This window comes from Eupeodes corollae, chromosome 1, assembly GCF_945859685.1.
Source record: "Eupeodes corollae chromosome 1, idEupCoro1.1, whole genome shotgun sequence".
In the NCBI taxonomy this organism is placed as follows: Eukaryota; Metazoa; Arthropoda; class Insecta; order Diptera; family Syrphidae; genus Eupeodes; species Eupeodes corollae.
Window position 1 is genome coordinate 157362882 of NC_079147.1, and position 72089 is coordinate 157434970.

Below are 72089 nucleotides of genomic sequence, written 5' to 3' on the forward strand. Positions count from 1 at the left end.
ACACTAAAAGGGTTTTTTATACCTTTAATATGCCAAAGACACATCGTGAGCATTAGGAAAAGAGGGAAGGGTTGGATAGGAGGTGTCGGTGTATATTGGTTTTAAATGTCTGAACATTGCAATGACAGGGAAAGATAGAGCGTGGCAAGGCGTTCCAAATTCGCGTAGTACGGCTAAAGAACAATCCTCTGTATTTGACAATACGGCTGAAGTTGGGCTCAAGGGTAAACTGATGGGCATTCCTAGAAGCGCGGCATTACGGTTAAATTGTTTAAGGGGAGGAATGCAACTGCCTATTTCACTAGAGCATAGTCCGTTAAAATAACGGTAAAAAAGGGTGAGGCAAGAAACCTTGCGTCGATGTTCGAGTGATGTAAACGAGTTGATGATGTTAATGTCACCAATCATTTTAAAAGCTCTTTTTTGAATACTGTCCAAGAGGCTTAAATAAGTTACTGGAGCACCAGCCCAGAGATGAGAGTTATATTCAAGTTTCGGACGTATATAGGTTTTGTAGATTGTAGCCAGATCAGACGGAGAAAAACATTTCTTGCAACGTGATCGCTCGCGTATGTGATCGCTCCACAAAAGGTGGTTGCTGATGCACATTCCGAGGATGTCAAGATTTTCCGTTTCGTTGATGCAAGTGCCACTCATAGATAGTAGCAAAGACGGTTTATCTCGCTTTATTGGATGAAAGCACCTTGGATCGCTTTGAGAGAAAAGTTCTTCGTGTGATCTATGGTCCCGTATGCATCGAAGGGGAGTGGAGGAGAAGATCGAACGACGAGCTGTACGGGCTGTACAGCGACGTAGACTTAGCCAGAAGGGTAAAAGTCCAACGACTAAGATGGCTGGGTCACGTAGAGCGCATGGAAACCAATGCTCCGTCCCGGAAAGTCTTCGAATCTACACCCACAGGACAGCGCAGTAGAGGAAGACTGCGGATCAGGTGGTGCAAACCCAAGGGAAATTTGTGTTTTGACAGATCTAGATTAAAAAGACATTGATTTATATTACCCTTGGAAAACCCCATTAAATAAATGGAAGCGCTCTTAACCAACTTCCGTAACGGCGTCCTAGACATTTTTTGGATTATCTACATAGTTTTAAATGTGAAACTATCCATTTTATTTTTAAAGCTTTTAAAATAAAATTTAATCTCTATCAAACTTTTGACGAATTTAAGACCAAGAATAGTTAGGTCTTAAGGCACAGTCCCCATAAAACTCAATTATCTGAACAAACCTGTGCAGACTCATCATCTGCCCTTTTCAATTAAAGAAAAGTCCCGTTTAATATTTGACATAAATCAGTGCTCTCCAAACTTTAAATGTCACTTTAATATTTTATTTTGTACCCACAAATTTGTCTACATCTGTTCTGGAGCCGGTTTTTCTTGATTTTTTTGTTTTAACAAATCATCCCAAATGACTGCCCTATCGAAACTAGTAACTTCCCTTAGTAGAACATCTCCTTCCACATAACAACATTAAACATTATTTCACGTCTTTGCAGAAAAGCAAAATGCGCTCACTCTTCCTAGTGACCACAGGCGCCGGTGTATTCTTTGCCGGATTCAATCTACTCAAAGGAAAAGATAAGTTCTATGATGATTTTCTTATGCCTCTTGCACGAAAATGTCCACCAGAAACATCCCATCGATTAGCAGTGTTAGGTTGCAAATATAAACTTTTTACTGGTCCAAAAAACGAGGATCCCTCTATTTTGGTAAGGGGACAGTTTCTATTTCAAATTCCAGTTTCTTTTTTAGCCCGAATTTTAATTTGTATTTTCATCTTTCTTTGCAAAGTCTACTCCCTTTTTTAATAAACAACTTAAAAATCCAATTGGGATTGCAGCAGGATTTGATAAGCAAGGCGAAGCCATTGAAGGGCTAGACAAAATTGGTTTTGGCCTTGTAGAAATCGGTTCGGTTACTCCAGAAGCACAACCAGGAAATCCAACACCCAGAGTATTTCTCCTAGATTCTGATCAAGCAATAATCAATCGATATGGCTTTAACAGTGAAGGTCATCGGGTTGTCTTCGATCGTATTAGTGACCTAAAGAAGGGTAACAACTTTAAGGGAATTCTTGGAATAAATTTGGGAAAGAACAAAACATCACCGAACGCTCTGGATGACTATGTCAAAGGAGTTAACTTATTCGGGCCAATTGCAGATTATTTAGTCATCAATGTGAGCAGTCCGAATACTCCTGGCTTAAGGGACCTTCAGGGAAAACAAGATCTCGAAAACTTGCTTACCGGAGTCATAGAAGCCCGCAATAAACTTCCTGTCAACAATGGTGTTCCAGTTTTCGTCAAAATCGCTCCAGATCTAACAAAAAAAGATATTGAAGACATATCCTCGGTGGTGCTGAAGGGTAAATGCAAAGTTGATGGATTAATTGTGTCCAATACAACGATTGACAAATCAAAAGTCAGTGATGCCGAACTTGCCAAAGAAGCTGGCGGTTTGAGTGGTGCACCTCTAAAGTCCAAATCCACGCAACTCATTGCCCAGATGTATGCTCAAACTAAGGGTAAAATTCCGATTATTGGAGTTGGAGGTGTATTTAGCGGTAGTGATGCTTTCGAAAAGATCGAAGCTGGAGCTTCCTATGTACAGTTATATACGGCATTTGTGTATCATGGTCCGCCAATAGTTACAAAAATAAAAACCGAACTAGCCGATATATTGGTTGAAAAGGGTTACAAAAGTGTTTCAGAGGTTGTGGGAAAAAATTACAAGAAGTACCTTAATAATAATTAGCAATAGTTTTGTTTCTGTTCTACTTCTAATTGAATGCTGCACAAGCGCGCTATGTTTGAATCTTACGTCCTCAGCTTAAGTTCTTTTTTTTATTATACCTAATTTGTTTAGAAAAAAGTTAAAAAGTTGAAATATAAAATCGAATTTTAAAGAAAATTGTTATGAGAAAGCATAATTTTGTGTTTTATTATGCGTATAGATGATCAAGATCAAAATCAATGAAGAGTGGTAACTGGTTGGAAGCGCTTAGTATAATATTCAAGTTTCCATTGATTCCTGGACACTTTATAGGTAAAGTAAGTAATTCATTTATTAAGATACAATTTTCATTAATGTTGGCATTATAGAAAAACACTGTTTCAATTCACGTAAATACTTGTTATATTCAAATCAATGTAGTAGGTAAGAAAACGTATATGATATGTATGAGCATATTCTAAATTATTTTTCAGGTTAGATTGTAAGTTTGTTGTATAAAGACCTGGGGGCTCATTCCGTAAAACGATAATCGTTGGACGATAGCGTTTCGATACGGTTACGAAGACAATTAAGAAAATCAGACGCTCTAAAGGCCTTTATAATGATACTGGAAACAATAAATTTGGGTGGCAGAGGGTACCAATGGCAACGATTTTGGACTCGCTCTTGCACAAAGCATATTATCCAAAATAGTTTCGGAAACAACAAACATTTCGGAAGCCAAGCTTCCAACATTTTTTAGGTAATAGTGGATATCCATTAGAACCTTGGTTACTTTTACCATATAGAGGCTCATCTATGAAACAAAAAGTCATTTTAATAATATTCATGCAAAAGCTAGATACGTAATTGAACGTTGTATCGGTACTTTCAAGGGTAAGCAATATGGGAAATTAAAATTTAGCTTATTTCAAGACTTCAATACACATTTTTGGAATCCTCAGGTCTCCATCGACCTGTCTCTTGGAAAAAAAGAAAGAGTTTGCTACGAACCGATACAAATTGTTACGTTTCCGAACGTTTGTGCTGCTCTACATAACATATATATATTAAAATTTTGAAAATGCCAAAATTTTTATAAAGGACGAAAACTTCTTTAGTTATGGATTGAGCGAATCGCAAATATCAAGTGAAAACAATGCAATGAAGCAATTAGCAATCAATATATGGGATTATATAAAATATTATTTTTGGGACGATTTATTCTCGGTATATTTCTGCAAAAAAAATAACTTCATTAACATATAAAAACAACTGCATTAATTAACATAACTAAAAACAAAACACAAAAATTCTATAGCTTAAGCAAAAAAAAAAAATAAATTCAAATACAAAATTAATCCCAATACACAACCTAAAAATATCCTTTTTGTATTTGTTTTTCTGCAATGTCGTTGCGTCTTGGAACATTGCATCCTGCTGATTTCGCTCTCTCAAAATGTTCAATAATTTGTCCTAAAAAATTGAATCATTTTCCATTTAAGCATTCAGTAATTCATTTGTTTCCTTATGTTTTCGTCGTTTCGGGGTACTGGCTGCCACAAACGGGGTTGTATAATGTAGAAAGTTAACAACATTTTAAGAAACCAACCTTTTACCATTTTGTATATTCCTCTTAATATGCATTCTATATTATCTTCATAATTTATTTTTGAATTCGAGGAAGATGGATCTGCCGATGGTGATGCTGCTGCGAACGCCGATGCAACTGATAGAGTTGTTGCGGCTGTGGATGGTTTTGGATTTGGAGCATCAAAACAAGGGCACTACAATCCGGATACTGTCTTCCGAATTAATGTCAGCTCAATTATTTTTTCCTCATCCTCCGTAATTTTTACTTCTTCGAATGGCCCACCTCCGGTTTTTTGCATGGACAACACATTTACACAATCACAATTATACGTACCTTCCTCCAACCAGCAAGGTTTTTCATAAGTGGGCCATTTGAATTTAAAATTTCCTTTCCTTGTAATGAATTAGGTTTATATAAATAAATTTGATACATATTTGTAGCTGATTTTGTGTTACTGACCTATGTATTTACCAAATTATATATTTAGAATTATCAGTTTACAAACATTGTTTAGGAATAGTGGACTGTAATTTTATTGATGATGATTCACAGCGAAGCCCGAGCAGAAAATCTTCCCATACAAAATGCACAGAATGTAAAGGCAACGATAATAAGTTCATATGTAATATAAATGTTTATTTAATTCGATAATTGTTACCAGCTCCAAGAAAGGTCTGCTCTGTTTGGTGGTTCGCTTCAAAAAGGAAGATGCTTTGAAATATTTTATGCTTGCAGGTGCAACGAATATACGCACAAAAAGAAGAGCGAAAATTAAGTTACTGTGCTTTCAAATACAAACAAGAGTTTTACATTAGATTTCAAGTTAGCAAAAAAATAAGTTACAGTTTTGATTTGAGTTAAATTTTAAGAAGAATTCATAGTTTATGATTTGTAATGTTTGGTAATTATGAACAAAATTATAATTGATAATTTTGATAAATTTGAATGAATGAATTTTAAGGCAAGTTAGATTTAGGTTGTTTAGTCCAGAACATCCCGGCCCCCCTGGAACGAGTTTCAGGATATGGGTAGTAGGGCAAGTTTGGTAATTGGACGAACAAATGTTCCACCGTTCGTCTTTACAGTAGCAACTCGTACTCGGCCATCAGTCCCTTGGGTTGCTGCTTCGATTTTGCCAAGAAGCCACTTAGTTGGCGGAAGGTTTGGTTCTTTAATTATTACCAAGTCCCCTGGTTTGAGATTCGGAGTTGCCGTCTTCCATTTCGATCGTTCTTGTAGGGTGGTGATATATTCCACATGCCACCGTTTCCAGAAGCCTTGTACCATATTTTGTAGATGGTTCCAGTGCGACAAGCGATTTAAAGGCGTGGACAGCGTTGTTGGCTCTGGGACAGCAGTAAATGGTTCACCTATAAGAAAGTGAGCGGGTGTTAATGGATTTAATTCATTATCTGAAATCACACAAAGAGGGCGAGAATTTAAGACAGCTTCAATTTGAGTGAGCACCGTATACATTTCTTCAAATGTAAGGATGGATGCTCCAATTACTCGTCGCAAATGACACTTTACCGACTTTACTCCAGCCTCCCACAATCCACCAAAGTGAGGGGACGATGGAGGGATAAAGTTCCAGGTTACATTGTCCTTCGCAAGTGATGTTGCAACAGCCTCGTTGTATGCTTCTGATATGACTAACTTGTGCATCTCGTTCAAGCACCGACGTGCACCTTGGAAGTTGGTTCCATTATCCGAATACACATTCGAACAAAGTCCACGCCGGGAAACGAATCGACGAAAAGCTGCGAGAAATGCGTCAGAGGTCAAATCACTCACTAGCTCCAAATGTATAGCCTTCGTAGCCATACACACAAATAGACAGATATATGCCTTTGAAGTTTTTGGATTTCGACCTCTGGACAGCTTAATGCAAAGCGGCCCAGCATAGTCACACCCAGTGTGTGAAAAAGGACGGCTTTGTGATACGCGTTGCGATGGTAAGTCACCCATTAGCTGCGAAGAAGTTGTTTTTCGCAATTTAAAGCATGTAGTGCACTTGAAAACAATCTTTCTGGTGAGATTTCGAGAACCCAAGATCCAGTACTGCTGTCTAACGATTGCGAACGTTGCGGAAACTCCAGGATGTAAGTTTTTCTTATGAATATCTTCTATAATAAAATGAGAAAAGTCATTAGCTGGAAGAATATAAGGATGTTTAATGTTAAAAGATATATTGGCATTTTTAATTCTTCCTCCTACTCTAAGCAGACCTTTATTATCGAGAAATGGGGAATATTTGAGCAGTTTGGATTTCAGGGGCAATTGATTTTTAGATTTAAGGGCGTGAATATCGTCACTGAATGATTTTAGTTGGATCGATTTAATGAGAGTTGTTTTGGCGATGAAAAGTTCCTTTGTTGTGAGGTATGAGGTTCGACGATTTGATGGTTCGCTGAGATAATTGAAGATGAACCGAATTACATATCCGAGAATACGTTGCATGCGATCCCAAGAGGAAATTTTGATGATTATGTGATCAATAACATCAAAATTGTTAGGTCCTATGAGAAGAACTTGACGAGGAGATTGTCTCGTTTCGAGTAGAAGATCGCTATCGTCCGATTGAAGAGTGGTGAATTTCGACTTTGGCCATTGGCATTCTTCCAGTGATAGCCAGGCTGGACCAGTCCACCAGAGATGATGATTTGGGAGTTCAGATGGAAGCACACCGCGCGACGCACAATCTGCTGGATTTGACTCGGAGCGAATATGACGCCAGCAACTTCTTGGAGTAGTTTCGAGAATAGCTGCAGTTCTGTTGGCGACGAATGTAGTCCAGCGACGAGGAGGAGATGATAGCCAGTGTAAAACGATCTCGGAATCGCACCAAGCCACTATGTTTGTGAATTTGTACGAAAACGACGATTTAACAAGACTTAACAAGCGAGTCAGCAGCAAGGCCCCACACAGCTCTAGACGTGGAATGGACACCGGTTTTAACGGAGCAACTTTGGTCTTGGCAGCGACAATTGTTATGTTGTACTTTCCTTCAGCAACTTTACAGCGAATGTACAGGACGGCACCATAAGCGAGCGTGGATGCATCGCAGAAGCCATGCAGTTCAATGTCATCGAAGGAAGAGGTAAACAAGTTTCTGGGTATTTGGACTTGCTCAAAAAACCAGATTTCCTTCCGATATTTATCCCAACGATCAGCTAACTCTGGAGGCAACGGGTCGTCCCATCCCAACTTTAACTTCGATGACCAGAGTTCCTGAAAGAGCATTTTGAAAAGTACAACTGAGGGTGCCAACAGTCCTAACGGATCGAATATTCGTGATACTTCAGACAACAGCGAACGCCTTGTCAATGAAATGGTTGGAAGAGACTTCGAGATGCGAAAGGAATATTCATCGTTTGATGGATTCCAATGCATTCCAAGCACCTTAATATACGAATTTGAACGTTCAGTGTCGTAAAAAGAGTATTCACATTGCTCTTTAGGAAGAGAAGCTAGGAGTGGCCAACAATTGGAGCTCCATTTCCGCAGCTCAAGGTTGGCCATGGAAAGAAGAGTGACTAATTCGGATTTCAATTCGATAAGGTCTTTGGGTGACTTTGCTCCCGTCATAACGTCATCCACGTATACGTCTTCCAGTAGAACACGCGCTGCATTCGGGAATTCTGATTTATAGTCCTCAGCAAGCTGCTTCAGAACCCGAACTGACAAAAACGGAGCGGAAGCTGTACCATATGTTACAGTGCGTAACCGAAAATGTTCGATTTCCTTTGAGGGAGAGTCGCGCCAAACAATGCGTTGGTAATCGCAATCGGAGTCATCTACCCAGATTTGACGGAACATTTTTACGACGTCGGCAGTAAAAACGAAGGGATGTTGTCGAAACCGCAAGCAAACACCTATTAAGTCCCGTTGAATAGGAGGGCCTATCAACAATGCATTGTTCAACGAGTTACCAGTGGAGTCTTTGGCAGAGCCATCAAAAACGACACGCAATTTAGTAGACGAACTGTCTGGTTTTAGCACCGCGTGGTGTGGTAGATAAAAACATCTACCGTTAGAACACTTAATTTCGTCACGAGGAATTCGAATCATGTGGCCTAAGCCGATATATTCCCGCATGAAATCAGAATACAAGTCTCTCAGTTTCGAATTTTGAGCGAACCGACGTTCCATTGCGAATAGGCGAGAAACAGCGAGCGAAAGAGTATTTTTGAAAGATGGATTTGGAGTTTTAAAAGGAAGGTGAACAACATACTTCCTGTCAGGAGATCGAGAGAAAGTCAGTTGAAAATGTTCTTCGGCCTGGTCGAAAACGATAGAACTGTTTGCTGGGAAAACCTCCTCAACTTCCCAGAAACGTTGCATCAAATTACTTAAATCGAGTAAAGAGTGAAATGAGATAAAATGGTTCGATTCCTCTGGTTCAAAAAATTGTCCGGTTATGACCCATCCAAACGAAGTGCGTTGTGCGATTGGGCATCCATTGGGACCTCGAATTTGTCCATCTTTGAGAATGCTCCAAAGTTTGTCACCACCGAGAAGAACATCGATTGGGGCGGCGACATTGAAAGTAGGATCAGCAAGGTCGAGGTTTTGAATATGAGACCAGGAGGAAACATCTATCAATTTGGTTGGTAAGTTTGAAGTTAATTTATCGAGTATAAAGGCATCAACGAATAAGTGAGAAGAATTGACACGAGAACGAAGATTTAGTGAGATGAGGCCCTTTGTATATCCAACTTCAGTCGACGATAGACCGAGGATAGGAATTCTTGAATGCTTACGATGATAACCGAGTCTTTGAGCGAAAGATTCAACAATGAATGTAGACTGTGACCCGGAATCTAAAAGAACACGACAGTCTATCAGATTTCCTTGATTGTCTTGAATTCTAGCCAAGATAGTTGGTAAAAGAGTTTTCTTAGGACGACTAACATCAAGCGAATGATTACTAACGAGCGATTCGGTGGTGTTGTATTGAGCGGAGGTTGATGACGAAGATTGAGTTTGGTTAGAAGAACCCGTTAACGAAACTTGATTTGTATTTGCTGCATCATCAGGATGCACCAACGAATGGTGGCGTGATCTACACACCCGACAGCGAAAAGTAGAAAAACATTTTTGCGATGAATGTCCAGCTTTAAGACAATTAAAACAAAGCGAGTTTGTCTTCGCAAAACTTCGACGAGAGTCAATGTCTAACGCGACGAATTTTGTACACTGAGTAAGGACATGATTGTCTTGACACATTGGGCATTTGGATTTCGAAATTGAGTCTGAAGGCCCAGCAAGATGAGCTCGAATATTGTTTGATTGCTTTGTACGCGATGAACCCGACCGACTGGAAAGTGATTGACAAGCCTCAAAGGCATTGCACCGTAGTTCTAAAAAGTCTAGTAATTCGACTATAGTAACGTCTTCCCGAGAACCGATATTCTCTGCCCAAGCTTGCTTGGTGTCCGAATCAAGTTTGTTTAACAATAAATAAATGAGCCAAGGGTCACGACCTGTCTTATCCAACGCACTAAGACCACGCACAACTTCATCGGCACCGTCAGAAATTTTTCTTAAAGTTTGAACATTAGAGTTATTTGCAGTAGGAAGTGACAAAAAAGTTTCAATAAAAGATTGAACTATCAATTGGCTTCGATCGTACCGTCTTTCTAAGCGATCCCAAGCTTCCGAATAATTTGCGTCATTTATTTTCAAATGTTTTATAAGATTGGCTGCGTCATCACGCAGATAGGATTTCAAGTAATGAAATTTATGGGTCGGACTAAGATTCACCTTAGTGTCGACTCAACCCAGATATATGTCCCTGAACGAAGGCCAATCTTTATAACATCCACTGAATGGTGGCACAACGATTGTCGGAAGTTTAGAAGTATTGGAATTATTTGACGATGGCGAAGACGAATTAATTTTTTCGAGAAAGGCTGATTGTTGCTCAGCTAAGCGATTAAACGCAGAAGAATTATCAAGAACTTCCACTGGTTTGGTGGAAGTTTTTTCCCTATCGCGAATGGCTTTAACGAGCTCGGCATTTGAAACAAAATATTTTAATTCGTATTCCGAAAATTCAGATTCTAATTCACTAACTTCTTCATCTTCAGCTTTTTCAAGAATTTCGTTATGAAGAGATGAATATTCAGACCATGTGGTCTCGAGTTTATTTAACCGAATCTCAAGCATTTCGATTGTTATAGATTCATCAATCGCTTCTGCAAATGCTGCCGCCCGAGTTAAGCGCCCTTTTGCATTACCGCACTTAACTTTTAATGCACTTGCCATCGCAGTTATAATTCAATTTTCGATTAAATGATTTAAAACCAAACAAAAAAAAATTAATATGTTCGTATGAGTTCGTATGTTTATGCAGAAACGTGTGCAAAACAGTTTTAATTAACCTGTACCGTTATTGATTCAATGTTCGATAAATCGTAGGTACTGCACAAAAAATAAATATATGTAATAGCACTACCAAGTATTATAGAGCTACGGATTACATATATATAAAAAACATCACATCATTTCATCCATACATATATGTATGTAATTCGACGTAGTCTTTAATACTTTTTATAGTTTTAATTTCACGAATTTCAGAAACACGATTGTCTTTAAATTAAGAAATTGTTCACTTAATCCGGCTCGAAGGACCAATTTGATGTTTAGGAATAGTGGACTGTAATTTTATTGATGATGATTCACAGCGAAGCCCGAGCAGAAAATCTTCCCATACAAAATGCACAGAATGTAAAGGCAACGATAATAAGTTCATATGTAATATAAATGTTTATTTAATTCGATAATTGTTACCAGCTCCAAGAAAGGTCTGCTCTGTTTGGTGGTTCGCTTCAAAAAGGAAGATGCTTTGAAATATTTTATGCTTGCAGGTGCAACGAATATACGCACAAAAAGAAGAGCGAAAATTAAGTTACTGTGCTTTCAAATACAAACAAGAGTTTTACATTAGATTTCAAGTTAGCAAAAAAATAAGTTACAGTTTTGATTTGAGTTAAATTTTAAGAAGAATTCATAGTGTATGATTTGTAATGTTTGGTAATTATGAACAAAATTATAATTGATAATTTTGATAAATTTGAATGAATGAATTTTAAGGCAAGTTAGATTTAGGTTGTTTAGTCCAGAACAAACATATTAGACAAAAAACTTACATACATTTTAAAACAAGTTTTATCGTCGGGGGCAACAAATAAAAACACTGAAAGTAACAGTAAAGGCCCAACTATAATAGGCAGAAGCTAGCATATGCGCGCATAAGTAATGGCTGAATCACATACACGCTTCAGCTTCGGCTTCGCCTGACGTTTACGAGTTCAGCCATAGGAATTCAATGCATGCTATCACAATGTAGCTTCGACCTCACGTTTTGTTTGACAATCGTAAGAAAAAGAATGTAATGTAACGTAATGTGACTCCAAACGGAAGCTCTAGTTCAATTTTCTGAACATTTGCTTTGTCTGACAGCTCATCAGAATTAAAAAAATGTCAACAAACAATATATTTGCTCTTTGGAGGGATGAAATAATAGAAATGTCATTCAAAGCAAGCCTAACGTAACGCAGACGAAGCCGAAGCTGAAGCGTGTATGTGTTTCAGCCATAAACGTGCGAATACAAAGAATCTCAATACGAGTGAACATAATGGAGTCTAGCTCCGTTTCGTTCAATTTTTCTCAGTTTCGTTAACTTAAGCACACTTAAGCAAGAGCGATCCCAGTCGCTCGCCGCATAATTAAAATCTGACATTTAGATACGTGAGCAAAATTGCATTATGGCTATGCAGTAATTTCGCTAACTTAAGTGAATTATCGTTGGGTTTTTGACATAAGCTTATGTTTGCTTATGCCTATTATAGTTGGGCCTCAACAATAAACATCACAAAGTAGTTGGAATGTTTAGTAGCATATTCATTGTTTTATTATTTTCAAAATTTCTCATAGAGAAAAACCAAGTTTAATAACATCTTCAGGTTATCGAACAAAAATTATTTTTCGTTGAGTTAATTTTGACATTTCAGTCGTACTAAACGATCTTATACCGAAAACGATTGACTAGACGATAGCGATAAAGTTACGTGAAGCAAGTTATTGACGATATCGTTAATGATAATCATTTTGACGATTATCGTTTCGGAAATTACAGAATGACTCCCCTGTTTTCTGAATATGTAACAATTTGGCGACGAGGATTATTGAAGAAAATAAAATAATTCCTTTTTTTTTTCTTTTCGAACCCCATTCATTCAATTTTTTTTAAAAATGTCGACTGACCCGAAGATTTAAGAACTTCTCGAATTGCAAAGCAAACTTTTGCAATCAATCGACAATTAAAAGGAAGATAGCAGAGGTCAAGAATTTGTAATGGACTCATTGGCAAACAATATTCAAGAATTTGTCTATGATCCAGCAAATGGACTGACTTTTGAAACTTGGTACAATCGTTTTCAAGACATATTCATTGTCGATGGAGAAAAATGAACTCAATCGCTTATGAGAAATATACCAACTAAATTTTACCGAATTTACCTACGTTAACAAAAATTTTGAAGATATCAGATTGAATGATCTTTCCATCGATCAATTCAAATGTCTGTTATTTGTTACTGGACTACAAGCTGCAGAAGATTCTGAAATTCGAACAAGATTATTAGTATCGCTTGAAGATGAAGCAAAATCAAAAACCATTACAGTAGACAGATTAATTTCTGAAGCTCATCGATACATCAATATTAAAAAGGATACAGCGATGATTGAACAAACCCCACAATCATCTTCAGTTGTCAATGCAATATCATCATATACAAAAAACTAGAGCGCGGTGCATTGTTCAAAAAAAAGACCTAATACAACAAAAACACCGAGAACACCATGCTGGCAGTGTGGAGCTATTCATTTCTCTCGTGACTGTACTTATTCACAGCATAAATGTTATCTATGTAAAAAGGTAGGAAACAAAGAGGGTTACTGCTCCTGTTTCACCAAAGTTAATTGAAATCAAGATGGTGTTCAACAAAAGAAGTCCAATTTTAAAGGTAATCGAAAACAGTTTTTCAAGAAACGATCTTTTTTTTATTGAGCATTCAAACAAGCTTAAATATATCACAGTTCTTATCAATGATGAACATATTAAGGATAGCATCTGATGTCAGTATCATTTGTCAATCACTGTGGAACAAATTAGGTAATCCAGGATGACATTTAAAAGCAAGATTATTTACCAACCTTATCAAACAAGCAATACCAACAATTCAATTCAAAACATGGATAGAGAAAACAAGGGGGCGACTTTCCATTACCGAAGCACGAATTTCCTTCTGATTTTTTTTTACAGTTAGGTATAGGGGTCTCAATAAAACATGTTTTAAATATTAAGGCAAGGAAACAAATTTAAGTCATAGAAACAAATATTTCCTTTTTCGGACTTAATCCTACTTTTTTTGTATTGCATCTTTTGAACCTAAAACAAGATTTTTTTAATTGATAGCACGGCGTACTAACAGCTAAGTATGGCGACACTGAACAAAATACAGGGAAGAAATGTCAAAATCAACCATTTTTGTGTGTTTTGTATGTAAAAAAGTGAACTTTTAAAATTAATTAAAAATAGAAATAAATGTTTCCTCGCTCTAAAATTGCTATAGTTATTATTTGCACATATCTATCAAATAAAACAAAACCGCGAGTCGAAATTCGTGCTGTGGTAATGGAAAGTTGAGCCCCATCATTGAACGAATAGGTAAGGTAAATTATAATGTATTAACACAGTTTTCAAATCGTTCCAGACTTATTCGCTCACACGCAAACCAGTTAAAAACTCGCTATGTTTCTGATAATACCAATGACATTAAAAGAAAAATTTTAAACAATTTGAACTACATTCTTTATGAATTTGATATCTTACCATTTATAACAAACGATGCAATGGCAACTTTAATTGAGGATCAACAAACGTTACCATTAGTTGTTTAGTCCGCAGAGGTAAGAGAAGATATGCAAATATCACCATTAGTTGTTGAGCCCGCTAATACAAGAGATTTAATACCTATTTTGACCTATTTTCTGAATATATAACAATAATCGCATTCGCAAAGCTATTGGCTACGTAGTCGAAATTCAACTAGCTTTGTAAATGCAAAAGTTCACCACAAAGCTAGTCAATCTGGAACTGTCATATTATTGATAAATGCAAATATATAAAATAAGAAACATTTTTGATTTGATAACTTTAACTTATGTATCTTTTGTGTTTTTAAATTCAATAAAATCAAATTTAAGACACAATTTGAAGGATTTTTATTTGTATTTAAATATTGAACGATTTATTTCATTTTGAATTCGTGTCGTGTGATTGTGAAACGTCAAAATCATTTTCAACTAACTTTGTTGCCGAATTTTGTATACTACGTCGGAGGGGAAATTTCAACTACTTTTGACCCTTGACTACTCAACCACTAGCTTTGTGAATGTGACCAATTACAACAATTGATTTTAAATTATCAAAATATCAATTTTAATTTAAGAATTAATTTAATGATAAAACGAATGATTTCTGAATTTTTAAATTGATTTTACATAAAAAAAATAGCCCTGTTCGATTTGAAAATAGCAACAAAATAAAACTCATTAGAAAGAGTAAAACAAAAACACTTGCATACCAAATAATTTTTTCAATCATCTGTCAAACCCACAAATTTCAATAAAAACAACTAGAAATTATTTGATAACCTAACAAAGCACACGCGTTGTTTTAATTTTCTTCATATTATAATTTTCTCGAACCAGCATTTCTTTAAAAACAAATTAAAGATAATCATATCAATATACAAGCCCAGTAACTTTGTCATTTATTTAAAAGGAGACCTTGCGTTCAATCCGGTAGCTCTGTTCAAAAAATGTTATTTTTTTTTAAAAGAGTAAAACCGAATCCTCTATCCTTTTTTTGGAGACAATAAAAGGAAGAATAGGTTTCTCTACTATAAGAATGGCAAAACAGGAGCTGCTGACCAAAAGTTGACTGTGCTGATTGGTTTAAGAAAGCGCTTATTTTTCCCATAGGTATATAAAAAAAGGTAGGACTATTGACGTATATTCATTCCACATCTAAAATATATAAGATTTTTACTGCTGAACTTCTTAGGTGAGTTCCGAGCAGGCTTTAGATCTGGATATTCGAACATTGATCATGTATTTATGCTAAAAAGTATTGCTGAGTCATTTCCTTTTGTAGGCTTCAGATCGCGATGTTCTTATTTACAAGCTATACGGACTTGGTATGATTTAAATGTTTGGAAAACAATTCAAAACATATACAAAGACATAACGTTAGCAGTATGGAATGAAAAACAAAAATTGAATCAATCCGGAGTCCTTCTGTAAAAAAAATATTGCTATCTGTGGAACCTTGTGGTCAAGTCATGTAAAGAAGAGAGGTTAAAGAACAAATGCTAACGAGAACTGTTTTTATGATGAAAATCCTGTAAGGGAGTACAAATATTCACGAAAAATATGAAAATGGATAATAATTTGACTAGAAAAACTATAAAAAGCAATCATTTCTATAAATGCAACTTGTAAAAATCGCTTCAATAACAGCCAAGTGAGCCACAGCTGCAAGTGTCCCGTTTTTGGAGGCACTGTGAAGTCTATTCCCTTCTATACTGCACAGAAATGGGGAGAGAAAGAATACGAAGCAGAAAAACGTTTAACTTTCTTTACCAAAAGAACTCTTTATATTCCGCCTAACTCGCCAAACTATGTATATGAAAACTGGGATGTAGCCACTGTTTATGAAGATACTTTAACTTCAAATCGATTATTTTCTTCGTGTTATGCGCATGTCGGATCACTGGCTACGCAATTGAAGAAGCAGATATTTTGAGGTAGGCAGAATTTAAGTGCAGAGGAACGAAGTATTCGGAAGCCATTGCTGTATGAGTTGATCAGAAAAGCAGGCCTAAGATTAATATTTTAGAGATGAGAACAACAGAGCCAAAATCTCACTGATGCTCAAGGGGAATTATTGGATATAAATCACGCACCATATAATGCAATGCCAAATCTTTAGAGAGATAAGACGAAATGTATTGGGAAGTGAATGTTTAACAATTCGTGTACTTTACTACTAAATGTGATGGATGTTAAAGAAAACTATACACATAAGTCAAGGAGCCGCATAAATAACGCCAACTTTTAAACAATAAAAAAAACACTTAATTTTAAAAGAAATCTCAATTTTACGCAATGAAAAATGTTAAATTTACTAATTTAAGGATTCGTTAATTGGATTGTCAATCTTTTAGATGGCAAAGCAAAGACGTATTAATTGAGAATTAATGTTATGTTTTTCTGCGATCTAGAATTCAAATGATTAATAATGTATCACCCATCTATATGGATACCTCCTGATCCACTACCGTCAATCCAATAAACAGTAATGAAAGGCAATGTTCACCGTTAAGTAACTGTCTCATAACTGGGCACGCGCAAAATATTTTAACGGTTGCACGACCGAAAATAGAAAATATTCTTGATAACTTTCCTCACACTGATAAGAACATGTTTTCGGACATGTTATTGCCAGAAAAAGGAGTTAAAGCCACCAACAATGGACCCAAAAAGGGGGCCAGAGGAGCGGTCAACACGACTTACTGTTTTCATCTTTTGGCTGAAAAGGCTGATAAAATTACTTCACCAAAAAGTACTCTTGCAAGTTCAAGTGCCAAAAGCGGCAGCAATATTGGAAGCTTTATCAACATCAAAAGTATCAGTATTAATGGCATCAGCAGCATTAATAATGTTAGTACAAACTTATCTCAAAACGGAGAACCATGTTTTCCTACCAATTTATCCAAATGAGTTTCAACAAAACCATAATGGATTTAATGAGTAAGACTAATAATAATTTAAAGAATGTTTTATTTCTTCCAGCCGAAAACCACCACAGCCCGCAACATAATCGATGACATCGGTCAAACGTAAACTGAATAAACGTCAAAACAATCGAAAACTGTGTTTTTCGCATGCGATTATACGATTTCGTATACGAAAAGCATCTTAAAAAAAAAGAGGAGCCTTGGCAAGTCACTAATGAAAATAAGTAACAGTAACGATACAAGGTGACTATAAGTGAGAATAAAAACCAAGCATTTAAAACTTCCATATCAGTACACGGAATAGTTTTAAAAGTACTCTTGTTCATTAAAGCTCAAAGATGGCCCGAATTGGGAAGATTCAGGCAGCATAAGGGACTGCATTTGCAATTTGCAGTCAACTAAATTCTTTGAACGTACATTTTGACTAAGGCAGCTAACTTTTTTATGTGTCACAAATTTCAAACTTGGAACTTTACTTAACTAACCTCTAACTTCAATTCATCGTACAAAAACTATTAAAAATATAAGGTCTGTTCGCATACCCTCCTAAAACAGTCCAATTTTACGAAAAAAAACCAAATTTAACCAAATCCTGTTCACGTACTCAAAAATGTCGTAGTTTTTCGTAAAAGAGAACGCACACGAGAGAGTAAAATATTTCCCCAACCAACGAATTTTAGCCCAAGAAATTTCTTTGGGCTGATTTGTGAAAAGTGTCAAATTTGATAGAAATTCAAATGAATTAAATAAATTGCTGCTTTTGCTTTCAGTTATAAAATTTAATACCAAATTTCCAAAGAACAGCAACAAGACAGTAATATTGTGTGAAAAATTTGTTGTTTTCCCATTCGCTTACATTTTTGTAGTTTTTATTTTTGGCGAGAGAATTTTCCCCCCACTATTTAAAATATCTATTTTTACGAATTTTAGTGCAGAAAGTACGCAAACGGAACTATTATTGTCTAAAAAAACACTCCCCAGGCAAGCTACAAATCCTACACGATTTTTATTTTGTGTTTTATTACTTCATTCTTTTCCAATTTGACAAGGAACCCTTTTTGACAAAACTTTAAATGCAGAAAATAAATAATTCATAGAGCAATAAAGTTCTGCTTTCAGTGAATGTGAAACATGATCAGCTGTCATTTTGACATATTTTGACTTGACTTGATAGTTAAGGAGATTTTTCTTGACTAACTTCTTAGTCCACTTTCCAATAAAGGAAATTTGTTGGCAGCTGACCAATTAGAAACTTAAAATTTGCCTTACTCTCGGTCTCTTACGTCGCCTTAACTTGTCCATTGTCATTATTTCTTTTCTTAAAAAAACATAAATGTACATAACACTTAATGACATATTGTGAATTTTACAACGGACGCATTCAAGCTTTTGTTTCACAAATTCACTATTGTGAATCAAGCTTCAAATGCAGTGAAATGACACACAAAATGTCAAAAATTTGCGATCAGCTGTTACCTATTTATTTAAAGCTGCCACGAAATTGCAAATTTTCAGGACTATACACTTTGCAGTGAAAATATTAACAAATGTTTAAAAATTAGTGCAATATTATTGAATAGAAACATATAAATGGAGCGCTCAAAGCGTGACCTTGAGTCACTGGTCACATCCCAAAAGGAACAACTAATTCGCTATGAAACCAGATTAAAAGGTAAATATTTATCATTTATGCAAAAACAATTAACTTATACTAAATTTAATTTTTCAACAGATGTAGTTACTGCTTACAAAGGCTTACTTAAGGAAAAAGAAGCCCTAGAATCTAGTTTAGCAGCTGTTACATCAGCAAAAGCAAAAGAAGAATCAACTGTGAAAGAAACAACCAAATCTAACGATGAAGAGCAACAAACCAATAAGAACACCAACAGCAAGTCTTCCAGCAGCGACAATAATAATACAAATACAAATGAGAATGCTACTCAAAGTCAAGTTATGACTTTGATGAATTCATTAGCAACTCTATCTGCCGAAAAATCTCGCATGGAAGCTTCCTTCCAAGCCGATAAAAAGCAGCTGCGCACTCAATTGACACAAAAGGACGGTCAAATAAATGAGTTGCAAGAGAAACTCAAGGCGACAATCAATCAAGCTGCTCTCGACATGGAGAACTACAAAGCCAAACTTATAATAGAGCGTCAAGAACATGAGCAAGAAACTAGCAATCAAATGCTAATGATACGAGAACTCCAGAAGTTGTATGCAGACGAGCGTCATTTAAAAGAGAACATTGAAATGCAACTGAACAATCTTAAAACTCAATTTGCAGCCAACGATAATTCCAATAGTCGGATAAAAGAACTTCAATCCCAACTTAAAGAAGCCAAAGCTAAACTTAAACAATTTGAAACACAAAAAGAATCAAACGTCGCCTACGACAATACATCGTTTTTGCAGCAATTGCAAAGTGAGATGTCACAGTTGAAGGAGCAACATGCTGTGGCCATCAAGTCCGAACAAAAACGGGCTCACATTGCCGAGGAACGAAACAAGAAACTTGCAGCTATTCATGAGGATCGTGTTGCAAATTTGGAATCCCGTCTTGCTGAATTGTCAGCGACTGTTGGTACCTACGACCGTTTACGCCACCAAGACCAAGAAAGTATTCAAGCTCTTAAGAGGAAACTTCAAAACCTCATCCCACCCAGTGGAGTTTTGGCTGATAGGTCTTACGATGCAAGACGGCACTCCAAATCCTCTTTGAGTGATATGTCTTCAATGGTTGATGAGATAATACGCCTCAAGAAATTGCTACTAGCCGAAAATGCCAATTCATCTAATCCCATTGATATTTCCAAAATATTTACCGTCGGCTCAAATCACAGGCAGTGCGAAGAGGATGCTAGCAAACAGCAGACACTCCTCGACGCAGCCAGAAATGATTGTTCGAAGCTGCACGAAGTCATTCAAGTTCAAAAATCCCACATCAGTACCTTGCAAGATAAAGTCAAGGTCCTTAATCGAAACATTGAGGAACAAGAAGTGGAGCTCAAACAACAAGAAGAGCGTCTACGGCAAGCTGTCAAAGAGGAGCGAGATAAGTGGAAGAACTCATTGAGTGACATGGAGAATGAGTGCCGTTTCAAATTGAACGAAATGGAGCAACAGCTGCAAAAGCAACGGGTCCGGTCGTTGCAGCTGCTAGACGAAAAAGAAAACGAAATAAAAACATTACAAACATCCTTCGATGTATTTGCTCAACCGAGAATTGTCCCGAACGAAAGTAACAATACAGAAGAATACTCTTCTACGAATGTGGGTGGGGAGGTTACTAAAACTTCGGCTGAACGAAAAACATCTTCCTCGAATGCCAAAACATTGGGAATGGGTGAGAATTGTCACATGCTCCACTATGCCAATGAAATTGCACGTAAAGACATAGAAATCGCTGGTCTAAGGAAGACAAAGTATGCTGCAGAAACAGCGCTTCGCAAAGCTTTGCAGGACAAAGCAACAAGCGAGGATGACTTGAGAGAAGAAATTGCACAACTTAAACAAGAAGTTGATCGGTAAGAATACCAAATAAAAAACATAAATTGAATTAATTAATTTTTAATTTAATTTTTATTTTAATTATTTAAAAAAAAAGCTTAGAACGTTGCAAGACACGAGAAGGTGCCAATTTGGAGTATTTGAAAAATGTATTCATTAGCTTTCTATCCACAAAGAGCATTGAGGGTAAACGACATATGATTAATGCTATCGGTGCAGTTCTTCAGTTTACTCCTTCAGAAATTCAAGACATTAACAGTGCATTCCATAAAAAATAAAAGTGCAGAAGACGATAAAATAAATAAATACAAAATTACATGTTTTCATAAATGTTTCAAAATAAATATTTTATTTATCTATATTGTAGTTGACAAAACGAATAGAGTATTATTTTTTCTTTTATTTAATTAAACCCTGAAACGGGATATTTTTCTAGATGTTCTTTAAGAACTGATGGGAAGATTGATATGAATTTGAATCTGGAACCCATTTGATTTGGATCGGTGAGCTTATCGTAGCCAGATTTAATGTTTTCCTTATTTTCAGGCAGTGCGTTTTCTAAGAGGTGCTGCGAATAAAGAAAAATCAGTTTAAAGGTTATATCAATCCATGCTAAATGTAATTAATTAAATAATAATAATAATAATTTAAGAAACAAAAATTGAACATTGACATTTTATTGGAAGAAGCTGAATATTTTCGTGATTTTTTGAAGTTTACGTTAGCTTGAACCTTTGCTACTGTGTCGACTATAAAGATGGTAAAACTACCGGATTCGTAGAAATCGACGAGAGCCAGAGCGAACATATTTCAGCTGATGAACTTCGTTCATGGTCAGTCTTGCGAAGATTGCAAAAGAAGTATGGAACAATCTGGGACGAGCTTTGGAGGATTCACTACCTACGAGTTTTTTTGCGTACTTTATCACTACACGTTTGGATGATAGTGATTTTATATCATTGGTCAAATTTGGAAGAGCCAGTGGTGGATGCCTGTTTAGTTATAAGAAAAATATTGAACCCATCTATCAATCAAAGTTTGTAGCAACGAATGATATGATTATGCTGCAAGGATGTTTCGCCGGAGAACAACTAAATTTAATACCTTTGTACTTCAGTTGTAGTCATTGGAGGGGATTTCAACGTGAGAACAGGCACAAGAGGAATAGTGGACTGCAACTTGATTCTTTCTGTTGTGTTCATAAAAATAGCAGTGCTCTCCAAATAAAACATAAAGGCCTTCAATATCAACGTTATAAAATGTTTCATTAAACTTCTAATAACAAACTAAAATATTTTATTAATAATAACAGAAAATAAGTATTATCGATTGTTACCGTTAGTTTCGTCACAATAAAAACCGTTTTTTTTTTTAAATATATGGCTGTTCATAAAAATAGCAGTGCATGACAAAGTACTAGGTCTATTACGTAAGAAGTAAGACAAACTGTAATAAATGAAAGTATACAAATAATGTTAGCTTACAATTAGTTCTTTGTTGCATAACCATTATTTTTTATGATGCTTCACATCTACGTGGCAGCGGTAGGTAGGTAGGTAGAAATGGAAATCTCAAGTCAACCTAGCCTGAGATCTAATTAGCGCCGTTTTGATACCAAAAACTCGTTTGACCTTGGATTAAAAGGGATAGATTGATAGAGAAGCTTCATAGCGATTATGTTAGAGCCATTTTGTCGCATTGAGAAAAAAGATTAGGTCTCTAATCTTTGTCTCAGATAGCTCATCAAGTTCTTGAAAGAATGCTTTTCCAAAGCATTTCATTCTGGTGTTTGCCAAAGCAGGACATTTGCAGAGGAAAGGGATTATGTTTTCACTTTCTCTTTGGTCAATACAGCTACGGCATAAAGTGTTGTAATAGATACCCAACTTCTCTGAACTCCTATAGGCCAATGTCCGATACAGACCGCAACAATCCTGGCTATGTCTTGCCTTGGCCTGCATAGAAGATCGTTTGTATGGGTTTTGTTATAGGTGGGCCATATCTTCCTAGATATAATGCAGTTGGGTAAATTGCTCCACCTTCGGTTTGATTCAGTTTGGTAGATAGAAAAGATTTTACCCTTCATAGCACCAAGAGGAATGTTAACCATTTCCGCAAGCCCGTTCATTTCCCACGATACCACTATTGCTCGTAACCCAGATCAGGGTGACACCGAGGTTAATATTCAGGCTCGCAAGCTCATCGCGACATTGCTGGACCAATTTAGATGAGGATATGGCCGAGTTAAGGGCTTTTTCAGCTGCATGACTGTCTGTAAAGATAGCCGCATTTCGGTATTGGTTTGGGTTTTGTTTAAGTATCTTACATGCCTCCCTTATTGCCAGCAGTTCAGCCTGAAAAACGCTAGCAAAGTCAGGAAGCCTAAAGGATTTGGCTACATTTAGGGACTCAGAAAAGATCCCAGAATCAACTCCGCACTCCATCTTTGAGGCGTCAGTAAAGATGGTTGTGTCGAAACCTATCGACACGATGTAATCCTCCCAATCTTCTCTCGATGGGAAAATAACCTTAAAACTCTTACTAAGGTTCAAAGTAGGAGTGCAGTAGTCAGTGTCTACCGAGATAATATCTGAGGGAATCAATTTCGTTGTGTTGCTGTGACCATAAGGTTTTGACAACCAGCTGTTTGATTCCTTCAACCTAATAGCGTGCAGGAAACTATGTATTTAATAAAAAGGTCGATTGGTAGAAGATCCAAAATAACGTTTAAGGCGTCCGTTGGGCAAGTACGCATGGCCCCTGTGGTGCCCACGCAAGCTGTTCCCTGAATCTTCTTTAGCTTATCAATATTATAGGCTTTGCTAAGAGCAGGCCACCATAAAATCGAACCATATGTTAAGATTGGACGTACTACGACTGTGTACGTCCATAAAATCATCTTCGACTGAAATCCCCACTTTTTGCCGAAAGTTTTGCTGCAGGCGTAGAAGGCAACACAGGCCTCCTTAACGCGTACTTCAATATTTAGTTTCCAGTTTAGTTTAGGGTCGAGTATAACTCCCAAATATTTTGCACTGGAAGACAATGATAGGATTTGACCATTGAGTCGAGGTAGCATGAAGGGTGGTACTTTAGTTTTGGTGGTAAAGAGCAACAGTTCAGTTTTACTTTGGTTAACTCCTATTTCACAACTCGTGGCCCACTTGCTAACTTTCTTCAAAGCTGACTCCGTGATTTCACTAATCACAGAGGTGTACTTTCCTGACACCAATAGCACCACCTTGGGGTGTTCCCCTACTCACGTGTTTTGTTGCGATTGTATTGCCTAGAGAGGCTCGAATCTTCCTACCACTGAGCATGGAAATAATCCATTCTCGAATGAAGTCTTTTACACCGAACTGAACAAGCGATTCTTCTATGGATTCTGTAAGGGTATAACTTAGTGCCATTATTTTTTCCTCATCATGGACTAGCCGTATATATAAGAAATGATGTTGCATACCAACTCCAGCCACAATATGGTTTGTGCTCTAACACAAACTTTAACTTCATGTGGTTAAAATTCACGGTAAATAAACACATCATCCACACATGTTTTTTATATCGAAGTCCAAATCTGGACAGAAATTCAACTTTTAACGAATTTGATGCTCTGTCTGACTCCATTCAAAGAATTGTTTCCCATTATCCTCACACTTAAATCGTCATTGGGGGCGATTTCAATGTACACAATTCTTCTTGGCTTCGTTATTCTGGTCAGTCAACACCGGAAGGAAGGTATGTTGAGATCTTTGCTGAGTTAAATCAATTAACCCAGCTTGTCGATGAGCCAACTCGAATCCCTGACGTTGCAGGTCAATCCGCCAACACCCTAGACTTGTTTCTTACCTCTGACCCTAATAAATACACAATTAGTGTATTACCGCCTCTAGGCACATCAGACCATTGTATCATATCTGCAAAATTCTCATGTCGTAAAAACCCAGTTAAAGAAAAAACTCCTATGAGAACCGTTTGGCAATATGAGAAAGCCAACTGGGACGGTCTCAATGAATTCTTCAGGAACTTTAACTGGTCACTATGGTTCCTCGATAGTGACGTGGATTCCAGCGCAGATATGGTTACAAATTTAATTCTTTGTGGAATGAGAAATTTTATCCCGAACAGGGTAAAATCTATCAAACCCAAAGAGAACTCATGGTTTGATTCGAGCTGTAAAGAGGTTATTAAGATCAGAGATGTAAGTTTCCGTTGTTACAAAGCCAACCCGACTGAGGAAAAGCGGAATAAGTTCAAACAAGCTAGAAAGACATGTAATGGTCACATTCGTCGAACCAAATTTTTGCATGATCAGAAATTAAGGCAAAAAATACTACAATGTCCCAAAGGTAGTAAAAATTTCTGGTCATTTGTAAAAAACGTACGAAACACCACGTCATCCTCGGTTCCAACGCTCGTCCACAATGACACTCCCTATGTAAGCTCGATTGATAAAGCCAATTTGCTTGCAGCACAGTTTGCTGTTAATTCGACGCTACCGGAAAGTGTCATGAGTCCTCCTGTTCTTGAGAGCGTGAATGATTCAATGGGACGAATCTTCTTTCGCACTCGTGCAGTTGCAAGAGTACTGAAAGACCTTGACATACACAAATCCGCTGGCCCAGATAGTATCTCCCCAATTGTTCTGAAGAGGTGTTCTTCATCGCTGGCAAAACCACTGCGTAAACTTTTCCATCTTTCCTACTCTACAGGTCTTTTTCCGAGCGGATGGAAAATAGCATTTGTCCAGCCTGTCCCTAAAAAAGGCGAATCCTCCTCTCCCTCTAACTATCGTCCAATAGCATTCACGTCCCTTCTTTCCAAGGTCATGGAAACGCTGATTAATTATCAGCTCAAGAAATATCTCGAAGAACGGAAGCTTCTTAATGACCGACAGTATGGTTTTCGTAGCAATAGGTCCACTGGTGATCTCATGGTCCATCTCACCGAACAGTGGAACAAATCTTTACATCGTTTTGGAGAAAGTAAGATTATTGCACTTGATATTTCAAAAGCATTTGATAGAGTTTGGCACCAAGCTCTCTTATCGAAAATGCGTGCTTTTGGTATTGATGAATCTCTTCTTCGTTGGATTAGAAATTACCTTTCTAACCGTTCAATACAAGTTGTATTGGATGGTTACAAGTCTGAAATTCTTAAAATAAATGCTGGTGTTCCCCAGGGCTCCGTTTTGTCTCCGACACTCTTTCTTATATTCATAAATGATCTTATGTCTGCCACTTCTAATCCATTAACCTGTTTCGCCGACGACAGTAACCTCAGCTTTTCATACTCGTTTATAGATTCACATCCTTGTCCTTCGGATGTGGAACTTCAACGGCAGCGTATGATAAGCTCATTAAATTCTGATCTTGACAGCATTGCACAATGGGGAATGAAAAACCGTGTAGAATTTAATGCTTCGAAAACTCAATGCTGTCTCCTGTCGTTAAAGCGTAACATACCCCCGATGCCACTATCTATGAGTGGCACTTGCATCCAAGAAACTAATCAACTGTCAGTACTTGGTATGTGTATCACAGATCACCTTTTATGGAACGATCATATATTTGATATTGCCAAAAATGCTGCCAGGTGCTTAGGATTTCTCCGACGGTGGAAGAAATTTTTCACCCCTTCTGATCTGACTGTAATTTACAAAGCCTTCATCCGTCCAAAGCTTGAATATAATTCGCATATCTGGGCAGGTGCCCCCAAAACAAGTTTAAATCTCTTGGATAGAATACAAAAAAGGGCTTTAAAAATGATAGGCGATAGAACTATAATTGAAACATTTACATCGCTAGAACACCGCCGCAATGTTTCATGCCTTTCGTTGTTTTATCGATATTTTTACAAAAAATGTTCTGTTGAACTAGCCAGTTGCATTCCACCCCTTAAACAATTCAGCCGTAATACTCGCACTTCCAGGAATGCTCATCAGTTTACCCTTGAGCTCAATTTCGGGCGTACTGTCAAGTATAGAGATTCTTTCTTAAATCGCACATCGAGAATGTGGAATGCTTTAGCCAACTCTGTTTTTCCCTTCCATTTTGATGTTCAGAACTTTAAGACCAATGTGCACCGGTATCTCCTTTGTAATCCTTCCCTATTTTCCTAATGCTCGCACTGTGTTTAAATATAAACATATAAAGGGTACTAATAACCCCTTGAGTGCCTGCATATTATAAAAAAAAAAAAAAAGGACGTTGTTAAAAGCACCTTCTATGTCTAGGAAGGTGGCAAGAGTAAATTCTTTATAATGGATTGTTTGTTCTACAGTACGCACTACCTCATGGAGGGCAGTCTCCCTAGATTTGCCCTTAAGATAAGCATACTGAGAGCTTTCGAGAGGTCGTCCAACTAGGATTTCTCTAATATGTGCTATCCATGCCTGGGGATTTATATGGAGAAAAAGTATTGATGGCCCACAAAATATTTTCTCTGGTTATAACGGAATTGACTTGCTCCGCATGAGCTACGTTTAGCTCTGTGGTTTCAAGCGATTCGGGGTTATCACTCTCGCAACCCGGAAAGTGCGTCTTCATCAGAAGCTCAAGAGATTCGGCTGTCCAGGTTCCATCAGGCTTTTTTAGAAATGAATACGTGGCACCGAGTCCACTTAAACCTGACACCTCTCGACTGGTAATGCGTTCCACGAATCACTCACTGCTTCTAACAATTCTCTCGAATTTTTGGGTTTTAATTTATGAACTGCGTTCTTAACATCCCTCCACAAATTTTCGAAGGGGTTAAGGTCGGAGGATTGAGCGGGCCACTTCATAACGGATAACTTCTTCTGCGCTAACCATGACTTTGCATTTTTTGACGCATGTTTTGGGTCATAGACTTGTTGGTATACCCAAACCAACGGCATTTCCTCTTAAGCATAGGGTAACATAACCTGCTCGATAATTTTTACATACTCGGTTGCATCAATTATACCCCCGATGTTATAATTAGGACCGACCCTGTAGTATGAGAAACAAACCCATATCATAATTTTTCCTCCACCAAGCTTCTCTGTTTTTATAGTGTACCTTGAATCGTTTGCTGCATTTTGGGGTCTTCTCACATGTTCTCGACGACCCTTGGACCCAAAAAGGACGACTTTTCTTTCATTGCTTCACAAAACATTCCTCCATTTCTCTTTTGCCCAATCTATATACGCTTTAACAAACTCCATTCTCTTTGCCACCTTTGGTACCTTGCGTTGACTTTGGGCTGGTAACTTCACTTATAAAAGGCGTCTTCGTATGGTGACAGCGTTAACAGACAGTTGAAATCCATTTCTTATTTTCCTAGAGCTAACTGAATAATTTTTCTAGCGCATTTGGTTAATTTAGCCATTTTAAGGCGTTACTGACCATTTTTGCTGAGCAGCCTAGGATGTCTTAATTTTTTTTTTAGGTTTTTCCCTCCAAACGCTGTTTTTCGAATAAGTTTCCGAATTTCTTCGGAGCAAAGTCTTGACGGTCCCATTGTTTATTTTTGAGCTAATATTTATTAATTTTTTGTATGCTGGTATGTTACAAATACTTAATACATTAAATAGTGAAATATTTACTTATCGAAAAATAAAAACAAATGCATTTTTAACACTTTTTACTTATAAAATCAAGAGCACTGCTATTTTTATGAACACTACTGTACGTTGTCGATTAAGGAAAAAAGATATTCAAAAGATTCTACCTGTGACAGAAACTGCACCAAATTTATTGAATTTCTTTATGATATTTGTGCATTTATTCTTAATGGCAGAGGATTTAGTGACAAAATTGTGAATATACTTTTGTAATAAGTTGAGGTTCTTCAGTGATTGACTACTGTTGCATTTCGTACGCAATCACTAATTTGGTTGAAGATTTTAGTGAAGATTGTTTAACCTTCTCAGATCACATACTATTAATTTGTTCCCTAAAATCTTCAGTAACAGCAGAAAATACCAACCTAAGAGGTATCTCTAGAATAAAATGGTATGACCAAAGAGGGGTTGCTTATAAAAATAAACTCGAGTCACTTGTACCCTCCATCATAATACCAACAGGTTCAATTAACGAACGATGCAAAGCAATCAAAATCTGTATTTATGAAGCAAACGGAGCTCGCATGCAACAAAATATTAAGTTTGAGCCAAAAAAACCTTGGTTTGATTTAGCTTGTTTTATGGCCAGGAAAAATGCTCTTACACCTTAAATCCTTCAGAAAATTGAACATGGAAATATGTCGTAGAAACTACTATGATGAACAAAAAATTTAGGAGGTGTTTCCACTAAGGCACCTCTCTTATCCAGGCGGCAGCGGACGAATTCTCGAGAGGGAATCAACGGTGGCGTCTACAGTTCCAGTAAGGTTGAACTACTAAGTGAACACCTTATAGGGCTTCTTCGACATATTCGGAGCCCAGGCCTATAAGGAGCGGTTTATCCGGCTCCCCTTTCTTGGAGTTATCCTAAGGATCTGGACTTCCAGGTTGCAGCCGAACAATTAGCGGAAGCCCTAAACTGCTGCAAGGCAGATATTACCGCCATCCAAGAAGTGCGATGGGATGGACCGGGCAAACGCAAACTAAAAGACTGCGATATATACTACGGCGACTGCTACGGAGAACAAAGACAGCGTCTATTTGAGTGTGGATTTGTTGTTGGAACTAGGCTCAGGCAAAAAGTCTTGAGTTTCAACAGTGTGAGCGAGCGCATCACGACAATCCGCATCAAGGCTAAATTCGCCAACATAAGCCTAATATGCGAGCATGCCCCAACAAAGGAGAAAGATGAAGACACCAAAGACATATTCTTCGAGCTCTTGGACAAGACATATGAGCAGTGCCCTGGCTATGACATTAAAATTGTCTTAGGAGATTTTAATGCCAAGCTAGGAAGAGAAGACATCTTTGGTGGCCTAATCGGGAGATACAGCCTGCACGACACTACCTCCGACAACGGATTCAAGCTGGTCGATTTCGCTGCGGGCCGAGACGTTCTGGTAGCTAGTACGCAGTTCACGCATCTCAATATCCACAAGGGGACATGGAAATCTCCTGATCAATCAACCGTCAACCAGATTGACCACATTGCGATCGACGCACGACACTTCTCCAGTATCCAGGATATCCGAACATTCCGAGAGGCCAACATTGACTCGGACCACTACCTCGTTGTAGCCAAGGTACGGCTACGGATATCCCGATCCAAGCCAAAACAAGGAAGTACTGTGAGAAGATTCGACGTTAGACGGCTACAATCGCAAGAGACTGCCATGTCCTTTTCCGATCGAGTCTCTAATAACCTCTTAAGGAGTCCTATGCTTCCTGCATTAAGCATTGAAAACCAGTGGCAACATTGCCTTGCAGCCATCAGAGATGCCACCTCTGAAGTGCTAGGTTTCACACGGCCACCACAGCGATACCCCTGGTTTGACGACGAATGCGGACAAGCGCACGCAGCGAAACAAGAGGCAAACAAAACGGTGCTGCACAAAAGGACTAGAGCTACTCGCGAGCTCTACGAGCAGAAGAGGAGAGAGGAACACCGGCTTCTTAGACGGAAAAAAAGAGCATGAGAAGCGCGCGATCGAGGAGATAGAGGGATGTCACAACAGGAATGAGGTTCGTAAATTTTACGAAAAGGTAAAAAAAGGGTACCAGCCACGAACCGAAGCCTGTAAAGACGATCAGGGGAACATCGTAGTAGAACCACAGTCGATGCTGAGAATATGGAAAGAACACTTCTCCAAATTATATAACGACGATGACGAACCGAATTCCGCTGTAAGGGAGATAGAACCACTCAACCTGGGCGACGCAGATCAACAAATCCGCCTACCCGACCTTGATGAAGTGAAGATAGCTATATCTTAACTTAAGTCAAACAAAGCTGCTGGAGCTGACGGCATTGCTGCCGAACTATTCAAAGCAGCAGGCGATGACTTGGTCGGAAGAAAGCATGCCCGATGAGTGGAGTCTCAGCATAGTGTGCCCGATACATAACAAAGGAGACCCTCTAAACTGCGCCAACTACAGAGGCATCAGTCTCCTTAACATTGCGTATAAGATCCTCTCTGCCGTATTATGTGAACGTCTGAAGCCATTCGTCAACAACCTGATTGGTCCTTATCAGTGTGGCTTCAGACCAGGAAAGTCCACTATCGACCAAATATTCACACTACGGCAGATCTTGGAAAAAACCCAGGAGCTTCAAATCGATACCCACTATCTCTTTATCGATTTTAAAGCCGCGTTTGACAGCATCCTTCAAACTTATCCGTTTGTGCAGAATGACGATGGAGAATGCATGCTGCTCTATCAAGGTCGGAAAAGATCTTACCGATGCATTTGATGTCAAAAAAGGTTTTAGACAAGACGATGCACTGTCATGCGACTTCTTCAACATCGTTCTGGAAAGAATTGTGCAAAACTCAACCGTCAACACTAGAGGCACAATCTTCCAAAGGTCCATTCAATTACTTGAATACGCAGATGATGTTGACATAATTGGAAGATCAAAGCGTGATGTCAGTGGAGCGTTTTTGAGCATTGCGACGGAAGCGAAGAAGATGGGTTTAGTGGTTAATGAGGGCAAGACCAAGTATATGCTGTCATCCAAAAAAGGACACTGAGCAACGACGTCTTGGACAAAACGTCACCATGTACAGCTATAACTTTGAGTAGTTAAGGAATTTGTCAACCTAGGCACCGCTATAAACACAGACAACGACACCAGCGCTGAAATCAAACGAAGGATAACTCTTGCAAATCGCTGCTTGAGAAGTAAAGTCCTCTCTCGAGCATCTAAAATCACCATCTATAAGACACTCTTCATCCCGGGTCTCATTTATGGTGCTGATGCCTGGACCCTTTCAAAGAAAGATGAGAGCGTCTTAGGATGCTTCGAGAGAAAAATTTTTCGGGTGATTTTTGGTCCCGTACGCATAGATGGAGAATAAAGGAGAAGATATAACGACGAACTGTACGGGCTGTACAGCGACACTGACCTAGTTAGCAGAATTAAAGTCCAACGGCTTAGATGGCTGGGTCATGTAGAGCGGATGGACATCAACGCTCCAGCCTGGAAGGTCTTCGAATCCAATCCAGAGGGACGACGCAGTAGAGGAAGACCGCGACTCAGGTGGCGCACCCAGGTGGGAGAGGACCTCAACCAATTTGGTGTGCGAAACTGGAGACATGTTGGTTGAGGCCCAGGTCCGCCCCGGACTGTAGCGCCACCTTAAGTAAGTAAGTATGTAAAACTAAAAAATAAGTTTATTTTTTTAGCCTTACTAGGAGTCTTGAATCTGTTCATTCAGCCCTGGAGTGTTGGAAGATTGCTAAGCAAATACGCAGACAGTCGATTCAAACCACAACGTCAATAAAAGTAAATGAATTTAAAATGCATTTTGAAAGCTTACTCTCGCAATCAAATGATTCAGTTAGTATTTCATACGCTCTTCCTCAGCGACATGTTTGCACCCCAGGCCTGTAAGGAGTGGTCATGTCGGCTTTTACTCTTGGAGTTAAATAAAGGACCTGGTCCTTCAGGTTGAAGGTCGTGCATCTGGGTGAGTTCCTGACCACATAAAGGAAACAAAACTCGAATATGAATGGATTTACTGTTGATAACCTACGCAAACGATTTAGGCACAAGGAACTTCGCATAAGCACGTGGAATATTAGGTCCCTTAATAGACCACGTGGAGTCGGAGAATTAGCAAAGTCCCTAGACTGCTATTAAGCAGAAATCCGCCATCCAGGAAATGCGATGGTATTTGCCGGGCAGAAACAGGATGAAAAACTGCGATATTTACTATGGTGACTGCTATCGAGAAAACCAAAAATGCTTATTTGGATGCGGCTTATCATTGGAGCAAGTTTTGAGTTATAGGTGCATTAACGAGCGCCTCATGATTATCACGGCTATATTCGGCAACATTAGCCTAATATGCACACACGCCCTTCAGAAGAGAAGAACGACAACACAAAGGATATGTTCTTCGAGCTCTTGGACAAAGCATAGAAGAAGTGTCCTAGCTACGATATTATAATTTTCCTGGACGATTTTAATGTCAAGCTAGGAAAGGTGGAATAATCGGGAAAAACAGCCTGCATGACAACCCTTCCGATAACAGATCCTTCTCTGACCGAATCACAAGTAACCTCTTTCGAAGTTTTCTGCCACCAACACAGCTGCCTCTGACATGCTTTGTTTAAAGCAACCACCAACAAGAAACCCCAGGTTTAGGTAGGAATGTCGGTAGGCAAATGTTGTCGGAAGAAAGCAAGGCCGATGAATGGAATCTTAGTATTGTTTCTCCGATACTGAAAAGCGAGACCCTTTAAACTCCACCAAATGCCATGGAATCAGGACTCTTTACATCGTCTCCAAAATCTTCTCTGTCGTAATATTATGTGAATGTGTAAAACACATCGTCAACAACCTGATAGCTTCTTATCAGTGTAGTTTTGGACCATGAAAGTCTACAAACGATCAAATATTCATATTACGCAGATCCTGAAAAAAAAACCAAAGAATATCAAATCGACATCCACCATCTCTTCATCGATTTCAAGGCCGCATATGACAGCATCTACAGGGCCGAACTGTGAAGAGCTATGTCTAGTGTTGGCATCCCTATCAAACTGATGCCGAACGAATCTCTGTACTTGACAGTTCGGCCGAAGTTGGGGTAGAAGGAATACTGATGAGCATTCCTAGAAGCGTGAGTATTAAGGTTGAGCTATTTAAGGGGAAAAATACAACTGTCTATTTAATTAGAAGTTGAACCGTTAAAATACCGTAAAAAAGGTGAGACAAGAAACTTTAAGACGATGTTGATTATATTATCACCAATCGATTAAAATGCTCAAGTAAGTTGCAAAAACACCAGCCCAGAGATATGACTTATACTCAAGCTTTGGACGTATATAAGTCTTGTAGATAACAGCCAAATCTGAAGGGTAGAAAAATTTCTTGCATCGCCTTAAGAAACCAAAGCATCTTGCTACATCGCGTAAGTGATCGTTTTTTTTTTTAATAATTCACAAGCACTGAAGGTTTTATTAGTATGTACCCCCGACAGAGAAACAATCCAAGGTTTGCGATCGGAAGCTTTCCAGGATCATTATTCCTGCTAAGCAAGAGTGGTTGGATGGTATCCGAATTATTTATAAATGTGTTGCAACACATTAAGAATAATACTAATTGTTCCAAGACAAATCCAATACTCTTAACATTAGATAACCATTCCTCACACTGCAGTTTGGAAAGCATAATTTTCTGCAGAGAAAATGGAATAGTTCTCTTAACATTTCCCCCACACAGTTCTCATCGCCTTCAGCCCCTTGATGTGTCTGTCTTTGGTCCTTTTAAAAAATTTTGTAGAACAACTTTCAATGATTTTTTGTCGTCTAATAAAGGAGTGACCATAACAATTTATGACATAGCTAAGTTGACAAACTGTCCATTTCAAAAGGCCTTTTCAAGTGAAAAGATTACAAGCGGCTTTAGGACAACTGGGATTTATCCTTTTGATTCTCAGGTTATTAAAGGGGAAGATTACGCAATTGAAAATCCACTAGAAGAAACCACACTATCCCAGGAAAATATAATTCTCCCCTTTAATGATCCTGAAGTTGTAAGGGATCCAGTCATCGAAAATGAACCTCCATCGCCAATTAGCCAGACCATTCCTTTGGAAATAATGCATCCAATTCCTCGTTTATACGCCGATAAAAAGTCAAATAAAAGTGGTTCTTCTAGAATCTACACCAACTCGTCACAAAAAAAGAGACTTGAAGAAAGTGCGCATAGACGTGAAATCAGTAAAAACGACAAGGTTTATAAAAGAAAACTAAAAACCGTTAAACGGGCCATACAGTTTTCAAAGAAACCGAAAAAAAACAAAAGAGTCAAAAGAGCTAACGTTTCCTCATCCGATGAGAGCAATGTTGAAGTTCATTATGCGGAGTCTAATGAATCAACAGGAGACTTTATTGCAAATGATTGCTCTTCTAATCAGGATATCGATGCGGAGCCTAAGGACCTTGAAAGTCAATCAAAATCGTTGATAGAGAGTCACCACCAGGATTCATTTGAAGTTGGAGACTATGTGTTAGTTAAGCTCCCAGTCAATCTAAATCGAAAAGCATTTTATGTTGGTTATATTACAGAATATAAGTTTTCTCCGGAAAGTATTTAATTCACCAACAGATTTTGTTGACCCTCCAAACGAGGACACATCGGTCATTTTAAAAAGTGAAATAGAGCTTAAGCTTCCAATTCCGACCACTCCAGCGTCAACTTCAAGATGTCGAAGAAAATATTGCTTCAATTTTGATTTTAAGCACTACAAAATCAAATAATAAGTCTCATTGACAACAATTTGGTTGATGTTTTTATTTTATTTTTTTTTTAAATTTATTTATGTTCGTAAATTATGTAACAAGTAGTTTTTGTTTGTATGTTCAAATGGTAGACATGTGCATTCAAGAGGACACAAGCGTCCACAGGTTTTTCTCAAAACCCACCTCTGTCTATCAACTCCTACTCTCACCTCCCCGCGGTGAACATCGGGTGCCTAGTACCTCAACTGGAGATTGGGTTCCAACCCCAGTGGAAAGTTGTTGGGGGCAGCAAACGAGAGAGGGGGGAGAGGTGTTTCCACTAAGGTACCTCTCCTTATCCAGGCGGCAGCGGACGAATTCTCGAGATAGAATCAACGGTGGCGTCTACAGTTCCAGTAAGGTCGAACTACTTAGTGAACACCTTATAGGGCTTCTTCGACATATTCGGAGCCCAGGCCTATAAGGAGCGGTTCATCCGGCTCCCCTTCCTTGGAGTTATACTAAGGATCTGGCCCTCCAGGTTGGGGGTTGTGCCGTCGGGGTGACTTCCTGGCCACGTAAAAACATCATAGTTTCGAAGCAACAACAAGCCTCGGATACGGACGGATTCACTGTTGACAACCCACGCAAACGAAATAAGGACAACGAACTTCGGATATGTACGTGGAATGTTAGGTCCCTTAACAGACCACGTGCAGCCGAACAATTAGCGGAAGCCCTAAACTGCTGCAAGGCAGATATTACAGCCATCCAAGAAGTGCGATGGGATGGACCGGGTAAACGCAAACTAAAAGACTGCGATATCTACTACGGCGACTGCTACCGAGAACAAAGACAGCGTCTATTTGGTTGTGGATTTGTTGTTGGAACTAGGCTCAGGCAAAAAGTCTTGAGTTTCAACAGTGTGAGCGAGGGCATCACGACAATCCGCATCAAGGCTAAATTCGCCAACATAAGCCTAATATGCGCGCATGCCCCAACAGAGGAGAAAGATGAAGACACCAAAGACATATTCTTCGAGCTCTTGGACAAGACATATGAGCAGTGCCCTGGCTATGACATTAAAATTGTCTTAGGAGATTTTAATGCCAAGCTAGGAAGAGAAGACATCTTTGGTGGCCTAATCGGGAGATACAGCCTGCACGACACCACCTCCGACAACGGATTCAGGCTGGTTGATTTCGCTGCGGGGCGAGACGTTCTGGTAGCTAGTACGCAGTTCACGCATCTCAATATCCACAAGGGGACATGGAAATCTCCTGATCAATCAACCGTCAACCAGATTGACCACATTGCGATCGACGCACGACACATCTCCAGTATCCAGGATATCCGAACATTCCGAAAGGCCAACATTGACTCGACGTTAGACGGCTACAATCACAAGAGACTGCCATGTCCTTTTCCGATCGAGTCTCTTATAACCTCTTAAGGAGTCCTATGCTTCCTGCATTAAGCATTGAAAAGCAGTGGCAACATTGCCTTGCAGCCATCAGAGATCCCGCCTCTGAAGTGCTAGGTTTCACACGGCCACCACAGCGAAACCCCTGGTTTGACGACGAATGCCGACAAGCGCACGCAGCGAAACAAGAGGCATACAAAACGGTGCTGCACAAAAGGACTAGAGCTGCTCGCGAGCTTTACGAGCAGAAGAGGAGAGAGGAACACCGGCGGTCAATGGGCTAGTGGTCAATGAGGGCAAGACCAAGTATATGCTGTCATCAAAAAAGGACACTGAACAACGACGTCTTGGGCAAAACGTCACCATGGACAGCTATAAATTTGAGGTAGTTAAGGACTTTGTCTACCCAGGCACCGCTATTAATACAGACAACGACACCAGCGCTGAAATCAAAAGAAGAAAAACTTTTGCAAATCGCTGCTTCTTTGGACTTAGAAGGCAATTGAGAAGTAAAGTCCTCTCTCGAACATCTAAAATCACCATCTATAAGATACTCATCATCCCGGTTCTCATTTATGGCACTGAGGCCTGGACTCTGTCAAAGAAAGATGAAAGCGTCTTAGGATGCTTCAAGAGAAAAATTCTTCGGGTGATCGGGTGGTACCGTACGCATAGATAGAGAATGGAGGAGAAGATATAACGACGAACTGTCTGCACGGGCTGTACAGCGACACTGACCTAGTTAGCAGAATTAAAGTCCAACGGCTTAGATGGCTGGGTCATGTAAAGCGGATGAACATTAACGCTCCAGCCCGGAAGGTCTTCGAATCCAATCCCGAGGGACGACGCAGTATAGGAAGACCGCGACTCAGGTGGCGCACCCAGGTAGGAGAGGACCTCAACCAACTTGGTGTGCGAAACTGGAGACATGTTGGTTGAGGCCCAGGTCCGCCCCGAACTGTAGCGCCACCTTAAGTAAGTAAGTATGTAAAACTAAAAAATAAGTTTATTTTTTTAGCCTTACTAGGAGTCTTGAATCTGTTCATTCAGCCCTGGAGTGTTGGAAGATTGCTAAGCAAATACGCAGACAGTCGATTCAAACCACAACGTCAATAAAAGTAAATGAATTTAAAATGCATTTTAAAAGCTTACTCTCGCAATCAAATGATTCAGCTAGTATTTCATACGCTCTTCCTCAGCGACATGTTCCAGAGTTAGATTACCCCTTTGAGCTGCACGAGATATATTTTGCTATATTTTAATCAAAAGATTTGAAAATGTAGAAATGTGCATTCAAGAGGACACAAGCGTCCACAGGTTTTCCTCGAAACCCACCTCTGTCTATCAACTCCCACTCTTACGTAACCGCGGTGCCTAGTTCCTCAACTGGAGATTGGGTTCCAACCCAACTGGAGAAATTACCAAGATGGAATCAACGGTGGCGTCTACTGTTCCAGTTAGGTTGAACTATTTAATGTACACCTATTACTGGCCACTACGACATATTTGCACCCCAGGTCTGTAAGGAGCGGTTATGTCGGCTTTTACTCTTGGAGTTAAATAAAGGACCTGGTCCTTAAGGTTGAAGGTCGTGCATCTGGGTGAGTTCCTAACCACATAAAGGAAACAAAACTCGAATATGAATGGATTTACTGTTGATAACCTACGCAAACGATTTAGGCACAAGGAACTTCGCATAAGCACGTGGAATATTAGGTCCCTTAATAGACCACGTGAAGTCGGAGAAATAGCGAAGTGCCTAGACTGCTATCAAGCAGGCATCCGCCATCCAGGAAATGCGATGGGATTTGCCGGGCAGAAACAGGATGAAAAACTGCGATATTTACTATGGTGACTGCTATCGAGAAAACCAAAAATGCTTATTTGGATGCGGCTTATCATTGGAGCAAGTTTTGAGTTATAGGTGCATTAACGAGTGCCTCATGATTATCACGGCTATATTCGGCAACATTAGCCTAATATGCACACACGCCCTTCAGAAGAGAAGAACGACAACACAAAGGATATGTTCTTCGAGCTCTTGGACAAAGCATAGAAGAAGTGTCCTAGCTACGATATTATAATTATCCTGGACGATTTTAATGTCAAGCTAGGAAAGGTGGAATAATCGGGAAAAACAGCCTACACGACAACCCTTCCGATAACAGATCCTTCTCTGACCGAATCACAAGTAACCTCTTTCGAAGTTTTCTGCCGCTAACACAGCCCCCTCTGACATGCTTTGTTTAAAGCAACCACCAACAAGAAACCCCAGGTTTAGCTAGGAATGTCGGTAGGCAAATGTTGTCGGAAGAAAGCAAGGCACCTTAGTATTGTTTGTCCGTTTTAAAGGGAGACCCTTTAAACTTTACCAAATGCCATGGAATCAGGACTCTTTACATCGTCTCCAAAATCTTCTCTGTCGAAATATTATGTAAACGTGTAAAACCCATCGTCAACAACCTGATAGTTTCTTATCAGTGTAGTTTTGGACCATGGAAGTCTACAAACGATCAAATATTCATATTACGCAGATTCTAAAAAAAACCCAAGAACACCAAATCGACACCCACCATCTCTTCATTGATTTTAAGGCCTCATATGACAGCATCTACAGGGCCGAACTGTGAAGAGCTATGTCTAGTGTTGGCATCCCTATCAAACTCGTTCGTTTGTGGATGATGACCATGGAGAACTCGCACTGCTCCATTAAGGTTGGAAACAATTTAACCGAACATCGTCCTTGAAAGAATAGTGCAGAGCTCCCACTTCACAACTTGAGACATTGCCTCTCAAAAGTCTGTCCAATTATTCGCATATGCTTATGACATTTACATAAACCAAAGCACTCCATCGTGATGTCAATGAGGCTTTTGTGAGTATTGAAGCAGAAGCGAACGAATCTCTGTAATTGACAGTACGGCCGAAGTTGAGCTCGAAGGAATACTGATGAGCATTCCTAGAAGCGTGAGTTTTACGGTTGAGCTGTTTAAGGAGAAAAATACAACTGTCTATTTAATAAGAACTTGAAGCGTTAAAATACCGTAAAAAAGGTGAGACAAGAAACTTTAAAACGATGTTGATTATATTATCACCAATTAATTAAAATGCTTAAGTAAGTTGCAAAAACACCAGCCCAGAGATAGGACTTATACTCAAGCTTTGGACGTATCTGAAGGGTAGACAAATTTCTTGCATCGCCTTAAGAAACCGAAGCATCTTGCGAAACTTTTCGCGATATCGCGAAATTGTGTTTATATTTAAACACAGTGCGAGCGTTAGGAAAATAGGGAAGGATTTAAAAGGAGATACCGGTGCACATTGGTTTTTAAGTTCTGAACACCAAAATGGGAGGGAAAAACAGAGTTGGCCAAAGCATTCCACATTCTCGATGTGCGATTTAAGAAAGAAACTCTATACTTGAGTCTTCTAACATTTTTAAAGCCCTTTTTTGAATTCTATCCAAGAGATTTAAACTTGTTTTAGGGGCACCTGCCCAGGTATGCGAATTATATTCAAGCTTTGGACGGATGAAAGCTTTGTAGATTATAGCCAGATCAGAAGGTATGAACAATTTCTTGCATCGTCGGAGAAATCCTAAGCACCTGGCAGCATTTTTGGCGATATCGAATATGTGATCATTCCATAAGAGGTGATTTGTAATACACATACCGAGCACTGATAGTTGATTGGTTTCCTGGATGCAAGTGCCACTCATAGATAGGGCCATCGGGGATGCGTTACGCTTTAACGACAGGAGACAGCATTGAGTTTTCCAAGCATTAAATTCTACCCGGTTTTTGATTCCCCATTAATGCTGTCAAGATCAGAATTTAATGAGCTTATCATACGCTATCTTTGAAGTTCCACATCCGAAGGACAAGGATGTGAATCTAGAAACGAATATAAAAAGCTGAGGGTACTATCGTCGGCGAAACAGTTTAATGGATGAGAAGTGACAGACAAGAGATAATTTATGAATAAAAGGAAGAGAGTCGGAGCCCTGAGGGACACCAGCATTTATTTTATGAATTTCAGACTTGAAACCATCTAATACAACTTGTATTGAACGGTTAGAAAGGTAATTTCTAATCCAACGAAGAAGAGATTCATCAATACCAAAAGCACGCATTTTCGATAAGAGATCTTGGTGCCAAACTCTATCAAATGCTTTTGAAATATCAAGTGCAATAATCTTATTTTCTCCAAAACGATGTAAAGATTTGTTTGATTTACGAAAGCCATACTGTCGGCCATTAAGAAGCTTCCGTTCTTCAAGATATTTCTTAAGCTGAAAATTAATCCGCGTTTCCATGACCTTGGAAAGAAGGGACGTAAGTGCAATTGGACGATAGTTAGAGGGAGAGGAGGATTCGCCTTTTTTAGAGACAGGCTGGACAAATGCAGTTTTCCATACACTCGGGAAGAGGCCTGTAAAATAGGACAAATGGAAAAGCTCAGGTTTTGCCAGCGTTGAAGAATACCTCTTCAGAACAATAGGGTGAATACTATCCGGTCCAGCGGATTTGTGTTGGTCAAGATCTTTCAGTACTCTTGCGACTGCACGAGTGCAAAAGAAGATTCGTCCTATAGAATCATTTGCGCTCTCAAGAACGGAAGGACTCATGAGACTTTCCGGTAGCGTCGAATTAACAGCAAAATGTGCTGCAAGCAAATTGGCTTTATCAATCGAGCTTAGATAGGGAGTGTCTTTGTGGACGAGCGTTGAAACCGAGGATGACGTGGTGTTTCGTACGTTTTTTACAAATGACCTGAAATTTTTACTACTTTTGGGACATTGTAGTATTTTGTGCCTTAATTTTTGATCATGCAACAATTTTTTTCGTCGAATATGACCATGACAGGTTTTTCTAGCTTGTTTGAACTTATTCCAGTTTCCCTCAGTCGGGTTGGCTTTATACCAACGGAAACTTACATCTCTGAACCTAATAACCTCTTTACAGTTCAAATCAAACCATGAGTTCTATTTGGGTTTGATAGATTTCACCCAATTCGGGATAAAATTTCTCATTCCACAAAGTATTAAATTTGTTGACATATCTGCGTTAATTGATTTAACTCAGCAAAAGTTCTCAACATACCTTCCTTCCGGTGTTGACTGGCCAGAATAACGAAGCCAAGAAGAATTGTGTATATTGAAATCGCCCCCAATGACGATTTAAGTGTGAGGATAATGGGAAACAATTCTTTGAATTTTTGTCCAGATTTGGACTTCGATATAAAAAATATGCGTACATTTTAACCACATGAAATCGATGTTTATGTTAGAGCACAAACCATATTGTGGCTGAAATCAGAATTTCGAGACGAACAGTCTTATTGGTGCAAGTTCCATGAATGGAGGCAAGGGGGGTATAGCTAGCTTTGAGGAAGAATTAAATTCCAGGAGGTATTTTATTTTCAATTGTACAATGCTGTTTAGGTTTAAATTTAATGCTCTTATCATATTTTTTCGTTGCAGTTCCACATCCGAACAAACGGGATGTGGGCCTGAAAGTAATATAAAAAGCTAAGAGTTGCAGACAGGAAGTCATTAATAAATTGTGGTTTTCAAACTAATCCAATGATGGAGGGTTTCATGAAAACCGAAACACGCATTAATAAATAGGAGGGCTTGATGGCAACCCCTATTAAATGCTTTTGAAATATGAAGTAAAATAATCGTACTCTCTCCAAAATGATGTAAGATCTGTCCTAATGCTCGGTGGGATAAGCCATGAAGTCACCAAGGGACTTATTGCTACGAAAGCCATTAAGAAGCTTTTGATCTTAAAAAACATAAAGAAACATAACTATGCATGATTTCGATATCTGTCGAAAAGTTCTAAATTGGCTGTGGTCAAAAAAGGTAAAGCCTCAAAACTAAAACTTTTTTGAATTTTGAGCGGTTTAACATACAAAATCGGATAATTTATTTTAATATACCTTAAGTCGTGTATCGCCTTCCATTCTTTTTAGAAATGTGCCTTGTTCCACTGGACCTATCGTTATGGCTTCGCCTTTCTTTTCCGCTATGTACTTTATTCTCTTAAAGTCCACATCTGCAGTAAGATCAGCTGTTCCGGGCTCAATCAATGGATCGTGTAATTGATGTTTTTTAAAGGCCTTTTTTTATTAAGTTAGGTTAAAGATACAAAAATAATTTAGAAAATAAAAGTTACATAGTTTTTTAAGGTTTATTTCTTACCCTAAATGTATCAGTTTTCTCTCCAAAATGTCCATAATCCATGATGAGACTTATACCTCCATCAGTTTTTGTTCTTTCAGCCAACGACTCAATTATTGTATCGGTTTCTGTTGAATATTCCAAACATTCTCGGTTGTCGTCTTTTGTCGTTTCGAAAATTTTCGAAATTGGTGTTTCATTTTTTGATAAAACATACCGAAAACTGTTGTCTTTGGTTGTGTCAACATCTATAAGAACCTCTTTCCATTTGCCATCCTCTTTTTGCAGTTTATGAACTGGCAGCGCATCGAAGAACTCATGAGCCACAACAATTGAAAAGCCTCTCGGTACATCTTCCAGTCGTTTATACCAATACACTTTTGTACCCGAAAGAGTTTCACCTTTCCAATAGCACGGCCCCTCATCCACTTGATTATGCTTGAAACATAATTTTGATGCTTGCATCTTACTAAGATGTGGACTAACCTCAACCAAATGCAATGAGAATTGTCCGCCTAGATTGAAGTGGGTAAGGATTTTAAGTAGATCTACAGAAAGTGTCCCTCGTCCTGGTCCGAGTTCAATCACTTGAAATGGTGAAGGGGCAGAAACTTTGCGCCATTCATTCAAACACCAAACTGCCACAAGCTGTAAAATTGATAGACAATCCTTAAAAACCAACAAAAGTTAATGTGAGCTTCTTACCTCGCCAAAGATTTGAGATATTTCCGGCGACGTTATAAAATCACCTTCACGACCGAAAACATCACGATTCATGTAATAACCAGCATAGGGATTGGTTAAAACTTCTTTCATATAATCTGCTACGGTTATAGGACCACCGGCAAGAATTCTAGCTCGAATCTGGGCAGTTAAATTGAGATGATTCTTTTCACGGTCCTTTTCTGGGCTTTCCTGGGGTGATGTTAGTTTTCGTTTAGCGGAGAAGTCCGGTCTTTTAACTTGTTTATAAGAAAAAGCACGTATTGACAATTGACTCCGGAAGGCGGTTAGTATAGTTTTATTCATTATAAGGTTTTTTTTATTTATAAATAATGGAAGGAAGTGTTCTTTTTGGTTTTAAATTAACGAAATACGAATTGTTATTGTAGTGAAAAAGTTGTGATGAAATTCGAAATCGACAGAAAACCAGAAATCTTTTGGTTGACATTTCGTCTTAATAAAGAGTGCGTTCAGTCAGATTCAGCAGTTCAGTGGGCTGATTCACAATGACCATTGGCTTCAGGTTCAGACAACATAAAGGACAACTGCATTCTTGGAACGAAAAATAATAACAATAGGACTTGACTCATCATAAAATCAAAGGAATGGATTGCGTTATTCGCGAGCTTTAGCATTCTTTTTAATTGGTTAGAAAGGCATTAGTAGTTAGTGTCATAGTTTAACTTAGAGTGTCCGTATGGGACCATTAGGTTAGTTGTAAGTTATGGATAACTAGGCTAGTTTTATGAATTTTTGTCTAGCTTTAAGATAGGTTTAAGAATGAATTAATAAAAAATTAATTTAAAAAAAAATCCATAAGAGGTGATCTGTAATACACATACTGAGCACTGATAGTTGATTGGTTTCCTGGATGCAAGTGCCACTCATAGATAGTGGCATCGGGGGTGCGTTACGCTTTAACGACAGGAGACAGCATTGAGTTTTCCAAGCATTAAATTCTACCCGGTTTTTGATTCCCCATTAATGCTGTCAAGATCAGAATTTAATGAGTTAGATGAGAAGAAAGGTAAAGAAGAGATCAAATATTAAAGGTGTGTTTATGTCAATTTGCCTGCAAGCATATGTTGAATTACTATACCCTTCAAATAAGCTTTTTTTGCCACTATGACTGGAAGGGCTAGTTCCAGGCACAGTTACAAAAAAAGTTATGAAATATTTAGCGACATCTGTTTGTATTAAGTTGAGATAAGTTTTTTCTGACATAGAAAGTATTGACATCTAGTATAATTTGTTAAAGACAAACGATGCCATGTTTTTTTTGCTGTGAGCAGTGCTGTTGTTTTAAAAATTTCAAGAGTAGTATTTTTCTATTATTTTGGGAAGTATTTTCTCAAATTAAGGAGTAAAACAAAAAACAACAAACACATGCTTGGCCCATGAACAAAATTAATAACTGAAAATAATAGTGTCCAAATTCGAAGGTAATTGGCATATTGCGAAGGTTAATGTTCTGAAAACAGACAAACAGATGGATGTAATGTCGTACCAAATTTTAGCTTTCACTGCTCAAAGGCCGACATTTTAAAATAATATAGTTGAAATAAATAATTTAAATTCATCACTTTTTGTTTATTAAATAAGAAACTGACAGTTGAAATTATATTTTACATCAACATACATGTTTGAATATTCATGAATAAATTAAATTCATTATAGTAAATTCGATGTTTATTTATGACATTAAGGGCCAATTATAGCTACCATTGAAATCGATCCAGATGGTGTTTCCCTTTGTTTAGAAATGAAAATTATATAATCATCCATCACACAAAGAATTGTTTTTTGTGAAAAAAAAATGTAACTGCGTATTTATTTTTCTCTACAACGGACTGAAATTCATTTTCCTGAACAGCTGATACCTTATGTTCAAAAGTGAAATGAATCGTTCCACTGATTTGTATTCCAATTTCACACCATTCCAATGATAGATTTCTGTCAGTAAAATTTTGTCGGTGGATTTCAATCGGGAAATTGTTTCACTGACAGAAATGTTTAAGGATATCTATAAACGACCTGTAAAAAAATTCTAATGTTTGTTTTTAATGATGAAAACCAATGGTAGCTATAACTGGCGCCTTATACAATGTTTTGCTAGTCTCGATAAAAGTTTTCGATGGCTCCCATTTTCGGTGAAATAGATTTTAAGAAGTTCCTTAGCAGTTAGTTGGGCATTCACCGTTTCTACCTTGTGTGAATTTCTTTTTTTTATTGTAAACCAAATACAAATTTCTTTTCCGTTATATTTGGGGAGTAGTTTTCGTCCATGGGTAGAGTAGCAGTTGACTCTGAAAATAGTAAAATACTACTATAGTAGCAAGAACGCCAGCAGCGGCTGTGAGTATTAAATGTAAATGTTACACAATTTTTCCGCATAGCCCTCTTTGCGCTAGTGTTTTGTCCGTCAAAAATGGAACCATCGTGAAGTTGGCTACTAGCAGTCAATGTATACTATGTCAATGATTGTGCAAATAGAATGGCTGCGTTTAATCTCAGACAGATAGGGTATCCGGATATCTTTTTGTTAGTGTTTTACGCGTTAAATAACAGCTGATCAAAAATGGCTGAGATTTCAAAAAAGAATCCAAAGGTATACAAGAATTTCTGGGGTATGTAGGTATCTGACAGAACAGCTGATTCAATACATGGTTGAATATCAACAAACTTGAAAATTGATTCCAGCATTTTGTATTTATTGGTAAGCAAAAAGAATCAAAATGTTAGTTGAAATTGTATTTTAGGATGTTCTGTATAAAATAGAAGAAGCTATTTGCCTCCGAACTTTAGAATTTAATTATGACCAATTTTTTTAATTTCAAAATTGACTTATTTTATTCTCGTTTTGTAGATGACCAATTTGCATAACAGTCCTCCTTTCTGTAAGGAAGGTTTCCGTTAAACGAAAATCGTTTAAAATCGGAGATTTCCCAAGTAAATTATTAATCGTATAGAATTCCAATTGAGCTAAGAGACAATTTAACAAAGATTACAGATTAAGTTCATCTCTTATTTATTTAATTGTTACATACCTATCAATTCATCACCGTTCGACGAATCAGTGGAATTATCCATTAAATGTTTTATCTTACAACAATTTTGACTTCAAAGGTTAAATGTTTCTCTGCTTTTTGTGAACAGCTGAAAGTTGTTTTTATTTTTTGACAGCTATCTCAATATAGCTATCCAGATCGTTCAACAAGGTATCTAAAAATCCACCTATCCAAGATACCCTATCCAACATGAGATTGAACGAGTTACGTCCTAACATAATTATGTTCGTACTTCACATATCTTATTTTTGTACCAACTCATCAGCTCATCAAAGTACAATCCAACAAGTGGAAATGTTTGCGCTAACCGCTAATTCAATAAAAAACCTAAGATCAGCTTAACGAGGATGATGGCAAATTGGGATTGCAAAATATTATTTTAAGTTAGTGAAGTACAGTCTTAGTTGGAAGTTGATAAAATAAAGATCTTTGCAAAGCAAAACTTGGTTTTCTTTAAACTCGATGGCTTAAGATCCTAACTGGCGCTGTCGGTGTAAAAACTCAAGTTGTAATTTTTTACAAAGTGAAAATTAAGTAGCTTTTTAAATAAATATAGACGCAACTAAATTTTTTTTAAGTGAATTGATAGTAGCTTTAAAATCATCAGAGTTCCCAAGTGTTAATCTCATTTAACGAGTTAAAAGAAATACACAAACAAACTTATAAGACTGGAAGTTGAAATTCAATTGCATATATTTATCTATATCAAATTATGACACCAAACAACATTAAATAAAAAAAATAGAAATAAATCATAAAATAAAACAATATATGTATATGTAATAATAAAAAAATATTAAAGCATATAAAAGCAACAAATACAAAAAAAATTATAGACAAAAACAATATAATAATAAAAAAATATTAAAGCATAAAAAAGCAACAAATACAAAAAAAATTATAGACAAAAACAATATAATAATAAAAAATATTAAAGCTTATAAAAGCAACAAATACAAAAAAAAGTAAAACAAACAACATTAATAAAAGAAGAAGAGCAGTGCAAAGAAAAGAAGTGGGAGAACGCAAAAACAAAATAACTTTTAGTGATTAAGTGCTGGTAACGCAAGTTAATGTAATATGCAGATTGTTTATGAACAAAGTTTTGAGTAGTATAGGGTATGTTTATGATTGTTACTTAAAATCTCTTTAGATTTAAATTACTTAGAATGTTTAAAAATTAAAATTAGAATTAGATGTAAGGTATAATAAATTTAAATTAATAAATTGAGAAACTTAAAATATACTTAAAAATTAAATTAAAATCAATAAATTGCGAAACTTGAAATATACTTAAAAATTAAATTAAATAATTTTTTTGTACGGTAAGTTCGTTTTTCATAAAACAATAATAAGTTTATTTATTCTTTATGCCTCCATATGTTAAAAAATTGAAACCGCAACATCGTAGATCAAGTTCGCTCTCTACTACCAGTTTCAGTAAAACAAAGCTATATAAAATAAATTTTGAAGCTTTAGAAAAGCATAGATTACTTCTCGATAAAATTATTAGTTCTTCAGTTCTATCTGTGGTAGAATTAAGTTCCAATTTATTCACTATGAACACTAACGTTTCTCTTAATATATTTAACTCGCTTCGTATCCCCGATGCGGTTAAAGATATGCCGAGTTTTGATGGTAACCCTCACTTACTTTTTGATTTTTTGAATAATGTAGAAGAAATCCTTTCACATATACAGTCAATAGCAGGAACAGGTTATAGTCAAATCATTTTAAGAGCTATTCGGAACAAAATAACCGGGCCAGCAAATGAGGTTTTGAACATGTATGGTACTTCCACTAATTGGGTAGAAATAAAAAGTAATCTTATAACTCACTATGCTGATAAAAGAAACGAAACTAGTCTGATTCGAGATTTGCACCAACTTAGGCAAGACTTAGATTCTGTTGAGACTTTTTACGCGAAAATAATTCATATACTTTCAACTATAATGAATCACGTTAGGGTGCACGAAAAAAATCAAACTGTGATTGAAGCAAAAAAAACGTTGTACGAAGAAATGTGCTTAAATGCACTCCTATCTGGTTTGAGGGAACCACTTGGTTCAACAATTAGAGCAATGCGGCCATCAAAATTAACAGAAGCTTTAAACTTCTGTTTGGAAGAACAAAACCGATTTTATTTCAGAAACTCGTATTATGCTCAAAAACCATCTCAAATAAGACCTCTAACTTTACGACCTCAAGCAAATCATTATACACAGTACTCCAATCAAAATTTTCCAACTAATCCTTATTCAGCTCATAGCCAAAGTTTTTCTCAAAATCTTTATTTGCCTCCTAGAATACAACCGCCTTCAAGTTCAAATTATGTAGCACCTACACAACATTTTTTTCCGAATTCAAATAATATAGTACCCAGACAACATCTTCCTACAAATTCAAATCATATATCACCTAAACAACATCTTCCTACAAACTCCAATTATATAGCATCTAGACAACAGCTTCCTCAAAATTCAAACTATATACCACCTAGACAATCTGTTCCTCAAAATTCAAATAACTCTCGTATTTCAAATAGACCAAATTACAACAACTCTACAAGTAATAGTAAATTCAACTCTAATTCCGGATCTAGATATTTGCCACCGGCAGAACCGATGGATGCCAGGACTATAAGTACTAACGCGAACTCAAAGCAAAACTCTTCTGTTAACAGGCAACCTCAATCCTATAATATAGAATCTGGAATTTATGATAATTCTTACAATGAAGAAGAACAAAACTCAACCGAGTACAATCAAATGTTGCCTTCTCAAGAGTATTATCAAAATTTAGATAGTGCCATAAATAATGGACAACCAGAAGTAGATGATATGGATTTTCGTTTGCAAGCCTCGGAAGACCAATAGGATATTTAGATATAAATAATTACAATTCCACTCTCTTACCTTATATTAATATTTACAGTCTAGGAAATACAAAATTAAAATTCTTGATTGACACTGGAAGCAATTGCTCATTCATAAATCCAAATAGTTTAAAATATTTAAAGCCAATTAAAATACAGCCAATTGAAATAAAAACTCTTTCTACTACCCAAACCATAGATCAAAAAACCATTTTGCGAGGCCTGCCAGAGCTACAATCGAAACAAGATTTACCTTTTTTAATTTTCCGATTTCATAACTACTTTGATGGTCTCATAGGAACCGATATTATTAAACAACTTGGAATTGTAATTGACATCAAAAACTCTAAACTAAAATGCGATAACTTTTATATTCCCATACATTTTAAACCAAATCTCATGTCTAGATTCTATGAGGTACCAAGTTTGAGCAAACAAATATGCTATTTACCGGTTGATGTTGAAAATGGTATCATTCACATTAAACCAACATGCTTAACTTCAGATTTGTTTGTTCCTGAAGGACTTTATTATGCTCAAAACTGGTATTCATACATTGAAGTTGTAAACAAATCAAGTATCCCACAGACTTTCGTTATTGAGCAGCCAATTAAAGCTGATTCTACTGAAAACTATAGAGAACTTCATAGTTTTTCAATAACAAGCGTAAACACCTCAGAAGTTAACTTTAAAGATCTCTTAAGAACGGAACATCTCAATAAAGAAGAAAAATCTTTACTATTCAATATATGCCATGAATATCGCGATGTTTTTTTCCAAGAAGGAGAAAAGTTAACTTTTTCCAATACCATTAAACACGAGATTACTACTAAAGATGACGTTCCAATATACTGCAAGTCCTATCGATATCCTTATGTACATAAGGAAGAGGTCAACAGGCAAATAAACGAGCTTCTTAATCAAGGTATCATTCGCACCAGCTATTCCCCTGGGTCGGCTCCAATTTGGATTGTTCCAAAAAAAAAAGACTCAACCGGGAAAGAAAAGTGGCGATTGGTAATTGATTACAGAAAGCTAAATGAAAAAACAATAGACGATCGATATCCCATACCCAACATCACAGACATCCTGGACAAGTTAGGAAGGTCCATATACTTCAGCACAATTGACTTAGCATCTGGTTTTCACCAGGTTGAAATTAATTCCAAGGATATCCCTAAAACGGCATTTTCCGTAGAAAATGGACACTACGAGTTTGTCCGAATGCCTTTCGGCTTAAAAAACGCGCCATCCACATTCCAACGGGTAATGGATAATGTCTTACGTGACCTTCAGGGAAAAGTTTGTCTGGTATATATGGATGACATCATTGTGTTTTCAACCTCTTTGCAAGAGCACCTAGAAAACTTAAAATCTGTTTTTAAAAAATTACGTGAGTCCAATTTGAAAATACAAATTAATAAATCCGAGTTTTTGCGTAAAGAAGTTTCATTTTTAGGACATATTGTAACTTCTGATGGTATCAAGCCAAACCCTGATAAAACCAGTGCAGTCAAAGATTTTCCTATTCCGAGAACACCAAAGCAGATAAAATCTTTTCTTGGTCTTCTCGGATACTATAGAAAGTTTATTAAAGATTTCTCAAACTTGACAAAACCTTTGACTGAGTGTTTGAGAAAAGGTAAAACTATTAAATTAACCCCATCTTTTATAAACTGCTTTGATCATTGCAAGAATATATTATGTAACGACCCCATCCTAAAGTACCCAGATTTAAGCAAGCCTTTCAACGTTACTTCGGATGCAAGTAACGTTGCTTTAGGTGCAGTACTCTCCCAAGGTCCTGTGGGCTCTGATAAACCGATTTGCTATGCAAGTCGGACTTTATCAAAATCGGAACAGAATTACAGTACCATCGAAAAGGAGCTGTTAGGAATCGTTTGGGCAACAAAATATTTTCGCCCTTATATTTACGGTAGGAAATTTAAAATAATCACCGATCACAAGCCCCTAACTTGGCTCTTTTCCTTAAAAGAACCCAATTCCAAACTCGTTCGTTGGAGACTTAAGTTGGAGGAGTTTGATTATGAAATTATTCATAAAAACGGAAGATTAAATACTAATGCGGATGCACTTTCTCGAATCGAGATAAACACAAATGAAATAAATTTAGACGTTTTAGAAACTGAAAGTTTAAAAAGTATATCGATGCAAAACAATATTGACATATCCGAAAAAGTATCTACCGTACATTCAGGGAAGAGAATATGAATGATCACATTTCTATATCAGAGCGACCAATTAATGAATTTTCTAGTCAAATTATTATTACGCAAAATACTAAAAAAACTGAAATTTCAACAAAACTAAAAATACTTTTTAAAAGAAAGAAAAGATATATTATCGAACTTAAAAATACCTGCAATGAAGCAGATATAATATCAATATTTAAAAACTACCTTAATTCTAAAAGACTAACTGCTGTTTTGACAGATGATAATACTTTTCGAGTCATACAGTCTGTATACTCCAATTACTTCAACCATTCAAAAATAAAATTAGTAAGATCCACTGTTCTCTTAAAAGATGTAATTGAGCGAGATGACCAAGAAAAATTAGTTAGAGAATATCATGAAAACTGGCATCACAGAGGTATAACAGAATCATTAGATCACCTTAAAAGAAATTTTTATTTCCCAAATATGAAACATATCATATCAACGGTTATAAGCAATTGCGATACATGCCAAAGACTTAAATACGATCGTAATAAAGAACAAATAAAACTTGAATTGACCGAGACCCCATCAAAACCCCTTGAAATTATACACATAGATGTCTATTCTATACATAAAGAACATTTTTTAACTGTTTTAGATAAATTTAGCAAATTTGCGGCTGTCTATATGTTGACTACCAGAACAAGTATTAATTTAATAAAATCTCTGCGACACTATTTTTCCCATCACGGACTACCAAAAAAGATCGTATGTGACAATGGTAGCGAATTTGTTTCAACACTTTTTAAAGAATTTTTAGAGCTTTACAACATAGTCCAACACACAATTTGTGCAAAAACTTCAAATGGAAACTCGCCTGTGGAACGATTCCACTCAACACTAACTGAACTTATTCGTATTATAAGATCACAGAAAAAAGATATGCACATTGGAGAAATCGTAGACGAGGCAGTACTTACATATAATAATTCCATACACTCTACTACGAAATTTACTCCATTCGAAGCTCTGACAGGACATTATAATAAAAACCAACCATTCCCTAGTAATCCAGAACATATAACCAAACAGGACTACCTTAAAACACATAAAGAGAATTACGAAAAATTAGCAAAAATTATTCATGATCGATCACTAGAAAAAAAACAAAATTACATCACCAAATTAAATACTAGACGTAAGGATCCACCTAATTATACACAAGGAGAAACAATTTATGAATTAGATGATAGAAGAGATAAATTAGCAGCTAGATTTAATAAACACATTGTTCAAAAAAATAATAGGGTTACAGTAGAAACTCCAAGAAGAAAAGTACATAAACAAAAAATAAGAAAAAAAAAATTATAATAAATAAATAATATTAAAATCGAAAAATTTAGAATAAAATTTATCGTAACTGTATAAAATAAAGGAACTAATTTTTTTTATAATTTAAATAAATTACACATATATGTATCTACCAACATACCTACATTTTTTGAAAAACGAACGCCCTCAAATATTCAATTAAGATTTAATATCAACTATTTGTTAATAATTATACAATTACTTGAATCATCTTAATCTATTGTTCTATGTAAACTAAACAAAAAAAAAAAAAAAAAAACATGAAAATATTATAAGTTCTTCATAAGAAATTAAAAAAAAAATATCCTTAACATAATGTATATAAAAAAAATGTATATTATACACATATATACATATACGAATATCATGTATATTTATATAATGTAGCTAAATGCTTATGAACTTCATTTTTAAGTTCATTCTATTTCGGGGGGACGAGTTACGTCCTAACATAATTATGTTCGTACTTCACATATCTTATTTTTGTACCAACTCATCAGCTCATCAAAGTACAATCCAACAAGTGGAAATGTTTGCACTAACCGCTAATTCAATAAAAAACCTAAGATCAGCTTAACGAGGATGATGGCAAATTGGGATGGCAAAATATTATTTTAAGTTAGTGAAGTACAGTCTTAGTTGGAAGTTGATAAAATAAAGATCTTTGCAAAGCAAAACTTGGTTTTCTTTAAACTCGATGGCTTAAGATCCTAACTAACGCAGCCAATATCTAAGTATTTGGTGACATTGTGAGTTTTTATATCTTTAAATATGCCAAAGACAAAGTGCGAGTAGTATAAAAGGAGAGAGCGGTTGAAAAGGGGTAGAGGTTTTTTTGGAGAATAGATAATTTCTATGCTTAGTGATAGAAGGATTTTAGCTTCGTTAGGTAACACAATCTCTTCCAAAGATGTGTGTAGAGGAACAGCCAGGGCTATGTTCTCACCCAACTCTTATTAATTTAAGTTATTAATATAATCCACGTTATGTCAAAAAGTTGTGAGGTGAAGGTGGTAGCTTAGAGCTTATGCTGATGATTTGGTTTTACTGGTGTCGGGAAAGTTCGTCACCATGCTTTAGCGAAATCACAGAAATGGCTATGAAGAAAGTTAGCAGCTAGGCTACGAGCAGTGAAAAAGGTGTTAATTAGAGAAAAATTGAACTGATGTGTTGCAATTTATTTAGCCTTATTTTTACAAAACGAAAAAAAGAAATTAAACTAAAACACAACACCCGCGCGAAATATTAAATTATGAGAAATAAATTATGCCGAACTGTCGAACAACAGCGGCGAATAAGCGAAGAGGCAAAATTGCAACAAGCAGCAAATTAAGTGCTGCCACCACGACGAGCTCAGTGAGGGGTGGGTTCAGCAACTGATGATTAATCGATTGATTAAGTTGCATGAAAATGTGATATCACTTTGATATCAAAATTATTACTTTAATTATAAATTGCCACAGGGGCGTTCTTACGTTTCGTAAGAAAAAGGGAGCCAGCAATTTTTTTTGTTCCTGAAATAAAAGAAAAGGAAATTGCAAACCTTTTTTTTTTTTTTAAAAACCAAGAAAAGAAAAGCACCAACGAAACAGTACAACCAAGAAAAAAACAAAATGGATATCTTTTAGGACAACTTTATTTATATGATATGCCTGAGAAACCTTGCAAAAGCAGGATAAAAACTCAGGATCTTTTCAAAATCAACGACAAGTTTAATGGACTATGGACCGTTAAGGTCTTAATTATCATAAATAAAATTGGGATAAAAGAATTAAAACAAGTTAAATAGAAATCAACAAAATTTTACTTATCTTTTTTTTCCTGCAGAGCCCCAAATAGATTTTTTTCCTTTCCTTCCTTTTTTTTCCTTTTTTTTTAACCAAACGACACTAAAACTTCTATAAATTATTCTCGATTTTTGTTTTCCGATCCAAGTACGAAAATTATCTTTAATTTTTTTTTTCTTTATCCTCACGCTTTCAATGTTCGATCTGTCCTATCTCTTCCTTTCCATCTCCCGCCATTTTAGCTTTCAGCCAATGTGGAGTGGCGGATTTCAATCACTTCATCAACAGCCAATCGGAGATCGGCTTGTTGATCTCAACTTGTGATGAAATTCTCGCGATCCCGCTTACTCGCTCTTCTCTCACAGCTTAATGCAAGTCATCCTGGAATTCGCCGTCCGCTGGATTCACTTCCAGGTAACGTCGATTCCAGGAGCTGCATTCAGCCACCCCCACTTTCTATTTCGATATCGAACAAAGACCGAGAAATTAAAAATCGAGAAAAACCTTTAAAGCAATCAACTAAACTTTAACTTTGACTTTAAGACCGTTCGAAAGGAAGGGGAAAATAACTATACTTTAGGATCTGTTACTCTACCACCGAGTTAAGTTGCCCGAAACTTAACCGTCCATAAGTCCATAACACTTGTCTCCCGTATTACATTATTTTCAAAATGACTACAATTAACGTGAAACAAAAGAAATTAATTATATAAATACAAGAATTCAACCAAAAAGATTACAAAATTTACAATTTTTAGAGTTTATGTTGGGCCGTGGGCCATTCTCCAGTTGGAGGAACTTCTCATGCAACTTTACGTATCGACCAGATCGTCCACCTGATTTGGTTTCACTTCCATGGAAACCATTCTTCTTTTGAAACCTGAAACGAGACTTGGTATTTTTTTCTCACGAAAATGACAGAGAGAACCATGGTGAGAAGGACTATGGCCGTCCCGCTCTCTCTCATCCTCGTGTAGAAGGAATATGACAAGTGTCAAATCGAATATTGTAAACAAAACACAAGTGGGAAAGTGGATGCAAAATGCATCATTTTTATTTTTAATTAAAATTAAATGTGGAAAGACATTGTTGCGTTCATTTATAACGCAACAGATGAACTGTACGACCAAAAGTAGTATAAATGCCTTAACTTCACCCCGACTGAACTGTCAAATAATTTATTTATCTTCCAGTGTGAAATATCTTGGAGTCATTCTAGATCTAAAACTTAACTGGAAAGTTAACATTCAAGACCAGGTTAAGAAGGCCTACATTGCCTTTTACGCCTGTAGAAAAAATTTTCGTAAAAAGTGGTGCCTTCAATAGAAGATGACTTTTTTTTTTATTCATTTTTATTAATTCATTCTAAACCTATCTTAAAGCTAAACAAAAATTCATAAACCTAGCCTAGTTATCCATAACTTACAACTAACTTAATGGTTCCATACGGACACTCTAAGTTAAACTATAACACTTAAAACTAATGCCTTTCAGCCCTAAGATCTATTTTACTTCATTTAAATTTTATTAATTTTTGTATTTATTAGAAAACCTGAAAAAAAAACTAATATCAATATTCTTTTATATTTTTACAAACTACTTAAAATAAGGTCCTTAAATAAAACTTAAAACTAACTTAAACTACCTATTCTACCTATAAACTACTTAAAAGTAGAAGAACCACAGCAGCAAATCTAACTATCTAAACTTTTTGTTTTTCATATTTTGTTGTCTTTTTTTTTATTTTTTATTTAGTTTTTTAATGTTTTTTTTTTTAATGATTTTTTTTTTTGTTTTGTTTTTTTTTTTTTTTGTTTGTATTTTTTTAACGTGCTACCATGCTTTTTCTATTTAAAACTAAACCCTAATGCTATTAAACAATTATGTAAGCCGGCAAAGGCTTAAAACTCCATCCCGACTACCCACTATCAAGTGATTGTACAGGAGTCGCCTATCCACGGTTCGTAGTCTGACGTGGTAGATTAACGGAACAGCCAATCTATCCTGTATCAGACCGCATCTATCTAAAAAGAGGAATGCCTCTGGGGCAATGAAGCCGCTCAAGCGTGCACTCTCAAAATACTAGTCCTTCTGATAGAACGCCCAGAAAATTAGATTGTTGTTCGAAGACATACCTCTTGCAATATGACCTCGAACAAGTTTTATCACGACACAGGACAACCATAAACGATCATTGGTCGTATGAGGGCCATGTAGCAAATTACCTTCACTCTGGGGACAAGCCGACTGCTAAAAAAAGCCGTTTTGTCAGAGCCAAGGCTCCTCTGGCCCTGGTTAACGCAGCATTCTCGCTTAATACGCATCTAAAAGGCATAAAAGCCGACAAGTAGAGGACAATTTTTGAACTCCAATATTTCTTGATCTAGACCACTATTTCTTGATCTAGACCACCTAAATGGCTGAAATTACAGGATTGTGATCTAGGAATCATTCCCTTTCCATTGGTGTGCCTATCTTTAAATAAGACCAACTCTACAACAAGTTATGGGCAAAAATCCATGTCCAAACTTTAAATGCGAATACCTCGCTTAAAACGCATCTAAAAGGTATCAAAGTCGGCACCTAATGGACAATTTTTGAACTCCAATATTTCTTGATCTAGACCACCTAGATGGCTGAAATTTCAGGATTGTTTCCCTTTCCATTGGTGTGCCTGTCTTTGAATAAGACCAACTCTACAACAAGTTATGGGCAAAAATCCATGTCCAAACTTTAAATGCGAATATCTCGCTTAAAACGCATCTAAAAGGCATAAAAGTCGGCACCTAATGGACAATTTTTGAACTCCAATATTTCTTGATCTAGACCACCTAGATGGCTGAAATTTCAGGATTGTGATCTAGGAATCATTCCCTTTCCATTGGTGTGCCTATCTTTGAATAAGACCAACTCTACAACAAGTTATGGGCAAAAATCCATGTCCAAACTTTAAATGCGAATATCTCGCTTAAAACGCATCTAAAAGGCATAAAAGTCGGCACCTAATGGACAATTTTTGAACTCCAATATTTCTTGATCTAGACCACCTAGATGGCTGAAATTTCAGGATTGTGATCTAGGAATCATTCCCTTTCCATTGGTGTGCCTATCTTTGAATAAGACCAACTCTACAACAAGTTATGGGCAAAAATCCATGTCCAAACTTTAAATGCGAATATCTCGCTTAAAACGCATCTAAAAGGCATAAAAGTCGGCACCTAATGGACAATTTTTGAACTCCAATATATCTTGATCTAGACCACCTAGATGGCTGAAATTTCAGGATTGTGATCTAGGAATCATTCCCTTTCCATTGGTGTGCCTATCTTTGAATAAGACCAACTCTACAACAAGTTATGGGCAAAAATCCATGTTCGAACTTTAAATGCGAATATCTCGCTTAAAACGCATCTAAAAGGCATAAAAGTCGGCACCTAATGGACAATTTTTGAACTCCAATATTTCTTGATCTAGACCACCTAGATGGCTGAAATTTCAGGATTGTGATCTAGGAATCATTCCCTTTCCATTGGTGTGCCTATCTTTGAATAAGACCAACTCTACAACAAGTTATGGGCAAAAATCCATGTCCAAACTTTAAATGCGAATATCTCGCTTAAAACGCATCTAAAAGGCATAAAAGTCGGCACCTAATGACAATTTTTGAACTCCAATATTTCTTGATCTAGACCACCTAGATGGCTGAAATTTCAGGATTGTGATCTAGGAATCATTCCGTTTCCATTGGTGTGCCTATCTTTGAATAAGACCAACTCTACAACAAGTTATGGGCAAAAATCCATGTCCAAACTTTAAATGCGAATATCTCGCTTAAAACGCATCTAAAAGGCATAAAAGTCGGCACCTAATGGACAATTTTTGAACTCCAATATTTCTTGATCTAGACCACCTAGATGGCTGAAATTTCAGGATTGTGATCTAGGAATCATTCCCTTTCCATTGGTGTGCCTATCTTTGAATAAGACCAACTCTACAACAAGTTATGGGCAAAAATCCATGTGCAAACTTTAAATGCGAATATCTCGCTTAAAACGCATCTAAAAGGCATAAAAGTCGGCACCTAATGGACAATTTTTGAACTCCAATATTTCTTGATCTAGACCACCTAGATGGCTGAAATTTCAGGATTGTGATCTAGGAATCATTCCCTTTCTATTGGTGTGCCTATCTTTGAATAAGACCAACTCTACAACAAGTTATGGGCAAAAATCCATGTCCAAACTTTAAATGCGAATATCTCGCTTAAAACGCATCTAAAAGGCATAAAAGTCGGCACCTAATGGACAATTTTTGAACTCCAATATTTCTTGATCTAGACCACCTAGATGGCTGAAATTTCAGGATTGTGATCTAGGAATCATTCCCTTTCCATTGGTGTGCCTATCTTTGAATAAGACCAACTCTACAACAAGTTATGGGCAAAAATCCATGTCCAAACTTTAAATGCGAATATCTCGCTTAAAACGCATCTAAAAGTCATAAAAGTCGGCACCTAATAGACAATTTTTGAACTCCAATATTTCTTGATCTAGACCACCTAGATGGCTGAAATTTCAGTATTGTGATCTAGGAATCATTCCCTTTCCATTGGTGTGCCTATCTTTGAATAAGACCAACTCTACAACAAGTTATGGGCAAAAATCCATGTCCAAACTTTAAATGCGAATATCTCGCTTAAAACGCATCTAAAAGGCATAAAAGTCGGCACCTAATGGACAATTTTTGAACTCGAATATTTCTTGATCTAGACCACCTAGATGGCTGAAATTTCAGGATTGTGATCTAGGAATCATTCCCTTTCCATTGGTGTGCCTATCTTTGAATAAGACCAACTCTACAACAAGTTATGGGCAAAAATCCATGTCCAAACTTTAAATGCGAATACCTCGCTTAAAACGCATCTAAAAGGTATCAAAGTCGGCACCTAATGGACAATTTTTGAACTCCAATATTTCTTGATCTAGACCACCTAGATGGCTGAAATTTCAGGATTGTGATCTAGGAATCATTCCCTTTCCATTGGTGTGCCTATCTTTGAATAAGACCAACTCTACAACAAGTTATGGGCAAAAATCCATGTCCAAACTTTAAATGCGAATGTCTCGCTTAAAACGCATCTAAAAGGCATAAAAGTCGGCATCTAGTGGACAATTTTTGAACTCCAATATTTCTTGATCTAGACCACCTAGATGGCTGAAATTTCAGTATTGTGATCTAGGAATCATTCCCTTTCCATTGGTGTGCCTATCTTTGAATAATACCAACTCTACAACAAGTTATGGGCAAAAATCCATGTCCAAACTTTAAATGCGAATATCTCGCTTAAAACGCATCTAAAAGGTATCAAAGTCGGCACCTAATGGACAATTTTTGAACTCCAATATTTCTTGATCTAGACCACCTAGATGGCTGAAATTTCAGGATTGTGATCTAGGAATCATTCGCTTTCCATTGGTGTGCCTATCTTTGAATAAGACCAACTCTACAACAAGTTATGGGCAAAAATCCATGTTCGAACTTTAAATGCGAATATCTCGCTTAAAACGCATCTAAAAGGTATCAAAGTCGGCACCTAATGGACACTTTTTGAACTCCAATATTTCTTGATCTAGACCACCTAGATGGCTGAAATTTCAGTATTGTGATCTAGGAATCATTCCCTTTCCATTGGTGTGTCTATCTTTGAATAAGACCAACTCTACAACAAGTTATGGGCAAAAATCCATGTCCAAACTTTAAATGCGAATATCTCGCTTAAAACGCATCTAAAAGGCATAAAAGTCGGCACCTAATGGACAATTTTTGAACTCCAATATTTTTTGATCTAGACCACAAAGATGGCTGAAATTTCAGAATTGTGATCTAGGAATCATTCCGTTTCCATTGGTGTGCCTATCTTTGAATAAGACCAACTCTACAACAAGTTATGGGCAAAAATCCATGTCCAAACTTTAAATGCGAATATCTCGCTTAAAACGCATCTAAAAGGCATAAAAGTCGGCACCTAGAGGACAATTTTTGAACTCCAATATTTCTTGATCTAGACCACCTAGATGGCTGAAATTTCAGGATTGTGATCTAGGAATCATTCCCTTTCCATTGGTATGCCTATCTTTGAATAAGACCAACTCTACAACAAGTTATGGGCAAAAATCCATGTGCAAACTTTAAATGCGAATATCTCGCTTAAAACGCATCTAAAAGGCATAAAAGTCGGCACCTAATGGACAATTTTTGAACTCCAATATTTCTTGATCTAGACCACCTAGATGGCTGAAATTTCAGGATTGTGATCTAGGAATCATTCCCTTTCTATTGGTGTGCCTATCTTTGAATAAGACCAACTCTACAACAAGTTATGGGCAAAAATCCATGTCCAAACTTTAAATGCGAATATCTCGCTTAAAACGCATCTAAAAGGCATAAAAGTCGGCACCTAATGGACAATTTTTGAACTCCAATATTTCTTGATCTAGACCACCTAGATGGCTGAAATTTCAGGATTGTGATCTAGGAATCATTCCCTTTCCATTGGTGTGCCTATCTTTGAATAAGACCAACTCTACAACAAGTTATGGGCAAAAATCCATGTCCAAACTTTAAATGCGAATATCTCGCTTAAAACGCATCTAAAAGTCATAAAAGTCGGCACCTAATAGACAATTTTTGAACTCCAATATTTCTTGATCTAGACCACCTAGATGGCTGAAATTTCAGTATTGTGATCTAGGAATCATTCCCTTTCCATTGGTGTGCCTATCTTTGAATAAGACCAACTCTACAACAAGTTATGGGCAAAAATCCATGTCCAAACTTTAAATGCGAATATCTCGCTTAAAACGCATCTAAAAGGTATCAAAGTCGGCACCTAATGGACAATTTTTGAACTCCAATATTTCTTGATCTAGACCACCTAGATGGCTGAAATTTCAGGATTGTGATCTAGGAATCATTCCCTTTCCATTGGTGTGCCTATCTTTGAATAAGACCAACTCTACAACAAGTTATGGGCAAAAATCCATGTCCAAACTTTAAATGCGAATGTCTCGCTTAAAACGCATCTAAAAGGCATAAAAGTCGGCATCTAGTGGACAATTTTTGAACTCCAATATTTCTTGATCTAGACCACCTAGATGGCTGAAATTTCAGTATTGTGATCTAGGAATCATTCCCTTTCCATTGGTGTGCCTATCTTTGAATAATACCAACTCTACAACAAGTTATGGGCAAAAATCCATGTCCAAACTTTAAATGCGAATATCTCGCTTAAAACGCATCTAAAAGGTATCAAAGTCGGCACCTAATGGACAATTTTTGAACTCCAATATTTCTTGATCTAGACCACCTAGATGGCTGAAATTTCAGGATTGTGATCTAGGAATCATTCCCTTTCCATTGTTGTGCCTATCTTTGAATAAGACCAACTCTACAACAAGTTATGGGCAAAAATCCATGTTCGAACTTTAAATGCGAATATCTCGCTTAAAACGCATCTAAAAGGTATCAAAGTCGGCACCTAATGGACAATTTTTGAACTCCAATATTTCTTGATCTAGACCACCTAGATGGCTGAAATTTCAGGATTGTGATCTAGGAATCATTCCCTTTCCATTGGTGTGCCTATCTTTGAATAAGACCAACTCTACAACAAGTTATGGGCAAAAATCCATGTCCAAACTTTAAATGCGAATATCTCGCTTAAAACGCATCTAAAAGTCATAAAAGTCGGCACCTAATAGACAATTTTTGAACTCCAATATTTCTTGATCTAGACCACCTAGATGGCTGAAATTTCAGTATTGTGATCTAGGAATCATTCCCTTTCCATTGGTGTGCCTATCTTTGAATAAGACCAACTCTACAACAAGTTATGGGCAAAAATCCATGTCCAAACTTTAAATGCGAATATCTCGCTTAAAACGCATCTAAAAGGCATAAAAGTCGGCACCTAATGGACAATTTTTGAACTCCAATATTTCTTGATCTAGACCACCTAGATGGCTGAAATTTCAGGATTGTGATCTAGGAATCATTCCCTTTCCATTGGTGTGCCTATCTTTGAATAAGACCAACTCTACAACAAGTTATGGCAAAAATCCATGTCCAAACTTTAAATGCGAATACCTCGCTTAAAACGCATCTAAAAGGTATCAAAGTCGGCACCTAATGGACAATTTTTGAACTCCAATATTTCTTGATCTAGACCACCTAGATGGCTGAAATTTCAGGATTGTGATCTAGGAATCATTCCCTTTCCATTGGTGTGCCTATCTTTGAATAAGACCAACTCTACAACAAGTTATGGGCAAAAATCCATGTCCAAACTTTAAATGCGAATGTCTCGCTTAAAACGCATCTAAAAGGCATAAAAGTCGGCATCTAGTGGACAATTTTTGAACTCCAATATTTCTTGATCTAGACCACCTAGATGGCTGAAATTTCAGTATTGTGATCTAGGAATCATTCCCTTTCCATTGGTGTGCCTATCTTTGAATAATACCAACTCTACAACAAGTTATGGGCAAAAATCCATGTCCAAACTTTAAATGCGAATATCTCGCTTAAAACGCATCTAAAAGGTATCAAAGTCGGCACCTAATGGACAATTTTTGAACTCCAATATTTCTTGATCTAGACCACCTAGATGGCTGAAATTTCAGGATTGTGATCTAGGAATCATTCCCTTTCCATTGGTGTGCCTATCTTTGAATAAGACCAACTCTACAACAAGTTATGGGCAAAAATCCATGTTCGAACTTTAAATGCGAATATCTCGCTTAAAACGCATCTAAAAGGTATCAAAGTCGGCACCTAATGGACACTTTTTGAACTCCAATATTTCTTGATCTAGACCACCTAGATGGCTGAAATTTCAGTATTGTGATCTAGGAATCATTCCCTTTCCATTGGTGTGTCTATCTTTGAATAAGACCAACTCTACAACAAGTTATGGGCAAAAATCCATGTCCAAACTTTAAATGCGAATATCTCGCTTAAAACGCATCTAAAAGGCATAAAAGTCCGCACCTAATGGACAATTTTTGAACTCCAATATTTCTTGATCTAGACCACAAAGATGGCTGAAATTTCAGAATTGTGATCTAGGAATCATTCCGTTTCCATTGGTGTGCCTATCTTTGAATAAGACCAACTCTACAACAAGTTATGGGCAAAAATCCATGTCCAAACTTTAAATGCGAATATCTCGCTTAAAACGCATCTAAAAGGTATCAAAGTCGGCACCTAATGGACAATTTTTGTACTATAATATTTCTTGATCTAGACCACCTAGATGGCTGAAATTTCAGGATTGTGATCTAGGAATCATTCCCTTTCCATTGGTGTGCCTATCTTTGAATAAGACCAACTCTACAACAAGTTATGGACAAAAATCCATGTATAAACTTTAAATGCGAATATCTCGCTTAAAACGCATCTAAAAGGCATAAAAGTCGGCACCTAATGGACAATTTTTGAACTCCAATATTTCTTGATCTAGACCACCTAGATGGCTGAAATTTCAGGATTGTGATCTAGGAATCATTCCCTTTCCATTGGTGTGCCTATCTTTGAATAAGACCAACTCTACAACAAGTTATGGGCAAAAATCCATGTGCAAACTTTAAATGCGAATATCTCGCTTAAAAGCCATAAAAGTCGGCACCTAATGGACAATTTTTGAACTCCAATATTTCTTGATCTAGACCACCTAGATGGCTGAAATTTCAGGATTGTGATCTAGGAATCATTCCCTTTCTATTGGTGTGCCTATCTTTGAATAAGAACAACTCTACAACAAGTTATGGGCAAAAATCCATGTCCAAACTTTAAATGCGAATATCTCGCTTAAAAACGCATCTAAAAGGCATAAAAGTCGGCACCTAATGGACAATTTTTGAACTCCAATATTTCTTGATCTAGACCACCTAGATGGCTGAAATTTCAGTATTGTGATCTAGGAATCATTCCCTTTCCATTGGTGTGTCTATCTTTGAATAAGACCAACTCTACAACAAGTTATGGGCAAAAATCCATGTCCAAACTTTAAATGCGAATATCTCGCTTAAAACGCATCTAAAAGGCATAAAAGTCGGCACCTAATGGACAATTTTTGAACTCCAATATTTCTTGATCTAGACCACTTAGATTGCTGAAATTTCAGGATTGTGATCTAGGAATCATTCCGTTTCCATTGGTGTGCCTATCTTTGAATAAGACCAACTCTACAACAAGTTATGGGCAAAAATCCATGTCCAAACTTTAAATGCGAATATCTCGCTTAAAACGCATCTAAAAGGTATCAAAGTCGGCACCTAATGGACAATTTTTGAACTCCAATATTTCTTGATCTAGACCACCTAGATGGCTGAAATTTCAGGATTGTGATCTAGGAATCATTCCCTTTCCATTGGTGTGCCTATCTTTGAATAAGACCAACTCTACAACAAGTTTTGGCAAAAATCCATGTCCAAACTTTAAATGCGAATATCTCGCTTAAAACGCATCTAAAAGGCATAAAAGTCGACACCTAGTGGACAATTTTTGAACTCCAATATTTCTTGATCTAGACCACCTAGATGGCTGAAATTTCAGGATTGTGATCTAGGAATCATTCCCTTTCCATTGGTGTGCCTATCTTTGAATAAAACCAACTCTACAACAAGTTATGGGCAAAAATTCATGTCCAAATTTTAAATGCGAATATCTCGCTTAAAACGCATCTAAAAGGCATAAAAGTCAGCACCTGATGGACAATTTTTGAACTCCAATATTTCTTGAACTAGACCACCTAGATGGCTGAAATTTCAGGATTGTGATCTAGGAATCATTCCCTTTCCATTGGTGTGCCTATCTTTGAATAAGACCAATTCTACAACAAGTTATGGGCAAAGATCCATGTGCAAACTTTAAATGCGAATATCTCGCTTAAAACACATCTAAAAGGCATAAAAGTCGGCACCTAATGGACAATTTTTGAACTCCAATATTTCTTGATCTAGACCACCTAGATGGCTGAAATTTCAGGATTGTGATCTAGGAATCATTCCCTTTCCATTGGTGTGCCTATCTTTGAATAAGACCAACTCTACAACAAGTTATGGGCAAAAATCCATGTCCAAACTTTAAATGCGAATATCTCGCTTAAAACGCATCTAAAAGTCATAAAAGTCGGCACCTAATGGACAATTTTTGAACTCCAATATTTCTTGATCTAGACCACCTAGATGGCTGAAATTTCAGTATTGTGATCTAGGAATCATTCCCTTTCCATTGGTGTGCCTATCTTTGAATAAGACCAACTCTACAACAAGTTATGGGCAAAAATCCATGTCCAAACTTTAAATGCGAATACCTCGCTTAAAACGCATCTAAAAGGTATCAAAGTCGGCACCTAATGGACAATTTTTGAACTCCAATATTTCTTGATCTAGACCACCTAGATGGCTGAAATTTCAGGATTGTGATCTAGGAATCATTCCCTTTCCATTGGTGTGCCTATCTTTGAATAAAACCAACTCTACAACAAGTTATGGGCAAAAATCCATGTTCGAACTTTAAATGCGAATATCTCGCTTAAAACGCATCTAAAAGGTATCAAAGTCGGCACCTAATGGACAATTTTTGAACTCCAATATTTCTTGATCTAGACCACCTAGATGGCTGAAATTTCAGTATTGTGATCTAGGAATCATTCCCTTTCCATTGGTGTGTCTATCTTTGAATAAGACCAACTCTACAACAAGTTATGGGCAAAAATCCATGTCCAAACTTTAAATGCGAATATCTCGCTTAAAACGCATCTAAAAGGCATAAAAGTCCGCACCTAATGGACAATTTTTGAACTCCAATATTTCTTGATCTAGACCACCTAGATGGCTGAAATTTCAGGATTGTGATCTAGGAATCATTCCCTTTCCATTGGTGTGCCTATCTTTGAATAAGACCAACTTTACAACAAGTTATGGGCAAAAATCCATGTTCAAACTTTAAATGCGAATATCTCGCTTAATACGCGTCTAAAAGGCATAAAAGTCGGCACCTAGAGGACAATTTTTGAACTCCAATATTTCTTGATCTAGACCACCTAGATGGCTCAGGATTGTGATCTAGGAATCTTTCCCTTTCCATTGGTGTGCCTATCTTTGAATAAGACCAACTTTAAAACAAGTTATGGGCAAAAATCCATGTTCAAACATTAAATGCGAATATCTCGCTTAATACGCATCTAAAAGGCATAAAAGTCGGCACCTAGAGGACAATTTTTGAACTCCAATATTTCTTGATCTCGACCACCTAGATAGCTGGAATTTCAGGATTGTGATCTAGGAATCATTCCCTTTCCATTAGTGTGCCTATCTTTGAATAAGCCAAACTCTACAACAAGTTATGGGCAAAAATCCATGTCCAAACTTTAAATGCGAATATCTCGCTTAAAACGCATCTAAAAGGCATAAAAGTCGGCACCTAATGGACAATTTTTGAACTCCAATATTTCTTGATCTAAACCACCTAGATGGCTGAAATTTCAGGATTGTGATCTAGGAATCATTCCCTTTCCATTGGTGTGCCTATCTTTGAATAAGACCAACTCTACAACAAGTTATGGGCAAAAATCCATGTCCAAACTTTAAATGCGAATATCTCGCTTAAAACGCATCTAAAAGGCATAAAAGTCGGCACCTAATGGACAATTTTTGAACTCCAATATTTCTTGATCTAGACCACCTAGATGGCTGAAATTTCAGTATTGTGATCTAGGAATCATTCCCTTTCCATTGGTGTGCCTATCTTTGAATAAGACCAACTCTACAACAAGTTATGGGCAAAAATCCATGTCCAAACTTTAAATGCGAATATCTCGCTTAAAACGCATCTAAAAGGCATAAAAGTCGGCACCTAATGGACAATTTTTGAACTCCAATATTTCTTGATCTAGACCACCTAGATGGCTGAAATTTCAGGATTGTGATCTAGGAATCATTCCGTTTCCATTGGTGTGCCTATCTTTGAATAAGACCAACTCTACAACAAGTTATGGGCAAAAATCCATGTCCAAACTTTAAATGCGAATATCTCGCTTAAAACGCATCTAAAAGGCATAAAAGTCGGCACCTAATGGACAATTTTTGAACTCCAATATTTCTTGATCTAGACCACCTAGATGGCTGAAATTTCAGGATTTTGATCTAGGAATCATTCCCTTTCCATTGGTGTGCCTATCTTTGAATAAGACCAACTCTACAACAAGTTATGGGCAAAAATCCATGTGCAAACTTTAAATGCGAATATCTCGCTTAAAACGCATCTAAAAGGCATAAAAGTCGGCACCTAATGGACAATTTTTGAACTCCAATATTTCTTGATCTAGACCACCTAGATGGCTGAAATTTCAGGATTGTGATCTAGGAATCATTCCCTTTCTATTGGTGTGCCTATCTTTGAATAAGACCAACTCTACAACAAGTTATGGGCAAAAATCCATGTCCAAACTTTAAATGCGAATATCTCGCTTAAAACGCATCTAAAAGGCATAAAAGTCGGCACCTAATGGACAATTTTTGAACTCCAATATTTCTTGATCTAGACCACCTAGATGGCTGAAATTTCAGGATTGTGATCTAGGAATCATTCCCTTTCCATTGGTGTGCCTATCTTTGAATAAGACCAACTCTACAACAAGTTATGGGCAAAAATCCATGTCCAAACTTTAAATGCGAATATCTCGCTTAAAACGCATCTAAAAGTCATAAAAGTCGGCACCTAATAGACAATTTTTGAACTCCAATATTTCTTGATCTAGACCACCTAGATGGCTGAAATTTCAGTATTGTGATCTAGGAATCATTCCCTTTCCATTGGTGTGCCTATCTTTGAATAAGACCAACTCTACAACAAGTTATGGGCAAAAATCCATGTCCAAACTTTAAATGCGAATATCTCGCTTAAAACGCATCTAAAAGGCATAAAAGTCGGCACCTAATGGCAGAGCTGTAAAAAATGCAATCATTTTTGTATTGCAGTTAAATGATTGAAAAGACTTACATTTTGAATAATTTGACTTCATTTCTGTACTTAACTTCGAAAAAAAAATCACAGTTAATTTTGAAGTCTTTTGTAAAGAAATCATTTTGAGCAGTTAAAAGACTTAAAGTCAAAAGAATGCATTACTTTTTACTGCTTGCATTCTTGTAAGTCTTTTAAAAGTCTTTTACATTCTTTGCATTCATTAAGTCTTTTGATTGCATTCAATGTAATGCAGTCATTTGAATGCTTTGAAGTCTTTTTACTGCTTGAAATCTTTTTATTGCTTGAAGTCTTTTGAGTGCTTTAAGTCTATCTATATAGTTTATCATCAGGTTCATTACGACTAGCATTTACTTTGCTCTTTTGATTATTAAATTCATATTGTACTCGCAGTTGGCCTCACAAATACAAAGTCTATCAAAATTAAAAAAAAAATATACAACAAAGGAAGGCTAATGTTGCATGTTGTTTTTAATAATAATTTATTTTATATTTGAGTTAGTTTTTTTTTTTGAAAAACTGCCCTAACTAAGTACACCTACACAAACATCTTTTTAGAAGCCACCTTATATGTTTTAGCCTATGATTACACCTTCTGAACAATACATTCATTAAAAGTAGTCTTTAGACTTCAAGCAGTAGAAAGACTTCAAGCAGTAGAAAGACTTCAAGCAGTAGAAAGACTTCAAGCAGTAAAAAGACTTCAAAGCATTCAAATGACTGCATTACATTGAATGCAATCAAAAGACTTAATGAATGCAAAGAATGTAATAGACTTTTAAAAGACTTAAAAGAATGCAAGCAGTAAAAAGTAATGCATTCTTTTGACTTTAAGTCTTTTAACTGCTCAAAATGATTTCTTTACAAAAGACTTCAAAATTAACTGTGAATTTGTTTTCGAAGTTAAAGTATTGCAATAAGCAATGTTAATGCATTCCCAAAATTCAGTTAAATGAATGGGACTTTTCGCGATGAAATACCAAATGATTGCATTCTTTTACAGCTCTGCCTAATGGACAATTTTTGAACTCGAATATTTCTTGATCTAGACCACCTAGATGGCTGAAATTTCAGGATTGTGATCTAGGAATCATTCCCTTTCCATTGGTGTGCCTATCTTTGAATAAGACCAACTCTACAACAAGTTATGGGCAAAAATCCATGTCCAAACTTTAAATGCGAATACCTCGCTTAAAACGCATCTAAAAGGTATCAAAGTCGGCACCTAATGGACAATTTTTGAACTCCAATATTTCTTGATCTAGACCACCTAGATGGCTGAAATTTCAGGATTGTGATCTAGGAATCATTCCCTTTCCATTGGTGTGCCTATCTTTGAATAAGACCAACTCTACAACAAGTTATGGGCAAAAATCCATGTCCAAACTTTAAATGCGAATGTCTCGCTTAAAACGCATCTAAAAGGCATAAAAGTCGGCATCTAGTGGACAATTTTTGAACTCCAATATTTCTTGATCTAGACCACCTAGATGGCTGAAATTTCAGTATTGTGATCTAGGAATCATTCCCTTTCCATTGGTGTGCCTATCTTTGAATAATACCAACTCTACAACAAGTTATGGGCAAAAATCCATGTCCAAACTTTAAATGCGAATATCTCGCTTAAAACGCATCTAAAAGGTATCAAAGTCGGCACCTAATGGACAATTTTTGAACTCCAATATTTCTTGATCTAGACCACCTAGATGGCTGAAATTTCAGGATTGTGATCTAGGAATCATTCGCTTTCCATTGGTGTGCCTATCTTTGAATAAGACCAACTCTACAACAAGTTATGGGCAAAAATCCATGTTCGAACTTTAAATGCGAATATCTCGCTTAAAACGCATCTAAAAGGTATCAAAGTCGGCACCTAATGGACACTTTTTGAACTCCAATATTTCTTGATCTAGACCACCTAGATGGCTGAAATTTCAGTATTGTGATCTAGGAATCATTCCCTTTCCATTGGTGTGTCTATCTTTGAATAAGACCAACTCTACAACAAGTTATGGGCAAAAATCCATGTCCAAACTTTAAATGCGAATATCTCGCTTAAAACGCATCTAAAAGGCATAAAAGTCCGCACCTAATGGACAATTTTTGAACTCCAATATTTCTTGATCTAGACCACAAAGATGGCTGAAATTTCAGAATTGTGATCTAGGAATCATTCCCTTTCCATTGGTGTGCCTATCTTTGAATAAGACCAACTCTACAACAAGTTATGGGCAAAAATCCATGTGCAAACTTTAAATGCGAATATCTCGCTTAAAACGCATCTAAAAGGCATAAAAGTCGGCACCTAATGGACAATTTTTGAACTCCAATATTTCTTGATCTAGACCACCTAGATGGCTGAAATTTCAGGATTGTGATCTAGGAATCATTCCCTTTCTATTGGTGTGCCTATCTTTGAATAAGACCAACTCTACAACAAGTTATGGGCAAAAATCCATGTCCAAACTTTAAATGCGAATATCTCGCTTAAAACGCATCTAAAAGGCATAAAAGTCGGCACCTAATGGACAATTTTTGAACTCCAATATTTCTTGACCTAGACCACCTAGATGGCTGAAATTTCAGGATTGTGATCTAGGAATCATTCCCTTTCCATTGGTGTGCCTATCTTTGAATAAGACCAACTCTACAACAAGTTATGGGCAAAAATCCATGTCCAAACTTTAAATGCGAATATCTCGCTTAAAACGCATCTAAAAGTCATAAAAGTCGGCACCTAATAGACAATTTTTGAACTCCAATATTTCTTGATCTAGACCACCTAGATGGCTGAAATTTCAGTATTGTGATCTAGGAATCATTCCCTTTCCATTGGTGTGCCTATCTTTGAATAAGACCAACTCTACAACAAGTTATGGGCAAAAATCCATGTCCAAACTTTAAATGCGAATATCTCGCTTAAAACGCATCTAAAAGGTATCAAAGTCGGCACCTAATGGACAATTTTTGAACTCCAATATTTCTTGATCTAGACCACCTAGATGGCTGAAATTTCAGGATTGTGATCTAGGAATCATTCCCTTTCCATTGGTGTGCCTATCTTTGAATAAGACCAACTCTACAACAAGTTATGGGCAAAAATCCATGTCCAAACTTTAAATGCGAATGTCTCGCTTAAAACGCATCTAAAAGGCATAAAAGTCGGCATCTAGTGGACAATTTTTGAACTCCAATATTTCTTGATCTAGACCACCTAGATGGCTGAAATTTCAGTATTGTGATCTAGGAATCATTCCCTTTCCATTGGTGTGCCTATCTTTGAATAATACCAACTCTACAACAAGTTATGGGCAAAAATCCATGTCCAAACTTTAAATGCGAATATCTCGCTTAAAACGCATCTAAAAGGTATCAAAGTCGGCACCTAATGGACAATT

The 72089-nt window shown here is 37.0% G+C and overlaps 4 protein-coding genes across 4 annotated transcripts; 2 read left to right on the forward strand and 2 right to left on the reverse strand.

Moving 5' to 3' along the window:
- Positions 1–1324: 1324 nt before the first annotated feature.
- Positions 1325–2951, forward strand: LOC129938583 (dihydroorotate dehydrogenase (quinone), mitochondrial). Its single transcript, XM_056046227.1, has 3 exons — positions 1325–1451; positions 1519–1731; positions 1814–2951. Exons 1-3 carry the CDS (start codon positions 1431–1433, stop codon positions 2774–2776), a joined length of 1197 nt encoding a protein of 398 aa, XP_055902202.1. The 5' UTR covers positions 1325–1430; the 3' UTR covers positions 2777–2951.
- Positions 2952–5345: 2394 nt separating this feature from the next.
- Positions 5346–10598, reverse strand: LOC129946156 (uncharacterized). The gene is made up of 2 exons (XM_056056238.1): positions 10112–10598; positions 5346–10033 (listed from the first exon to the last, which is right to left on the reverse strand). Exons 1-2 carry the CDS (start codon positions 10596–10598, stop codon positions 5346–5348), a joined length of 5175 nt encoding a protein of 1724 aa, XP_055912213.1.
- Positions 10599–18664: 8066 nt separating this feature from the next.
- Positions 18665–21080, forward strand: LOC129938607 (GRIP and coiled-coil domain-containing protein 1). Its single transcript, XM_056046269.1, has 3 exons — positions 18665–18876; positions 18937–20731; positions 20812–21080. Exons 1-3 carry the CDS (start codon positions 18795–18797, stop codon positions 20990–20992), a joined length of 2058 nt encoding a protein of 685 aa, XP_055902244.1. The 5' UTR covers positions 18665–18794; the 3' UTR covers positions 20993–21080.
- Positions 21033–43797, reverse strand: LOC129938608 (protein arginine methyltransferase NDUFAF7 homolog, mitochondrial). Its single transcript, XM_056046270.1, has 4 exons — positions 43347–43797; positions 42663–43289; positions 42401–42580; positions 21033–21282 (listed from the first exon to the last, which is right to left on the reverse strand). The coding sequence occupies exons 1-4, from the start codon at positions 43668–43670 to the stop codon at positions 21118–21120; spliced, it is 1296 nt and encodes a 431-aa protein (XP_055902245.1). The 5' UTR covers positions 43671–43797; the 3' UTR covers positions 21033–21117.
- Positions 43798–72089: the final 28292 nt, after the last annotated feature.

Coding starts and splice junctions, on each gene's coding strand:
- LOC129946156 (XM_056056238.1), bottom strand. CDS start 10,598: ATGGCAAGTGCATTAAAAGTTAAGTGCGGTAATGCAAAAGGGCGCTTA. Junction 10,034..10,111: donor GTTCAGGGACATATATCTGG/GTTGAGTCGACA, acceptor GTGATGACGCAG/CCAATCTTATAAAACATTTG.
- LOC129938608 (XM_056046270.1), bottom strand. CDS start 43,670: ATGAATAAAACTATACTAACCGCCTTCCGGAGTCAATTGTCAATACGT. Junction 43,290..43,346: donor TATCTCAAATCTTTGGCGAG/GTAAGAAGCTCA, acceptor TCAATTTTACAG/CTTGTGGCAGTTTGGTGTTT. Junction 21,283..42,400: donor AAGGCGATACACGACTTAAG/GTATATTAAAAT, acceptor CTTTATTCGCAG/CACCTCTTAGAAAACGCACT.
- LOC129938607 (XM_056046269.1), top strand. CDS start 18,795: ATGGAGCGCTCAAAGCGTGACCTTGAGTCACTGGTCACATCCCAAAAG. Junction 18,877..18,936: donor CTATGAAACCAGATTAAAAG/GTAAATATTTAT, acceptor ATTTTTCAACAG/ATGTAGTTACTGCTTACAAA. Junction 20,732..20,811: donor CTTAAACAAGAAGTTGATCG/GTAAGAATACCA, acceptor TTAAAAAAAAAG/CTTAGAACGTTGCAAGACAC.
- LOC129938583 (XM_056046227.1), top strand. CDS start 1,431: ATGACTGCCCTATCGAAACTA. Junction 1,452..1,518: donor TGACTGCCCTATCGAAACTA/GTAACTTCCCTT, acceptor ACGTCTTTGCAG/AAAAGCAAAATGCGCTCACT. Junction 1,732..1,813: donor ACGAGGATCCCTCTATTTTG/GTAAGGGGACAG, acceptor TTCTTTGCAAAG/TCTACTCCCTTTTTTAATAA.